Raw genomic sequence first — 72089 nt, forward strand, 5'->3', positions numbered from 1 at the left:
CCCTTCATTGTTTGTCCCTTCATTGTAGTGGTTAAAGATGGTCACTACCTGAATGCTCGCCGAGGCATTGACTGTCACGAGCACCAGTCGAGTGTTGCGCAGCGCTTGTGTCCAATCTATATATGAGCCACATTTTAACGTCGCCACCAAAGGGCGACATTAACTGTATACGCCCACACAGCGTTCCCGACTACGTCATCATAATAAAACATAAAATAGCTCAAAAAAAGACAAGGACAAGAAGGACAAGACAAGCGCTACAAGCGCATGTTTTTGAACAGCAGAGACTGAAAAAAAAAAAAGTCACCTTTTTTCCTAGGAATTACACCGCAAAAAATAATATTCGTGGTTAGTAAGCTTGTATAAAGTGAGAAAGATTCTTACCAATAAACGGTCCCTTAAAGTGTTGTTGTCGTTAGACATCCCATTAGAAGCTGCCGTGCTCTGAACACGCCATCGAACTTGCAGTTCGCAACTGATGAAAATGTAATCAGGATTATGTAATAAAACGATTCATAATTTGGCCACGACGCCAATTGTAGGAGCCATAAGAGCGCGTATGAGAGCACACGCAGCAGGCGCGCGAAGGTACCTTTGACACGCCTACAATCGCACGTGCTTTCTTCTCGAATAGGAGCATGGCAGGGCCAGCGTGACATTGGTTACAATTTTCTGTGCCATTTATTTACTTTTTTGTTGTTGTTTTAAAGAGAGGAAGAGGTGTGCGTGTGTACAGCTTGGAGTCGGCTTCAATCTGCGCTAAAGGTGGGAGACCACACCCCGCTCCTGTACTGTATTTCCCAAAAATCAAGAAAAAAAAACAGGTCGATGTTTTAACATAATGTGTGAGCCGCTTTTCAGAAACCACGAAGTCAATCGAATGCATGCTTACTAAGACCCTCTGTATTTCGAAACTGATGTCGGCGATTCCAAGGAAGTCGGTGTTCCTGAACATGTCCGAGGCGGCTGTCACGTGACTGGTCAGCATGGCTATCAGACTCTCCTGCGTCTTGCCGGGGTCCAGGTGGGAATCCAGCAGGACGGCGTTGTAGAGCGTGTGGTCGATGTTGATCTCCAGGTTGCAAACCCGCTTCACCTTTTGCTGTCTCTCCTCGTTCCCAGGACTTCCCGTCATCCAGGGGCTGCGGGCATGGAAGTCCACGCCTACTCCAGGCATTCGTCCCAGGACAGGGGAGTTCTGGCTTGGGACCGGCTCCAAAATGGAGCGCTTGGACCGTAGCAACTGGGTAGAACATAAGGTGCGTGCTTTTGAAAGACGAGAGCACTTTAGGGACGTATTTATGGGTCAGGCACCGGATGGGGCGGGGGGTGTCTGCAGGAAGATTTGACGTCACGGGTGGAGCATTGCCCAGTTATATCTTGTTGACCTAATAACTGCCGTTTCGCTCAAAACGAGACACTTGTTCCTAAAAAAGCTGGTGTATGTCTTTTTTATAAAAATAAAAGCCGTCCTTGAAAAGCTAGAGGAAAGGGGGGGGGGGGGGGAAGCATCGACCCCTCCCCCTTCCTCCCTGTTAAATCTGGCTCTGTAGCATCATTCTGAAGAAGAAGAAAGGAAGAAAAGCTACCGTCCTTTTAGTAGTTCCCAGGATTTTTGAGTGCAATATGCTGATACCATTATAAAAAGACGAGAAGTTAACTACTGTTGTTTCTAAGTTTGAGGTAATGGTCGGATTCTACTCAACATCGAAAAGGCTGCTCTAATTTTGAGATAATGGTCGGATCCCCGCGACCAGACATTCATTATGATCAGTAAGTGCGGTAGTTTACCATTGTCCCGTTCCGACGTCTGTACTGACGTCGAAGGTCGTTCATGGACGCTTCGGTGGCACCGTGAAGACCACAACCGGGCTGCAAGACGACGTCGCTGCCGGCGTAAATGATCGAGTGGAATCCGTGGTCGCCTTTGAGGTACCTGCTGGCAGGCTCGGCGTAGAACTCTTCGCTGGAAGTCTCGATCCTGCCGTGGAACACGCCGTCCAGGATTGAACCCACCACGCGACTCTTTGGAACCCCTGCGGCAAGCAGCACAGGACGACGTTAACCCTGTGTTTGTGGAGAGCCGATATAAGCATATACTGATCCGTAGAAGTCCTTAGAACAAAGGTGGCGTACTCGCCGTCTCACGGTGGCAAAAAAAGAACAAGAAAACTTTGAGAACATTTAAGCTTCTCCTTCAAGAGTAGAACGCGATATGCAAAAAAAAAAAAAAAAAAAGCTTTAGTCTGAAGGCGGATGAAACTTGCTTTCATTGGGGTGGTTAGCGCGAGGCATAAAATTCTGACTGACATTGTCAAACCATCTCAAATGAATAGGAGACAAATTCGAAAATTATTTTAGTACCGAAACATTTGCGCCGCAAGAAAGGCGATGACCAATATGGGTTCACTTTTCATTGTGTGAAAAGGGGTGGCCTCGACCTCTAAGGAAAATGTTGTTAACCAGATCAACTGCACCCGCATTATTTTATACCTGTTAAGTTAATTTGCTCTTATAGGTTTGGTTGGTGTCGCACTCCTTGACATATTTATCAGGAATACGAGGATTTACGTTTCTTATTGCTACGTTATATCTGATTGTCTATTGGTATCCACGTTTTTGTTTCCTTCTGGAGGCACACTGCCATACATCAAACATTAAAGGGGCGGTGCAACAATATTGAATTGTAATCTTTTTTTTTTTACTTTACACGAGCTTACTGGCACTAGTGGGACTCAAGGATACTCGCACGCAACACCACTGACCAAGAAACTCCTTTGTTGCGCTGTAATTTCGAGGACAAAACCGAGTGTTTTCATTCAATCTCTCCTTTGCAAAACCTAAAGACGTAGCTGGGCGGTAACACCGTAACAGTACCGCCCAGTGACGATATTTGAATGCGGTTCATAGATTGGACCCGAGCATGGCGTGGACACTCGATTTGTGCTCGTGATAATCAACAGCTCGAGAAGCATTCGGGTAGTGTCCTGTGTCTAATCGCTGCAACGACGACATTAGCCGAGCCATAACAATGTTTGGAACTCAGCGCGTGTCCTATGCTTTGCCAACCCCAGCGCGTGGCTATGATCAACATTGGCGGCATATAATCGGCTCCAGATCACGTGGCCGCTTGTTCTGGCTGCGAGTTGAAGGGATGAACTCGGCTCGTTTTTCTTTATTTTTTTTTTTCTGCGACTTCGATTGCGTGCGGTGAAAAACGAGTGGGTATTTCACACGTCATTAATGTCAGCGATCCGTTCTAAGCAGTATTTGTGCAAAATACAAAAATCGTTGCATCGCCCCTTTAAATGAAGCTGGGGGACGTTGGACTCGGGTACACTTACCTATCAGATAGCCCGAATACAGGTGGTCCAGACTGGCCTTCACCGGACCAGCGCTGGTGATTATGATAAGTTCGTCAGAGAAAGCCGATCGGTCGTTGATAAGGCTCAGTCGAAAGCGTCTGAAAATTTAAGGAAAATGCCAATCTCCATCCCGTAGCTCTAATTATTCTTGAGTTATGAAGCTCTTTTTTTTTTCCCTTGAATTCACAGTCTAAACGATCTTGCTTTCACTGTGATCAAGTGTTTTTTTTTTGTTCATATTTTTATTTTTATTTTGCTCAGACAGAGTATAATATTGATGAGCGCCAAATATTTACCGCTTAGGTTAGGGCCCTGAATGTGAACTTTCTTCCCCGCTTGTAGATTTTATGACAGCCATTCAATTAAATTCGGACAAATAAATGAATACAGAATGGCCTTGGTTGCAATGGTCTATAGTTTTGTTCTAGCAAAAATTAGGTGACGTAGAAACGAAGCACCTTTTGAACAGACTCACTCGTCACCATTTTCAAATAAAAACCTTACTTTGTTAAAAAGTAAATATCTGTTGTTGTTGTTGTTGTTGTTGTTTTAAAAAAATACGCTTTCCATAGAAAATGTACCATTTATTGTAAGGCGAAAAACAAAGTTTGCTACAGATGTATTTAAATGTTTCCTGAATCGTTAACTACAATACAGATTGTATTTAGTATTTGGCAGCTCTGTCTTATTTGATATTAAATGGAACTGGTTTTGTTATCGCGTTTTTGTTTCGCGTTCTGTGATTTTCTACTTACCTGCTGCATGATTAATTAATCTAATAATTCAACCAACCCAGCCACTAGCCCTTCCACCGACCACACCTCAACTGACAGTTGATTTACCGACCGATTTGCATATCTGCGTCAAAAAAATACGATGCAGTGGCGAGATCTATGGAGACGAGATTTACACGCGGAGCAAGATGGGGATTGTAAGAGTGCAGTTTGCGTTCCGAAAAACTATTTACCCCCCCCCCCCCCCCCCCCCCTCTCCCTATAGATGCAGTTTACAAATTAATCTGCAACCGTTTCCACTTTGGTTGGATGACATATTATCTTATCGTTGAGGTTCAGCTTACGAAAATTAAATAACCGACGCGTCAACTCTAAAACAAAAACAAACAAAAAAACTTTAAACTGTTAATAAATTAGGTGCTTGTCTTGACAGTCTATTGGATTCGACTTTCAGTGGGTGAAATTCCATCTTACATCCTAAAACAAATCTTGAGCGATTCCTCTCCTGCAAAGAACTTGGAAGATCCAATGGCTGCAATTTACGGGGCAGATGACGAGACTGACAAACACCTAAACAAAAACAGTGCGGAAATGAGCATGCACGCGGTAAAGTGAAATACTTTGTGCCACCACGCAGGTATATATTTTTTTTTTTTCTATAGGTCTCAAGCATGATAAGCCTTGTCATTCGCCGAGCTCCATCTGTAGATTGTAGCGATTGGCGCTCCCAAAATTGATTTGCGAGAGATAGTAGTCGCTCCAGGTATTTTAGGGTGTAGCCATGGTGTGGCATGGCTTTAGGGTGTAGGCATGGGGTGTGAAGCGGTTCAGGGTCATAGCCTCTGGGATGGTGCATGTTGTAATGTGCACCGTCCCAGAGATCAGGAGTCGAAGAGTAAGTACAGAGAGAGCACTCCAGGAGGCTAACAGGACCATCAAGAGACTGAGCTGTAAGAACGAATATGAAGTCATGAATGTGAACAGGGAGGTATACCAGGAGGGTTCGACCGCCCCTTTCAGCCGAGACGGCATCAACTATGGGGAACTGACTGGGATGCGGGTCGGCCAGAGGATGGGCTGTACACTCTAATAAAAGGCCGTGCGTCTGCTTTCCCGCACAACACCCGGAGAGCCAATCAATGCAACTTACGGAGGCAGCTCAGCGAATGACAATGCCAAAACATATGTTTAGACCAAAAAGCGCAGTCTTAGTTGTGACATTAAGGAAGGCCAAACGTCACGCTTGCATTGCTTAATGTCACAACTCAGATTGCGTTTTTCGGTCTAAACAAATGTTTCGGCATTGTCATTCGCTGAGCTGCCTCCGTAAGTTGTGGTGATTGTCTCTTCGAGTGTTGTGCAGGAAATTAGATGCACCGGCTTTTTTAGAGTGATAGCAAAGACTATTTTAGGAGCCGGCAGAGCCCGCCAGTGGCGGAGGGTTCAAACGCAAATAGGAAAGGTGGGAGGAAGCTTCGCAGAAGAAAAAAGCAGCAGCTAAATTTGGGATTTATAAACATGCAGGGGTTGGAAATAGAATTAAGTGGGAAGAGATTGCGAAACAATTAAATGATGAAGATTTTGTAGTGTATGGATTGGAAGCGACGCAATTTAGAGATATGGAAGAACCACCCTACTTGGCAAGTTATTTTTGGGTGGAATGCAATCGGTGGGAAGGTGAACGGAAAGGAGGCGGATTGGGAGTGCTAGTGAAAGGACAGGACTGGGAAAGTGTAAGGGAAAGCTGCAGAGAGCATATGGGGTTAAAAGGTAATATTAGACGTTTAGACACGCTCATAGGATTTGTATATCTGAAAATAGGAACTGATACAATAAAGGAAAAGGCACAGAACTTCACGTGTACTTCAAAAGATGTTGAAGAAATTGGCACTAATCGGTGAATAATTATCTTAGGAGACCTGAGTGCACAATTAGAAGCCTTCCACCGATATACATGGGAGGATGCTAAAAGAATTCTGCGGTGCTCTTTAGCTAGTGCTTGTTAACACCCAAGTGAAATGCGACGGTAGAATAACGTGGGAAAGAAGCAATTCGCACTGAACAATTGATTACTGTTAAATGTCTAATAAATTGTATAACAAATTAGAACGCATGGAAATAGACGAGGAAAGCACAAAAAGCTAAGGAAGTGTTCATAAGCGACTTAAAATAAACTTTGGTACAGCAGAACCAGAGGCCCTAAACGATGGCCAACTACAAGAAGTATCAGAACGAATTAAGACCATAGTATCCAGACAGCTGGAGAGAGAAGGGACGTGTGACGATTTAGTAAACACTTTTAAAAGAAAGTTAGCAAAATTAGACAAAGAGAAAGAAAGAAACACACACCAAAAAGCTGGTGTGACGGTGAAGTTAAGGCGGCCATAGCAGGGCGACAAGAGGCTTCAAGGGAACACAGATGGGCGAAGAAACGGGATCACACACCCGCTGAGTATCGGAATGAAATGCAATCCAGGAAAGAAAAAAGAGAGGCATCTGCTCTAACCCAGGCCAAAATTGGTAGAGCGGGAGTGCAGTGGATGATGGGGGTAAACAAATGGTAGAATGCAGCAAAAAGGTTTTCGGAACACATCAATGCACAGGGAAGAAGAACAGAAGGGTTTCATTGTTCATTGACCACACACGAGGGGATAAATGTATAAGGCGAGGAGGCAAGGGAATTTACTAGACAAACAATTGAAACAACATTTGCAGAACTCCCAAACCTACTCACTCAGTTCAATCAACCTTATCTTGGCCACGACACGAGATAGAACATAACAAAAACAGCAACACGGCACAAGACAAGAAGGCAACTGGGACGATCACGGGGGAGTGGGACAGAGCGGAAATTAAAGTACTTGCTGGAACGGCGACAGACCCAGATGTTAAGGATTGAGACTAGTTAAGACACTAGGAACAAAAAGGAAATTAAGTTTAAGACAGGTAACTGATCAACTAATAATGTGGGGGGAGATGCCCAATCATTGGAAACCAAAACGAAATGGTCTATATGAAGGTAAGGGAACTATAATATAGTATAACATCATACCGCCCAATAAGACTAAGTTCAGTCCTGTTCAGAGTTGCGATGAGTAAAACGAAGAATGGGCAGAAAACATTTTAGGTGAGCTAAAGAACGGGTTTCAAAGAGATAGAAAATTAGATGATAACTTTTTTATCATAAATCAATGTATAGAGGTGGCATGAATGAGTAAAAAGCCCGTTATGGATAGCGATTTTTAGACATTAAAGGGGCGTACGACCATGTGAATCAGAAAAACTCTGGGTACAGCTGAGAAAGTATGATTTAGATGCATATTTGTTTGGGCTTTTGAAACAGGTATACATAAATAATAAGGTTGTTATTTCGTGGGAAGCAGAAATAACAGAACCAGCAGAAATAAAAAGAACACTCAGGCAAGGTTGTCCCCTATCACCTCTACTTTTTATGATATACTTGAGTAGAATGGAAAAGAAATTAGAAGAGTGCAATTAGGTTTTGACGTGTCATGTATGGAGAAAGGGGAAAAATTAAACCAAGTTATACCAGAGATGTTCTACGCAAACGACATTGAGATGTTCTACGCAAACGACATTGTAATGTTAGCAGACAAACGGGATATGTTACAGGAGCTGATTAAGGTCTGCGGAAAGGAAGGAGACTCTCTGTGCCTGAAAGTCAGTAGCGAAAAATCAGGGATAACAGTTTATAACTATGAGAAGAGGGACCCGCTGAAAATTCAAGGCGTTTTAATAGAACACGTAAAGAAGTTTAAATATTTGGGTGTATAGCTAAATGAGGGAAAACAATACCTACAACAACAGGAAAAAATTACGCTAAAGAAGGAAAAAAAGAATGCAGCAATTATGAAGCGTAGGTCGCTATGGAATTAAAATAGATATGAAGTTGTTAGGGGAATATGGAAAGGAGTCATGGCCGGTGCCGGGGTTGTCTTTTGGCAGCGCGGTATTGTGCAAGAAATTTTGATGTGCAGTCCAGCTTAGAGACCCGGCAGAGGAGCATGGGTAGACTGGCACAGGGGGCACATGGGAATACACCAAAGGAGCGCATGGGAGGCATGGTGTGGCATCGTTCGAGGCTTGAGAGGCGATCAGTGCATTGAAATTTCAACACAGGCTAGACACAATTGAAGAAACACGATGGGCGAGAAAGCTATATAAGCATCTATAGATGAAAAGTCTGAACACGAAATGGACAAACCGAACCCGAAAACTGAAATTCAAATACCAACAGTCAAGTGCTGGTGCAGAGCAGCCTACCTATGTGAAAAAGGGAGTAAAAGAAGCCGAGAGAAAGATTTTGGAGGAAAGAAGGCAGGGAAAATCAGCTTTAACTGTGTATAGGGGACGAAAACGGGAAATAAGAAAGAAATATTGGAATGATAATTCACGGAGGAGCTCGTTGTTATTCGAGGCTAGAACGGGAGTATTGAGGACTAGGACATATAAGACAAAGTAAGAGTAAATGAATACGCGTTGTTCCGTATGCCAAGGGGAAGACGAGACAATAGGAAATGTGGTGTTGAGGTGCACAGGGCTTGCTCCCGCCCTCCCGGAGGGGGTGACGGATTTAGCCGAAGCGCTGGGGTTTGCAGACGAGAATGGAAGAATAGATGATAAGTTCATTTTAATAACAAACAGCAGATTGGAAGACTGGTGAAAATTATCTAGGGAGACTGGATTGGCGTACAACTAATGGACACAGCACGGGACAGGTGGGACAGAGGAAAATCGGGACTCCCTCCCTCGTGGCTCCGGTTTAATTAGTCTCCAGCCCGGTGGTGTGGTAACGCCGACTAGGTTTGACCAAATGAAAATTGGCGACTCCCTCGCCGGGGGGTGGGGGGGAAGAAGCGAAAGTTGATGTTTTTTTTGTTTTTGTTTTTTTTGCCCGGTGCTTTTAAGGTCATTCTCGCGATAGTAACTAAATTGCAGCGCGTATGCACATCGGCGAAGGAAAAAAATCATTTACAATTGAAAACAAGCGTGTTGGTTAATAGATACAAAACTTGAAAGTATAAAACAGAGAGGACGAGGACAGGAACAGGACATCTTTCATTTAGCAACAACATAGAATGGCACAACGATAAAACCGCCCCCCAAGGGTCTCAACGTGCTCAAAGAGGGAAAGGAGATACTAGTTATAAAGGAAAGGAACTTTCCTTTATAACTCAAAACTTTTCTTTTAGTGTATTCCCCTTCCTTTATAACTAGTATCTCCTGTCCCTCTTTGAGCACGTTGAGACCCTTGGGGGGCGGTTTTATCGTTGTGCCATTCTATGTTGTTGCTAAATGAAAGATGTCCTGTTCCTGTCCTCGTCCTCTCTGTTTTATACTTTCAAGTTTTGTTTGGAAAGAAATCATGATTTTTGTTCTTAATTTCTAGGCTAGGTGGCGCAAGCTACCGCCCGTTAGAAAGAGTACAGCGGTTAGCATCCATCCATCCTGGTGATAGTTACAGAAATGCAGTTGTATGTGTATGTGTAAGGGGGGGAGATCAGGTTATTTCTGTTAGTTTCCAGGGTAACTGCATACCGCCCGTTATGGAGGGTACAATCGTTAATATCTATCATTCATCCGTGCTCAAAAGAACGAGGTCGCGCTAATCATCTGCAAATAACCATAATCTTGACAGTGAGAAACACAGGTTGCAGGAGTTCGCCGCCAACGCACGCTTAGCAGTAACGCATTCGGGTATGAACACAAATATAAGTGTGTGAGTTCACTTTCCTGAAGATCACGGAGGCAGACAATCAGGGCAAAATATGTATGCGAGGATTCCAGCGAATGACGAAGCTTATATTACAATCAGACTAGAAAAAAAAAAAGATATGTGCCCAGGTACAATTCGAGAGTGAACATCATGCTCATGCATTTGTCTCTGCCCACAAAAATTTCTATTTGTCTAATCGTATTCCGAGCTTTGTCCTTCGCTGGGATCCTGGTATTTTTCGCCCTGAATCCATATCTTGTGTTCCTACAGGACCTAGAACTCACATACCTGTTTTAGAGCGTAGCGTTCAGCGAACCCCGGAAATGGTAAAACTCCCATTGTCACTCCCTCGCCCACCGCGGACACCTCACCTGCTGTGAGCGTGGAAGGTGAGTAGCACGCGTTCGTGCCCTTGTTCCAGGGAGCGCTTCCGCCTGGCCTGAGTGTGATTCGCGCTGATCGGCTCATACGACAGGGGCTCGTAGTGGAGAACGAATCGGTTCAGAAACTTCCCTAGAAAAGCAGGGCCCATAGCAAGGGTGAGACGGCATCGTCTTAATTGCATTCCTTGTGTGGCTCTCCGGTACAGGCAAGCATTTGGATTGATTTAATTAAGTTCAAAACACGAATAGGTCGTGGTTCAAAGAATGGTAGTTCACATCTAAACATTGTGCCAACTTACTCGAGCACCAAAGAAAATGCTGGCAACCTAGGTACACGCGCTGCGCTCGCTCGCCGTATCTGCATAATTTGATTTAAATAATGGCAAGTTCAGGTGGTCATTTCCCGTCAAGATATTTTGCCATGTCTTCGGCAAGGGGCGTTTGTGTGGTCAAAGGCTTGCGAGTGCAATCTGTTCAGGTGACGCTTTTCAGGCACGAGCCGGCAATTTTTCGGCACTATTTTTACCCAAGCTCTAAGAGGTCGGGCACCTTGTCTGTCATTGTATCCGGTGTCGTCACATCCGAATCGGGAAAGGAAACCAAAAAGAAACAATGCTCGTCGACAGCGGCAAATAGCGGGTTCAAGTCGCAAACGAAGCCGTCGAGACAGGCACTCCAATTCGTGCTCCGAGACAAGATAGAAAAACAACGAAGATAAAGATAGATGCTCAAAAGGAAGCAAAAATGTTTTGAAGAATTTGTCCTGCTTGCGCAAGGTACGTTTCCTCTGGGACACAAGCTAATAAATCACTATCCCTTCATTCCCTTTTTAGAGCGCATCTCTTTGGCACTTGTTTCCGGCTTGAGCGGCGACGCCGTTGCCGTCGGCGTAACCGCGCGTTGCATTATGAGACGTTTCCCATAATGACGTCACCTGTGACATCCCTACTGAAAAAAACCATTTGGCGCCCATATGAAAATAAACGGGTCCCTACCGGTAACCGTTTAACCATACTGGTCACCAGTTTGTCAAAGGGGTCGCCCGTATGGCTCAAAGGGGCCCCCGTATGAGCCATAACGGTCACCTATTTGGCAAACGGGTCGCTCGTCTGGGCAAATGGGCGACTCGTTTGGGCAAAGTTGTCGCACGTTTGCTCAAACCGGCGACCATGTTGCAAACTGCACCGGTTTAATCAAACGGCTCTCCGGAGCCCGTTTGATATTGAACTTACAGATCGGCGGCGTGGGCACGCCTAGCGTTTCAGCCGTGGCAGCCAATGTTTTCCGGAAGGCTGGGAGCGCCGGTTCATCGATTTCAGATCGTCCGCGTAATGCAAGTAGTTATATTTATATTTCAAGTGCGCTGATTTTCGATTATACTGCAACTAAAACTAACACCTTTTTTTTTTTTTGTTTTACGTAAACGCACGACGTCCGTGAGCCGATATTTTTGACCGACCTTTAATACTTTGTCCATCTCTGTTGCCTCAATTTACTTATTCAGCTCGAATCTCTCTCGCAGAAGACGCGACCGCGTGAAAGAACGTACGTCTAGACTCCGTTTCACTTTAATTCAAGACGCAGCGAAGGTAGCACGCGTACACGCGGCTGCAAGAACATAGAGCATTGCGAGAGCACGCCCGCCGTTGCAGCACTCAAACTACGAGCTTGCGCTGAGTACTTTCTTCGCTCGGGCGCAAGCCGAGCCTCTGGCCGCCCCGCCGCCATTTCCAAAGTTCGAGCGCGCGCGCGCGCGCGCGTTTGTTCTTCGGGACTACAAAAACGCATCTCCCTGGAATGCCTGGGGGGCTGTCCCGGTGGTCCCAGCGCCTTGACCTCGCCCCCTCCCTCCTTTCTTGTCACACCTGTCACGTGACCCACAGCAGCGCGCGAGCTGCACGCTGATAAGCATCGAGATCCGGAAGGGCGCGCCTTGCAGCCGCTTTTTTTTTTTTTTTTTTTGTCTGCTTGTTGTCAGTTGCTGCTCGAAGTTCGCTCGTCCTACCTGCTTCAATCTGTCGCCTAACCCTGCGGTCTTATTGGGATGTCTCTCGACAACGTATTGGATGTGCACCAAAGCTATCAGTGTTCGAAAAGACCCACGTGTATGTCGGCAACGAGCGATTCTTCAAAGAAGTCGCAAATTCTCGCGGGCAAATGACAGGTTGTGCGCCGCATCGTGTTGAAACTTCCAAGGAGCCGTTCCCTCTAGTTTGTGTTTGTGTGGTTGTCCTGCTTTGACCGTGTCGACAAATATCACGGATTACATCTTTCAAGTCCGCTATTGTTATGGTAAGTGCACTGCAACCTACGTGTTGGCAACGATTGACCGTTCTTCTACGCGTACTCTTCTAGATTATCTATAGAATTATGCAGCGCCTATTCGCGCGGCAGCCAGGAGAATAATTTCCCCGAAAGTCTACCTGTATAGTGTTCACAGATCGCTTGCACGCTTGTACTTGTCTACAGAAGAGGTAATAAACTTCGAGGAGAATTGAAAACAATCTTTTGTGTCGGTTTTCCTGTCCACCTACAAGCACCTACGCGAGTGCATTTGTTCTACGTTCTTTCTCCATGTTATAAATACGTTTATGAGTTTCGGGACGTCTTAAATATGTTTAAAATAACCAACCTCCCAGACGATACCCATTTAGGGCTAGCGCATAATTTGCCAATTCGAATGGCACGTTCAAACGTGTGGTCACGTGCCATGTCGAACGGGTACTCGTACCATACGGGACCCGTATCAAACGGGCACCTGTATCAAACGGGTACCGTTTCCAAACGGGTACCCGTATCCCATAATCACGTTTGGTCCAAACGGATCGACAAGTTTGATTCAAACGGGCGACCAGTTTGCCACCCGTTTGAATTTCAAATGGTTTTTTTCAGTAGGGATCACAAAGGTCACTCGTGAAGGTCAGGATGAAGGTCACGACCTTCACAGTGACCTGCACGAGCGACCTTCATGACGCCACTCTTGACGTCATGAAGGTCACTCGTGAAGGAATCGACGAAAGTCACGAGTGACGTCATGAGGGAGGAGGGAAAGGAGGAGAAGGGCAGAAGGTGGAGGGGAGGGAAAGGGAGGAGGAGGGGGAGGTGAGGGGAAGGAGGAGAGGTTATGAAGGAGGAAAACGAGCATACACTGCTCTCCGTACCCTCCTCTCCTCCTCCTCAAGAGCTGTGCTCCAATTCGGAATTACAGGGAATTGTAAACGTCTTTCATTTTTTTACAGCGGTGTAATATTACTTCATTACACCACTGTAAAAAAAATAGTCTCTGGGTGGTGATGCAGCTCCACACTTCAACACGCATTACAATTTAAGGGGGAATTGGGGGGGGGGGGGGGGAGGCGCAGTGACAAGAGTGACTGTTCGAAAAATGTAATAGCAGCAAAATATGAAAAACTACGCTAGCAAGCTTCCTTGGGATTTGTAAGATGGATGGCAACAGTTCCTAAAAAATCCAAGAAAAATATATTGAAATTTGACGCGTGTCCGTGCAGTAACCTGTCCTCCTATTAATTTTACAATTTAAGATCCTGTAAGCTGTTCGGACTGTGATAATCTTAACATTTCGAAAACTATTCTGAAACCATTTGTGTTTAGACACATTTCAGAGAATCAGATTTTATGCTGTTCAAGCATACAGCGTACTCATTGTACCGTAGATGAATTAAGGAAGGCGTTAACAAAGCTCACGCGCGACCCAGCGCAAACAAAAACGCCAGTTGCCGGCGCTGTGTGTTCGGGTGGAAAGGGTCATGTGGTACGTCCCTGGCGCGTTTTTGGCAAGGACTCGCCGGTGGCAGACCACCCGAATAGACGGAGCTCGCTAAGCGTTCGGCGCATACGTGGAGCCGCCATAACTTTAGTTCACGGGAGGCAGGCGGCAGTACTGGAGACGTCTCGTGCTCGGCACACGCAGAGCTCCAGCGAGGTCGTGGCACGTGCAAAAAAATGTCCGCATCTCCACGTGGTGAATGATGTTGATTGGGGCAAAGCTCTGGTGGTGCTGATGATACTGATTTTGTTCATAGATAGTGCTGATGGTGCTGAGTTTTTTTTATTGCTCATAGGTAGTGCTGAGTTCCGGGTTGCTTTTCGACTTCAGTATTACAGGTTTATGGTCGGTGAAATGCAGAGCCAGTGATTCTTCTAGCGGATCCATCCTGAAGTTCGCAAAGACTAGGTCTATGCACGTTCCCCTCGAGGTCGTTGGTTGCTTGTAGTCGTAAGAGATGCACCTCGTCTATAAATGTTGAGCCAATGCATGCAAAGTTTAACGCGAATATATACGCATTTGACCGCAGCGCCCTTTCTTGTATAGACGTTGAGCAGAGACATGAAACGTTTCATCCATGACATTCCGAGCTCTTGAGTTACTACCACATCTCAGAGCACCCTACTCATCCCGCAGTCGTGGCCGAGTGGTTAAGGCAGCGGTGGCGTACACATACTGGCTGGTGAAGTTGGTCAATTAACCATAGCCAAAATAGGTCGTGGACAAGCTCACATGCAAATTGCCATTTGTTTTAGATTTCTGGTTTAAAAGACTTCCGGCTGCAGAGGTCAACACATCACGCGCGTGTAACTACACTCGTAGCATGTTCTTGGTGCTTGGTTAATGTAGCAAAAGGTATATTGACTCCGTAAGGGCACGATATTTATGCAAAGATTCCCGTGTGCGTCCTCTGTGATGAAGATTGTGATTCCAGTTCAAGAAAGCCTGAGAAATTATGAGGTTGACTTAAAACGAAAGAAACACACAAGAGGACGAAACAGACGACACTTATGTGTTTCTTTCGTTTTAAGTCAATGCAGATCACCAACACGCTCAAGTCTTTAATAATGATGAGGCAACGCTAAACTTCCTAGCTGAAAAAAGAAGAGACCTGCAAGAAGATCCTATATGGTTTTTCTTTCTTTGCATTTCTGACTGCCGGAAATAAAAGGCAAAGAAATGGCGAGTGACAATAATATCCTGGTCATAAACCCAAAATAAAACAAATGTTTTTTTTTTTTTGCATGAGTTGCCATTGTGGGGGCCTTTCGTCTGAGCGCGTATCTTCGGAAGAAGAGCAAGTGGAAAGGACCACCAGAATGCTATGCTGACGTCACATGAAAGACATGTATAACAGATGGGTTTCGTAAATGTCCCGATTTGAACGCGTTCCGATAAATAATAAGGGTAAAGGCTGTGTTGCCTTTTTTTTTTCTCCGAAAGAACAAAAATTAGTAAATGTCGAATTTGAACCTGAACGATTACTTACCACAGTCGATGACAGACGCCATGGCAATTATCATCGAGGCTATGATGAGCGTTCTCAAGCTCTGCATTAATGACTTCAGCCAGCCTAGAACCCGGGGTGGGAGTAAGGCAACGCAACAACCAAACGCAAAAATGTCTGTCGAACTCAGACCGTAGGGCCCCGCAAAGAACGTTCATCACTGTCACCGCTGCAGCTGCGTTCCTGAGTGATCCGCGTGACTGGATTAGCTTCTCCTCTTGATGATGATGATGATGATCTTGCAGCTGTTCCCTTTGAGTCTGGCGGTACCGAACCATGTTCGTACCTAGCTTAAAAAAATATCAAACGAAGAAAGCACTTGTTTCTTTCACTTTCTCCTCGTCCTTCGCGTTCACTTTGCTTTTGCCGTTCGCCACCAGGGGGGCTATGTTGCCCGTTTTGGATAAAGCCCCTTGATAAAAGCAAGACGAGCGCAAACACATCGAGGGGCTTTAGTTTTGGACTCCCAGGAGACTAGGGAGAAGGAAGTGACGTAGATTTCTCCCTCGTGTGAATAGACGCTTTCAGGCAGCTGTGCATGGGCGCCGCCATAACCGACCTTCAGTTTTTGTTTCCTCTTATTCCGTTCGCTTCACTTCATCATTGCGACAGCAGGACAGGTTACTGCCACTTTAGGTGCTACAGTGTCCTTCTCCCCAGCCAAGGCCGTTGTGGAGGCTTGTCAAAGTCCGCTTCAGTGGCTCGGCATCTCGGTAAAACAAGAGAAGGTCGGCTATGGCGGCTCAATCTGGCGCGCGCTGAAAGCGTCTATAACCCTTTAGCAGCACCACGCAACGCGACATCAGCGACTCCACCAATCAACATCCAAAGAGCGGTGTTGACGTCACTTCCTTCTCCCTAGTCTCCTGGCAGTCCAAAACGTGCAACATGGCCCCCTAGTCCTCCAGTCTCCTTTTCCTTCCTCCGGTTACTTCAAAGCTCCGTCCAAACGGCTTCGTGGACGCTGCGGCGCGCGTTTCAACCTCACTTTGAGGGATAGCAGCAGCATCTCTGTCTAGACACGCGTTCAGCACTGACCCCGTCGCATGTGATTGGAATCCGAGTGCTTCCGCCAGCAATTGGGCTTGTGGAAGGGCCTGTACGTTGTCTGTACGTGGTGTCTGTACGTTGTCAGGAGCCTGTAGACGCAACGTGCAGCCCTTCGGAAGATCATGGCGGCACAGCGCAGCACTGAGCTAGACTTCAGACGCCATGAATTGCACAGAAGTGGCGCGCGGCACGTGCCTCGAGGATTTCTACAGCAATGAGTGGCGCCACTTTTCCCAGGATAGAGGGGCTATATGTAAACAGCCGAAACAGCACCACCTCTCGGTTGTTTTTGTCGTTATTGTTGTCCTGGAATGGTGGCCAAGAGTGTCAGCGCACCGCTGCTCGGACCCTGTGGAGGGCAACGTTACTGGAGCAAGCTTGCTCCACGAACGTTGGTGGAGGGGTCACCTATAGACTTTTCTCTGTTTCCTGTCTTTATCAGTCACGTAGGTTCCGCATCTGGAATGCGGGAAGAAAGAATAAAACATTTCAGCCTGGAATATGCGAGAAAATATAGGTGAGGCAAAACAAGAATGTGTGACAATTACGCAATTTTCGTGAACATCTTCCAGCGTCGTGAAAAGATCAATCCAATGCTTTACCGTATACTAGAAGTGACAACATTCAATATTGCTGCGCCCTTGTGGAAAAGGTGTTCCCCTATACTCCGTTCACCTTAAAGCTGAGGCTGCAGCCAATGCCACAAGCACGAGTGCTCGAGGTCGCAGCTTTAGAGTGTTCTTCCGCAGAACGATCACTTGTTAACTGGTGTGCTAAGTATAACAATAATGTCTTATCTTATTTTGTTATTTTTTGTTTTGTACTTTGAGCTAAAAGTACGCCTCTGTGTATATATCTAGTTTGCCTGTACTGTTGTGCATTAGTGCATGTTTGACTGTTGTCGAATGCAAGCTGCCATCTTGGAGCTGGGGCCTCGTCAAGCTGCACTTGTTGCACCTTTGTGTCCCAGCTGCCATTTCTCTTGTGAAAGAAAATGAAGTATTGGTTGATTTATTGATTGATTGAAAGCCAGAAGCGCGAGATGGCAAGCGCTTGTACCTTTGGCTGCGGTATCAGCTGAGGGGTGAACGGAATATATCACTCCACTAAAATCTTGTGGGGTTCTAAAAAAAAATGGGACTAGCAAGTCCTGTTTTCTTCGTGTACTTGTTTGTCCTTTGTGCTATTTATTTTGAGACCACTATCACTCTATTTTTAGAAATCGCTGGTCAGCGAGGTTCACGAGGTTTTGGGTTTGAACGCGCTTGCACACCTCGAACGCCGGCACGTTTCTCTCGCTTCAAAGCCTGTCATGGTCGCTCGTGAGGTTTTGGAACGCGTGCACATTTAGGCCGGTTCTCACAAGCAGCGATTCGCCGATGTAGCGCTGATTGATTGAAACGTTTATTTGAAAGACCATGCCTCTGGCTTGTGGGCCTCATATGGCGTGGGGGAAGGGGAAAAAGGAGCTAGCGATGACGATGGATCAGATGTACCGTCCGATCCCGGAGGACCGGAGATAGGAGATGATGGATGAAAATACGGCTTTTCTATCTGCGAGTTATAAAGACCTCGGGTCGGTCCATTCCCATAGGGCCTTCGGTCGAAGGGAAGGTGGCCGGTTGATGATCGCCGCCGCCCGTTCGTTTGACGTCTCTGGACAGAACCATACAAGGTGGTCACAAGTCGCGGGGACACCGCAGTGGGTCCGGTACCGTGTCTTCCTGGTCTGTTGGCCTGTGGAATTTGGCAAGCCAAAAGGGAGTTAGCGTAGTGCGAGTTTGCAGTCTGTGCAGGGCCACTCGTTCCCATCTTACGTGTACTCAGCTACTTATCGTCTGCTTGAGCAACAGTTTTTATGGTGAGATACGAAGCTGGGGAATGCTCCCGACAGCACGCGCATAGCGCGAGGTCAGGGCTATGCTTGTAAAGAAAAAAAATGGGATGTGTGTATGTTCATACAGCCTGGAACTTGGTCTGCCTCAACGGGCGACGAGTCTCCCAGCTGTAGATGAGAAATTTAGCCAGTGCAGTACAGCCGCTAGCCTGGGGTCTTTAACTTGCATCACGCAGTAGTGATACACGACCGCACGCCGGTATGATGCTTATCCAGATTGAAACAGGCAGGGGTAGGGATCGCTATGCTTGTAGCGTTCCGCTTCATGTGTGAACAGGCCTTTTGTGTGCCATAAACTCTAGAACGATGCAGCTTGATAATGGTGGATTGTACCCAATATTGTTTCATGACTCCTTCAAGGTTGTCTACTCTGGTACCTTTCGTATTAAAATTACTGTTGGTAATCACTACTCTGTGCAACCAGACAATATATTGCCTACAAGACCTCTACCGCAAGCTTCGGCGCGCTCTCAACGAGAGAATAAATAAAGAAGAGGACGAAGGAAAGTTCCATCGCCTTCATTGAATTTATGCTGAAGACACTCGTGCTACAGCTGACCACGCTAGAGCCACTAAATGAGCTGCGCTTATTAGCTTATTTAGTGGCACTAGACCACGCCTTATATCTCGCCCTGTTTTATGGCCGCGGAATTTGTTTCTTACGGTAGTAAGTCCTCGTCATTGTTGCTCACTCTCTGTGAAAGGAAGTGTAATGCTGTCGCTTGCAAAGAACAGGCTCGTGAACATGCATCTTGTATGCGTGTGTGGGCAGATTTACACGGTGGGATTTTGCTTGCGATTTTTCAGTTGCGACACTGAGCGCCATAGAACCTCACTACGTTTTTCTACTGCGCAAACGACGTTGGAACTTCGAAATAGCAAGTAAAGTCTCACCATATGAATCAGGCATAACTCGCATTCATTACGATGCTCAGTGAAATAAATTGACTTCTTTTTTGCGTCAGTTAGAATACTGTCCGGATAGAAAAGGTTCGACGAGCGTAAGCTGGAAAGAAAGGTTTATTCGGCAAATTTGTGCCAGACAAAAAAAAAATAATAATAAAACAGAGAATGCGCATCGCAACAGCGCCAGTGAGCGTCGCGGCGTCTATAAAATGTTCAGGTGTCAGCCAGGGCGAGACTGACTGGGAAAGGTCACGTTGGCCTACGTATCTTTTACACTCGGGGTAAGAGTAAACTCGACTCTTCAAGAAGTACGGAGAAGCGTTTCTTCTCGATCATGCGCGTGCTAATACACTGGTGTATCCTGATGTATTCTTAGCACTACATTGCGTGAATGTATTATTTATTAACAGAATGAATGTGCGGGTTTCAATAGTAACTCCCTGCCGAAGAAAAGTGGCCGTTTGAATTGCACACATAAAGCTCCGTCGTTCGTTAGGGGGTCTGTTTTACATCCCGGGAAAGCCATGTGTAAGCTCAAGTAGCGATAATTCATAGTTTTAATATGACGCATGAAACTATAAAATAAGACAAAAGAGTAACAATAGCGTATATATATCAGGCACGTAGCCAGGGGGCGGCCCATGGGCCCGCCCCCCTGGCTACGTGCCTGGATGTCACGTGGCTCCAGCAAAACTTTGAAATGATTGGTTAATTTCCGCGCGAGAGTTAGGGGGTCAAGGCCCTCAAAAGCCCGGGACATAGGGAGAGAGAGTCCATTCTGGCTTGGACTCGGACTAATTCGGAGGACGGGCATTTCCCCTTGCTTTGCCTATACTGTGTACTATAGCTCGTAACGTCCAAATAAACGGTTTAGACGAAGTCCTCCCGCATCTGTCGCAATCTTCTGATCACCCACCGAACAAGGCTCATCAAACGATTGGCCCCGCAAGACAACGCTAAGCAGTCATCATCTGAACAACCAAGGGACGAACTTTTACTGACGTGTTGATGTTGGGGTTGTCCAGGATTGGGGGGAGTACCCTGGGAGCCCCCCTTTGAAAGTGTTTGCCCCTGAGGTTGTAGAGGGCCCCTTTCTGGAGCCCGCCCAAGTGCTACATGACTGTTTTGCGACGGTGGAAGTTGCATGTTCGAGTCTAAGCAATGTACTATGTCTTAAGGTCGCGGTGTCCGTCTCTCCAATTCGCGAACTGGGCCTATAACGGAAAACTTCTCAGGTAGTCTGTGCGTTGCTCTTCGACTGGATAGTGATCGCAAGACTTTCAGCCAGCACTTCGGTCTTGCCGGCGTGCCATGTGTTACGGGGTCGTCCGTGTGTTGTGCATGCAGGCACCCCATTGCCTGACGCGTCATGCGGTGCTCTTCAGCTGGGCGATAAGCTTGAGTTTTGCCATACAGTGTTGTTGTATCCGTCCCTGCACTGGTTCGTTCCTGTGCTCTACCACTGGACTCCTCTGCTGACCGATCTTCGAGGTTGGTGAATCTCTTCGCCATTGTATGTCTAAAAAAAGGCTGGTCACGGCTCCTAGCCTGTTGACCACGTTTCGCACCCCATCTTCCTTATAGTGTAGCCTGCCTCTCTCCATTGCATCCTCAGCTTTGAGATCTCGGCTCAGGTCTATAAATCGCGCCTTGAGGTCCTTAAAGAGCTTCTTTAGTTGGGCATTCAGCAGCATGGTTGCTGTTTGAATTCCTTTGCCTCTGCCCTCAATCTCTGGTATTGAGCATATGGCCAATGCGTCTTTGTGATCTGTCCATTTCAGCCTCAGTTGCTCTACAATCGCCGCAGGCTGTTCGCCGTGCAAGATATCATTTACACCCACATGCAATATATACACTTGGGGTACTTTCCTTGCTTTCTCTTTATATTCGTCTATTAGGTGGTGTACATCGGCGATTGTTCCACCTCTGTTATATAGGATTTCCATTCGGCGATGGTCCCCTACTCGATCTACGAGAGTGCGTGCCAACCGGGCATCATTATTATCACCTGCACCAATCACTTCTCGTGTCACTCCTTGGGGAGGTCGGATGTGTTCATCGATGTGCCTTTGGTTTATGCGAGTCCCATTCATGGTGGCAGTGTTTGTATTGTCTCCTACCTGGCTGGGCAAGTCCTTGACTGATGTGGTTGCCACTTGCTGCTCTGTTTGTACCTGCATCATGCCATTTTTATGTTGAAGATGTGGTCCTGCTTCGCTGTCTATAGGTTTCAGGAAACGGGTTACCACTTTGGGACATCACAGGCCCATGTCGCTGATAGTCAATCTAATTAGGCTTTTTCTCATTTTCTTTTTCTTGCTCACGTCGCGTACTGTACTCTGGAAAATCCTCCATTGTTGTGTCCAGAGTTACCTTGTCAGTTCGACTGGACGACATTCGCTTCACAGGCTCTTCGACGAAATGCTCTAATTTATCCACACGGTCTAGGCGTGCATGCATCATGTCGTTCTGATCCACGGCCCCTACTTTGTTGCTATCTTCCCACCTTTCAATCATGTCCGTCATGATCGTTTCCAGTTCCTCACTCTTGTTTCTGTGTGTCGTGTCCACCTCGTCAATCATCTTGCATATTCTGCAGACGAAGTCAGCATTTTCAGCCTCTTGAGTGTTCTTGAAATCGCTCTCGGAAACGTATGCCCATCTCCCGCATTTGTCACAGCCGATGAGGGGGTGCTCTGGCTTCGCAACCTTGCGGCTCCTCCCCTTGGACATCTTGGCAATGGTGTGCGATTGTTTCGAGTGAAAAAACCACAGCGTCAAGCACGTCGCGACGTTCAAAGGGTGACCCCGAAAAGAAACGATCCTCCAGATTCGAAATCGGCCGAATTTTTTAGTTAAAAAAATTTTGTGCTATAGTGCTATAGTGTGTTAAGCTACAGCGTCAGAAAACGCGGTGCCGGTTCAGCGAACTAGTGAAACTACTAAACTAAGCAAAAGAAAATGCGGCGCGCTCGCGCTGCCTTCCGAGGGTGACCGGTCGTGGCTGGGCGCTTATCCAAGCCTTCTTCACTTCTTCTCGGACGGCAACACATGGCCACGTGGCTCGTTTCCGCGTGCCCATCGTCTGCTCGCGGTTCTCTGACAGTTCTGATTCGAACCATATTTCGGGAAGCATGAAGACGTGCACGCTAGCGCTGCTGTCTGCCTGGGCCCTCCAGCACTGTTGGGGTAAGAAAAGTCTGCCTTCACTAAAAGTGCTCCAAATGTTTCTTTATGCGAAAGCAATAGGGAGTTTTGGTAGACCGCGTTTCCACCTCCGTTAAGCCCTTCGCAACGAGGAAGCCGCTACAGCGTCTGCGCGCCGAAGGCCTTGGCTGTTGTTTCCCGGGCATCGTAGTGGGTCGCGGAGGGCTTCGCGGGACGGCGAAAGCGATCTACGAAACCTCCCTATTAACTGTCCCACGGAGCGAAGCCAGCGTTATCTGATGTCAATATAGCAGCGAAAAACGGCACCTAAATTTCCGTTTTGGCTGAGCGAAATGGCACGTAAATTCCCACTGGCTGCAAAGGGGACGCACCTCAGAAAAAATAAAACGCAAAGAATAGAAGAGCAACGCAGATGCTTCGTAACGGAAGCCGTGGAGCCGACGGGGGTGCCGCGCCTGCCCAGTGGGGGAGCGTGATATGTCACCGCCGGAGCGCCGTGTGAAGAAAGACGCGGCGCACTACTTGTAGGAATGCGCTTCGTGCAGGAATGCTTTCGCATTCCTACCCGTACGCAGTTTTAAGTGTCTTCGTTTCATTTTTTGTTAATAATTCCAACGCTTCGCGCGAATTATACGGCCCCAAAAGGTATCGATATGCACAAATCTCTTCGATGCCAGCGGCTAAACGAACGTGTACGTTCGGGCTACGGCCCTTCCGTCGCATTGCTGCAATTTCTATACCACAGGTGTACTATATTTCGTTTCAAGTCCGATTGCAGCCAACGGTACACGATCAGATGGAGCCAACCAAGCGGTGCCAAAAGTGCAGCGTCACGACGTTCGTCGTCTTTGTACCTTTCCTGTCACCGGCTCTAAACCAATCAAACGCGGTATACGCGGCGTAATGCTGCGATTGTTTTTCTCCCGTGACGACATTATATTATACTGATAGTAAACCCACAATGACGACGAGCTCCATGACGATAGACTTTCTGGCGCTGGATTGGCTTTATAGACCGACACGCGGAGCGGCTCTGTTTACCAACACTGCCGGAAGGCCGCGCATGCGCGGTAGCTATGTGGGCAAAAGCAGCCCGGCCCTCCGTGTTTTCGCCATGGCGTTCTATGGCGTGCGCTCGTTATTGACGTTGTAGGGACGCTTGTATCTTTATTTGTGCGTCGTATTTCCTCACAAGATATGTCGCATGCTATGCCCGACTATTTGCGCTCGTGGCCCGGGCCTGAACGGCAGCGGTATCGAAACAAACTGTGCGTGGACGGCGTTGCCTAGAGGATCCGTACGCCGTAAACAAATTCTGCTGGACTTCCGACGTAAAGTTGCTGCCACGGAAGTCGACGGCTCACGTCGTCGTATATTTAGTTTTTTCGCCAAGCCAGTTCACGGCCGACACGGTGCAGGCGTACAAGTCTCTCGAGGTTTACGATTACTTCGAGTCGGTTTCCGCACTGCCGGCGGGATCAGCAGACTCTGGGTCTGCGGAAGTGTGTGTATTCATTAAGTGATTAAATACACTCAGCGTCTTCAAGTCAAGGTATGCTATTTTTCCTACCCTCATGACCACAAGGCACGACAAGCACTAACGGTTTGTCCGTTCTGCAGTCTTGGCGGTAACAGGTTACAAGTAACCGCGTTGTTGGTAACGCGTTACTTTTTTCAGTAAAATAGTAACCTACTCGTTACGTTTTCGACACAGTAACGGGTAACGTACTTACGTTACTATATCAAGTAATGTAGTTACGTTAGTCGTTACTACTTCCCAAGTCTTAAAGAAATGACACTTCATTTTTTCTGTGTTTTAGGCGTCAAGCCATGTTTTTCTTTGCGTTTTTTCTCGTATGTATTTAGGTGAAATCGTAAAAAGATATAAAGTAATTATGCTCAGTTACTGCATGAACATAATATTTCTTGATATATGACCTATACCGTCAAAACCGTAGAATGTGTTAAATTATAATTTAAAAAAGAAACGCAGAAGTAACGTGCGTTACTTTTTATCGGTAGCGGTAACGCGTTCTTTTTATTTTTAGGTAACCTAGCTCAGTAACGCGTACCTTTTATTTGCAAGTAACCAGTAACGTATTTCGTTTATTTTTCGCTAACGCCTACAACACTGCCGTTCTGTCGCCGATCCCCCCTGCTGGGTAGCACGGGCGTAGCGAGCCTCCGACGAGTGCTTGGCCGGTGCTTTGTGCGCGAACACCATGGGAACAAAATCCGGGTAGTCTCGATCAGACAACGGTTTCCCTGCACATAAGCAAGCCTCGGGACGGAGATTGAAATGGAAGCCGCACTTGCCTTCAAGAAAGTGTTTGCCGCACAAATGGTCGTTCGCGCGAGGCGATCATTCTTTTCGATCCACGGATATTATCCACCTTCTCTGCCTTTCAGAATCTGCCGGGAAGTTGTGGAAACTCACTCCGCTGCTTTTCTTGTACATTCTGGCGCAATTAACGGCAACACAGCTTCGCGGCATGCTGAAATGCTATGACGCCCATGCGAAACGTGCGCGCTTTTGCCCACACCCCCCGGCTCCGGCTAGGGTGCCTCGATGTCAGCGCCGCGCTTATCCAGGCACCCTAGCTCCGGCGCGATCGCAGCGCCGCCGCAGCTCCGTGACGTCAAGCCCGCGTGTCGGTCTATAGAGTCGCAGGGTTGGTTGCGGTTTCACTTAAAGGAACCGTGGAATTATTTTTGTTTTTGTTGTTGTTTTTCCTCCTTAGCTCTAACTGCTTTAACTCAAAAGCGGAACGAGAAATCACGTGGTCGTGACGTCGTAGTATTTCACCGGATGCGATGCCTCCGAGCTTTCACCGCGTGCTTTTTAAGCGCACCTTGGAACTTGTCGTTCCCCAGTGATAATTATGTCGTCGCGGCACTCATTGCCGCCACGAACGCGAATTCAAATATTCGTTGACGAATTGATCTTTGACGCGCGCGTAAGTCCAAGTGAAGAGGTGCTCGTGCCCGCTGCCTGACCTGGGTTCGGTTGAAGTGCTTGGGCACTGCGGATGCATCGCAGAGAATAGGCGGAGAGCTTTCGATAGAAAGGAGTTGAGAAATATTGTCCGCTACATCTTCAAATCGTCATACCGAAAAAGCAGGCGTTGGGCTTTCTACCCTCGTGTACAAGTTTTATGTTGGCCCAGCAAACGATATGTCATTAGTAATACACCAATCCACAATCATTTATCTCAGTCCAAAATTAATTTATAGGCTTCTTTAATGTGAGACAGAGTATATAATTTTAATTTTGAGCGAATCTTTCGTCAGTCATTACTAGAGCCATGAAATAAGCCGATATTATTTAGGTAGTCTCTCTAGAGTTTATTAGTAGCTCTAGTTGCAAGATAGTCGCAATCGGTCAGTCAGCGCACTTTCAGTCGAGCGAAGCCTATGTGCAGCTAAAGCAAGCACCGACATAAGTGCTGCAACTATGGCAACTGAGCAATATACGGGGCACCGGATAAATGATTTGAACATACAACGCGACGAAAGATCAGGTGACACCGCGGGACGTGGGAGCCTAAAGCCGGGGTCACGCTGCTTTTACATCATACAAAAAGACAGTCTGCATAGTCATGAAGCATTCGGCCAATCGTGGCAGGCCGACCAGAGCGACGCTTTTGATCGCGCACGTCGCCAATAGCTCGAGAGACGTACGTCCCTCAATTAGCGGCGAGATGTTTGGGTGGCGCCCTCCTATGGCTACCTCTCGTCACGTCATTATCGTGTGAATAATAAGTTTGATGGTGTTTTCATTGGCCTGGTGGAAGCTGGAAATCACTGCGCTTTTAAACCAGCACTGCCAACACCGTCAAAATTTCAGTTCTGACATTACTCTTATTTCCGTCCATGAGAAATCCTTTGCTGACGTCAAAGTCAGCACTCGGCCAATCATGGAAGGCCGATCACAGCGACCCTTTCGATCGCCCACGTCGCCAATAGCCGGCTAATGCAGATTCAAAGGTCGGACACCTATGGCTTTGTCGGCATAAAGCATCATTAAGTCGGCTAAAGAATATTCCATGGTTGAATATTAACGAGCTTAGGCCAGCATATATCCAATATCGGAAAGTCATTGGCTTTGGCAGTCCAATATTGTACAAGTTATGCCGGCGTATATACAATAGTGGAATGTTATTGGCTTTGACAGTCCATATTGGACAGCTTATGCCGGCGTATAGCCAATATCAGAAAGCCAATGGCTCCGGCGATCCAATATTGGACAGCTTATGTCAGCGTATATCCAATATCGGAAAGCCATTGGCTTTACCATTCCAATGTTGACTAGCCAATGCCAGCGTATCACCAATATTGGAGCACCATTGGCTTTGATAGTCCATTATTGGCCAATGTGATTCCAATATTGGGAAACATTGGGCTCAGTTGGGCCATTGTTGAACCATTCTTTGCCACATTCAACCCAATGTTCGCCCAGTACTGGGTGCTGCCTGGGTCAAGATTCATTCTTTCTTATCGAAAAAAAAAAAAAAAAAATCTAAACACACACACAAAAAAAATTAAGCGGCCGGAAAAGAAGGTTATTAATACTCTGTTTTTTTTTGTTTTTTTTTTTACCTTCTGCTTTTTCTGCGTTCTGAAATCCCGAACTGTTAAACCTATTTCAACTTCGTCTTCGCTTCTTCGGTAAATTCGCGTGCCGTACATCGGAACCTCACAATGCTCCCAGCAGACGCTGGGAGCACCACATATTTCCGGATAGGTCTGTAGCTTGGTTGACTCCCTCTAGCTGTGAGAACGTTACGCGGAGGCTGTTCGCAGGCCTTGTTTATTCTAGGTGGTGTTGGCTTAGCATGTGCACGCTCGGGTTCTGATTAGAATGCAATTAAATGCAAAGGTGCAAGCGAGCTGAACAAGAATGACGAAAAAATCCCTGGAGAAGGGGAACATGTGGGACGAAGGACAAAAATAAATGTCCCAACACAGCTAGGTGACTGGTGGGCGTCTGAAAAAATCCGCCTGGTCCGGGTATCGAACCCGGGACCTCTCCATTAGTGGTGGAGGGCTCCACCAACTGAGCTAACCAGGGGTTAGACGTCAGTAGAGCAAACGGTTTTTATCAGCTGCCACCAGTCTAACACCAACAAGGGTGAAGCTTGCAATTTAAGGTTATGATTAGAATGCAATTAAATGCAAAGCTGCAACCGAGCTGGACAAGAATGACGAAAAAATCCCTGGAGAAGGGGAACATGTGGGACGAAGGACAAACATAAATATCCCAACACAGCTAGGTGACTGTTGAGCGTCTGAAAAAATCCGCCTGGTCCGGGTATCGAACCCGGGACCTCTCCATTACAGGTGGAGCGCTCCACGAACTGAGCTAACCAACTGAGCTAACCACGGGTTAGACGTCAGTAGAGCAAACGGTTTTTATCAGCTGCCACCAGTCTAACACCAACAAAGGTGAAGCTTGCAGTTTAAGGTTATGATTAGAATGCAATTAAATGCAAAGGTGCAAGCGAGCTGAACAATTAAGAAAGACGAAAATAATCCCTGGAGAAGGGGAACATGTGGGACGAAGAACAAACGTAAATCTTCAAACACAGCTAGGTGACTGGTGAGCGTCTGAAAAAATCCGCCTGGTCCGGGTATCGAACCCGGGACCTCTCCATTACAGGTGGAGCGCTCCACCAACTGAGCTAACCAACTGAGCTAACCAGGGGTTAGACGTCAGTAGAGCAAACGGTTTTTATCAGCTGCCACCAGTCTAACACCAACAAAGGTGAAGCTTGCAGTTTAAGGTTATGATTAGAATGCAATTAAATGCAAAGGTGCAAGCGAGCTGAACAATTAAGGAAGACGAAAATAATCCCTGGAGAAGGGGAACATGTGGGACGAAGAACAAACGTAAATCTTCAAACACAGCTAGGTGACTGGTGAGCGTCTGAAAAATTCCGCCTGGTCCGGGTATCGAACCCGGGACCTCTCCATTACAGGTGGAGCGCTCCACCAACTGAGCTAACCAACTGAGCTAACCAGGGGTTAGACATCAGTAGAGCAAACGGTTTTTATCAGCTGTCACCAGTCTAACACCAACAAAGGTGAAGCTTGCAGTTTAAGGTTATGATTAGAATGCAATTAAATGCAAAGCTGCAAGCGAGCTGGACAAGAATGACAAAAAAATCCCTGGAGAAGGGAAACATGTGGGACGAAGGACAAACATAAATCTCCCAACACAGCTAGGTGACTGTTGAGCGTCTGAAAAAATCTGCCTGGTCCGGGTATCGAACCCGGGACCTCTCCATTAGAGGTGGAGGGCTCCACCAACTGAGCTAACCAGGGGTTAGACGTCAGTAGAGCAAACGGTTTTTATCAGCTGCCACCTGTCTAACACCAACAAGGGTGACGCTTGCAATTTAAGGTTATGATTAAAATGCAATTAAATGCAAAGCTGCAAGCGAGCTGGACAAAAATTATGAAAAAAATCCCTGGAGAAGGGAAACATGTGGGACGAAGGACAAACATAAATCTCTTAACACAGCTAGGTGACTGTTGAGCGTCTGAAAAAATCCGCCTGGTCCGGGTATCGAACCCGGGACCTCTCCATTAGAGGTGGAGGGCTCCACCAACTGGGCTAACCAGGGGTTAGACGTCAGTAGAGCAAACGGTTTTTATCAGCTGCCACCAGTCTAACACCAACAAGGGTGAAGCTTGCAATTTAAGGTTATGATTAGAATGCAATTAAATGCAAAGCTGCAACCGAGCTGGACAAGAATGACGAAAAAATCCCTGGAGAAGGGGAACATGTGGGACGAAGGACAAACATAAATCTCCCAACACAGCTAGGTGACTGTTGAGCGTCTGAAAAAATCTGCCTGGTCCGGGTATCGAACCCGGGACCTCTGCATTAGAGGTGGAGGGCTCCACCAACTGAGCTAACCAGGGGTTAGACGTCAGTAGAGCAAACAGTTTTTATCAGCTGCCACCAGTCTAACACCAACAAGGGTGAAGCTTGCAATTTAAGGTTATGATTAAAATGCAATTAAATGCAAAGCTGCAACCGAGCTGGACAAGAATGACGAAAAAATCCCTGGAGAAGGGGAACATGTGGTACGAAGGACAAAAATAAATCTCCCAACACAGCTAGGTGACTGTTGAGCGTCTGAAAAAATCCGCCTGGTCCGGGTATAGAACCCGGGACCTCTCCATTACAGGTGGAGCGCTCTACCAACTGAGCTAACCATGGGTTAGACGTGAGTAGAGCAAACGGTTTTTATCAGCTGCCACCAGTCTATCACCAACAAGGGTGACGCTTGCAATTTAAGGTTATAATTAGAATGCAATTAAATGCAAAGCTGCAAGCGAGCTGGACAAAAATGATGAAAAAAATCCCTGGAGAAGGGGAACATGTGGGACGAAAGAAAAAATAAATCTCCCAACACAGCTAGGTGACTGTTGAGCGTCTGAAAAAATCTGCCTGGTCCGGGTATCGAACCCGGGACCTCTGCATTAGAGGTGGAGGGCTCCACCAACTGAGCTAACCAGGGGTTAGACGTCAGTAAAGCAAACGGTTTTTATCAGCTGCCACCAGTCTAACACCAACAAGGTTGAAGCTTGCAATTTAAGGTTATGATTAGAATGCAATTAAATGCAAAGCTGCAAGCGAGCTGGACAAAAATGATGAAAAAAATCCCTGGAGAAGGGGAACATGTCGGACGAAGGACAAAAATAAATCTCCCAACGCAGCTAGGTGACTGTTGAGCGTCTGAAAAAATCTGCCTGGTCCGGGTATCGAACCCGGGACCTCTCCATTAGAGGTGGAGGGCTCCACCAACTGAGCTAACCAGGGGTTAGACGTCAGTAGAGCAAACGGTTTTTATCAGCTGCCACCAGTCTAACACCAACAAGGGTGACGCTTGCAATTTAAGGTTTTAATTAGAATGCAATTAAATGCAAAGCTGCAAGCGAGCTGGACAAAAATGATGAAAAAAATCCCTGGAGAAGGGGAACATGTGGGACGAAGGACAAACATAAATCTCCCAACACAGCTAGGTGACTGTTGAGTGTCTGAAAAAATCCGCCTGGTCCGGGTATCGAACCCGGGACCTCTCCATTAGAGGTGGAGGGCTCCACCAACTGAGCTAACCAAGGGTTAGACGTCAGTAGAGCAAACGGTTTTTATCAGCTGCCACCAGTCTAACACCAACAAGGGTGACGCTTGCAATTTAAGGTTATGATTAGAATGCAATTAAATGCAAAGCTGCAAGCGAGCTGGACAAAAATGACGAAAAAAATCCCTGGAGAAGGGGAACATGTGGGACGAAGGACAAAAATAAATCTCCCAACACAGCTAGGTGACTGTTGAGCGTCTGAAAAAATCCGCCTGGTCCGGGTATCGAACCCGGGACCTCTCCATTACAGGTGGAGGGCTCCACCAACTGAGCTAACCAACTGAGCTAACCAGGGGTTAGACGTCAGTAGAGCAAACGGTTTTTATCAGCTGCCACCAGTCTAACACCAACAAGGGTGAAGCTTGCAATTTAAGGTTCTGATTAGAATGCAATTAAATGCAAAGGTGCAAGCGAGCTGGACAAGAATGGCGAAAATAATCCCTGGAGAAGGGGAACAAGAGGGACAAAGGACAAACATAAATCTCCAAACACAAACATTTATGTTTGGAAATTTATGTTTGTCCTTTGTCCCTCTTGTTCCCCTTCTCCAGGGATTATTTTCGTCACGCTCGGGTTGGTCGCTTTGGAAAGCGAGTAAAGCACTCGCTTTACGCAATAATACTCCGACCAAGATACTTTTTTTTTTGTATCGGTGAACGGTCTAAGAACCACATTCGCATGACTGTCGCCATTATGCTTGTTATCTAAAGGGCATGGGGAAACCTTGATTTGTTTCATTTGGCCGATTGAAAGCACGTTAATAAGAAGCGTCACACGCGTACGTTCTATTTTGATAACAGTTATTTCGTTAATAGTATTACTTTTATCGACATATTCAAAGTTATCTATTCTCTTTACCTTATATATTTATCACCAGTCTGAGGTTTTAAACCTAATATTTCGAGGTAAAGATGGTAAGAAAGAATAGCCAGAGGCTCAAAATAAAACGCGCTCAAATGAATTTATTGCCCCAACACCAAAATAAGCGAGCGAGCTAGTTGTTACCCTCCCACTTCGCGTCACAAACAAACACACTCTGTGGAATTTCAGATAAAAGTGAAGAGACATGTACGTGAATATTGAGATTGGCGCTGAAACTGCTCGGGCGCTCGCACCTTTTAGTTTATTGCCTCAGAGAGTTTACCCCGAGTGTACGGTATTTTAAAGGAGCTGTGCAACGATATTCAGTTGGAATGTTTTTCACTATACACGAGCTTACTGGCACTAGTGGGACTCAAGGATACTCGCACGCGACGCCACTGGCCAAGAAACTCCTTTGTTGCGGTGAAATTTCAAGGAGAAAAGCAATTATTTTCGTTCAATCTCTCCTTTGCAAAATTTGATGACGTAACGTGGGGATCGCAGAACACCCAAGTGACGGCATTTGAATGCGGTTCATAGATTGGATCCGAGCCCTGAGTGGGCACTCGATTTGGGCTCGTGATAATTACTAGCTCGAGAAGCATTCGGGTAGTCGCCCGCGTCCAATCGCTGCAACGACGACAATAGCCGAGCCATAATAATGTCTGGAACTCAGCGTTTGTCCTGTGCTTTGCCAACCCAAGCGCGTGGCTATGATCAACATTGGCGGCATATAATCGGCTCCAGATCCCGTGGCCGCTTGTTCTGGCCGCGAGTTGAGGGGGTGAACGCTGCTCGTTTTTCTTAATTTTTTTTCTGTGACTTCTATTGCGTGAAGTGAAAAACAAACGCGTGTTTCATAGGTCATTAACATCAGATATCTGTTATAAGCGGTATTTGCGCAAAGTACAAAAATTGTTGCATCGCCCATTTAAGGTAATTCTTGGTTGTTAACCCCCTTGAAGTACCCGATGCCGACAACAGGCAATCATAGGGTAATACAAATAAAATAAGGAAGCCAAGGTGCGCTGTCTCGTCGGTCAAAGCAAAGAGCTCCATTCAAAATGCGGTTTTTCACGTGCTCGGGCCAAATCATGTGAGACAGGACCCTGTTTAAAGATAGGAAAGGATCGCTCCACGAAATGGCCTAATATCACCACCCTAAGACAGCTAGAAGCATGCATATTTAAGGCAGCTTAGTTTGCGCATATCCGGTTTTGCCCAGATATGTTTGGTACTCCCAATAACTGTAGACCAACACGATCGTTTAAGTTTCCCTGTAAGTAACCAACATTTTCATCAACGTAATCTTTTTTTTTTTTACATGTATACGTTTTACAAGACAATATCTTGACGGCGGTTTGAATGGTGTAACTCTGAAAGTTCAGAATTTAGGACATTATAAACTTGCTTTGAGAAACACGACGCCATCGCCGTCTGATCTGTTGTCTATAATATTATTTTCAGCCCTCAGGCTTAACATCTTCGTGCGGCACTACGAACCGCTGTCGTACGAACCGGTCAGCGTCCACAGAAGCCACAGCCGCGCCAAGCGTTCCCTTTCCGACGACAAGCATGTGCATGTCAAATTTCGAGGGCATAATAGGTAGGTTGTTCACTTTGATCCATGACCGAGGCATGCTTGTTCTCAAGCGTGAGGAGACTCGCAGCCTGCTGACGCGTGCAAAAGGCTTAATACTTTTTTTGTGTACCCACTCACTGGCGGCCATAGCTGTGTGCGCAAGTGCTGAGCACGTGCTGACGGCGAGGTTCTACAGTTATCTTGCCACGTACATTCCACAATATCAAGATTGCCGCTCTTTGCAACCTATTAATGCAAGCTCCTTCTGAGCTTACGCTCTAAACCGCACCTACAAATATGGCCGTTCAGTGAATACGCCCAATACTTCGTCTCACTTTAACATGAACTAACTGTGAAGGCTATGGAAGCACGCCCTGACTGGAGCACTCGCTGCACGAGCGCTCGTGCAGCCGTCGAGGCTTCATCCAAAGCAACTAGCTCGTGCTTTAGCATGCGCGGATACAATAGTCCATACTATAAAAAAAACAACTTCGTCTCACCTTAGTATGGACTATTGTTAGCCGCACGTGCTAAAAGTGCGAGCTAGTCGCTTTGAATGAAGCCGCGGCGTCTGCACGAGCGCTCGTGCAGCAAGTGCTCCAGTCAAGGCAGTCAAGGCTGGCTGCTCGCGCTAGCACAGCCTTCGCGGTTAGTCCGTGCTAGGGTGAGACCAGAGCCGTATGTGGGTGAGACCACGGTGGGTGAGACAAAGTATAAGGTGAGACGAAGTATAATGAACTAACGCGATGTTTACAAACAAGTCTGCGCGTGCGCTGAAGCCAGATTCGCCTGAAGAGGAACGTCTGCGGATGCACCGTGTTGACAGCAGCGCACCGCAGCAGCGCGCACGTTCAAGCCGTGTTTTGGTGCAAGTCACCGACAGCTTAAGAAACACAGGGCGTGGCAAGTACCAGGCATCATCATCATCATCGTCGCTGCGCAGCCAATCAGCTTGCAGCATTAGCCGATAAAAACGTCGATGAATGAATCATCCAAGTAAGAAGAGTTGACATAATAAGCCTCGCCCTACGTTTCTTATGTTTTCAGCACTAATCTCTATGTCTATTTGCTGAATCGCGTTCGACCAGCTCCGCCTATGGACGGGAATGCGGCCACGATTGGCCATCTTTTTGGTAGAGAGTTATATCATTTCTATCCATCATAGTAATATGGCGGACAGCGCAATGGCGGCAGGCTGCCATATTATAGCCGTGGATCTAGTACACTGTACCGTGGGTGATATTTCGTGCTTGATTAAAGTTGTTCGATGAAGCAGATTCTCAAAACCCGGCGTGAACGGCAGCCTCATCTTTGAGGACCCGGCGAAAGTTCTACGAAAGCTCAGCACCGCGCGGGAAAGCAGCGCAGCTCGCATCGAAAGCAGACTCCGTACCGGCGTCTGCTTTCGATGCTTCTTTCGATGCGACTTTCGATGCGTGCTGTGCTGCTTTTCCACGGTGCTGCGATTTTGTGAAACTTTCGCCGGGTCCTCAGAGATCGGGCTACCGTTCACGCCGGGTTTCAAAAATATGTTCCGTCAAACAATTTCAATCAAGCACGAAATATCACCCACGCTATTTTGATGGCAGTGTGCCACCCAACGAGCTTGAGTTTTACCTTAGAGCGGTAAACCCAACGTTACTAAAACACTCAGTTGGGAAACTCCCATAGAGACAGCCCTAAAAATATGGCTCCAATCTGTCTCCGCGCATCGAGCTAATGACGAACACAGCGCCACCATTTCTCCCGCAGCGGCCACTCGAGAAACTGCACGTGACTTCTATTTTTGGCTTTGACAGGGGTGAACCCCCGTCTCCCCGGCGGACGCGCCGCGTTGAACTCCTGAAGTTGAAATGCACCTAGGTCGGGACGCGCTGCCTGAAAGGCCCGTTGAGGCATGGTTTTATAAAAACAATATTAATTGTTCCGCAAAACCTTGCGAACTAAAGATGATAAAAACATCACGCGCCCATCATTTGGTACTAAACTCCAATAAATTTCATACAAAAAGAGTCTTTTTCGTTTGTTTTTACGCAAAAAACAGGCTTTCAAAAAGCTTGAGGTGATTACAGTACAGACAAACGATAAAGAGTGGCGCTGTTGTCGCATTTAGCTCGGTCTCGGTGGACGCCAGCGGCCCAGGTTTCGACGGCGAGTTTCCCAACTGAGTGTTTTAGTAACGTTGGGTAAACCGGAACCCACTGCCTGCAGCGGAAATGGCACCCCCCCGGTTGCCGCCATCTTGCCTGTTTGCCACATTAGTGATCACGTGACGTTAAGATGGCTGCGCCCAAAGGTGGGCCAGATCGGATTGGCCAGATCGCGCTCAGCAGATGGGCACTCTGGGGCTGCGTTCGAATCTTACTCGAATGGCGCCGAGTTATTCCGGCGGATTAAGTCACGTGACAAGACAGATGCAGCAACCATATAGTTATTATTACGTACGCTAGAGGTTCAACTGGCGCTAGTGTCTATGCGACTTCCGTGACGCAAATTGAAGCAGACAGCAACCAGTCTACTTTTGCGGTGCACCTGTGCTTTCCTATGGGAAAACGCGCGTGCATTTTGTCTCTTCGCCGGAAAATAACACGGAACACTTTGGTTATTTTTGTCATACCGAATAGCCTGTACCTTGATTAACACTGTAAAAGTGTAATTGCTTTAGTTAGCGTATTTTTCTTCATCAGTGAACGATATTTAACTTCACTACATTTCAGTCCCAAACATGTGTTCCGCAGCAGGTGTGTAAAAACAAGCGACGATTCAAAGCAAAATTACAATCGAAACGAACACAGAGTGTGTTGAAGGCTCGCCAGCATTCTGGTGACGCTTATATATTTATAATATGCCAGTCAGTCACTATATGAAAATGATCCCGTCGTGCATGAGCGGATAAAAACCTTCAGAACGTAGAGAATAAAATCTGTGGGCTACGAAAGGTGCCTCTTCGTATTGTTTTCTCTGCCGGGCAGCTGTTATCGCGCACTTATTCTCTAAGCTATAGAGCGCGCGGGTGATATTTTGAACGCAGAACAAGCAGCTTCGCTCAGGGCAGAAAGAATAAAGCGGTATTTACTTATTTAAAATCGGAATAGATTACGTGGCCTTCAATTTATTTTGATCGTACATGCACTGCGAGTTACTCATCCAGTGTTACTGCGTAGTTCTTGCCGCCGCTCTTGATTTTCCAGATGTCCTTCGTTCGTTTGGCATGTATAACCCCCATGCTGGAAATCGCCGACACCGCGTTCGCGCTAACAGTGTCCCGACAGATGCACATAAATACACGTACAAAGCCGTTTTAGCACCGTTTTTAATACGACGAATTCTAAAGAAAAACGCCGTAACTGACCAATTATTTCGTCGGCCTGACTGAGAAATGTTCCAAGCTACTTAGTAAGTACAAATTATTCGGGATATTTGCTCTTCCGATCGAGCGTAGGGAGAAAATGCACTCACATTTTGCCATAGAAATGCATTACCGGAAGTCCATTTTCGACTGGTTGCTTTCTGCTTCAATTTGCGCCAGCACCAACGAGGTAGAGGGGCTTAGAGCGATAAACCGGGGTTCCGGTCTGCACTCGAAAGTGACCCCCATAAGGAGGCTGCCATTGTACGCAAATTTGACCACACGTCACATGACCAAACCAAATACGTGACGTCACAGGAAAGATGGCAGCGCCCATGCAGCGGCTGGCCCCAGCTGGGCCGGAGCTTGTCGGATGCTTTGTTGGTTGTCGTTCGTCTCGGCGAGTTGATTTCAGACGCGGAAGCCGTCATATGAGGCCGGTCGAAAGCGAGTTCAGAGTTCAGCGTGGTGTTTGACGTAGGTATAACGTGAAGATACGGAGAAACGGTGTGCATTTCGCTGGTGACCGACCGGGATATTGCCACGGAAGAGACAATCTGACCTACGTTGCTCGGACCTCGGACTGATTCGGATACCGCTAGGATAAAATTTAAGGCGACGTTTCTGTGCTCTCGTTGACCATCGGAATCTTCGAGGTTTGCAGTGAAGCGTGTGCAGTATATTTGGATACACAGTTTAGCGACGGAAATTGCCTGAGTCGTGCTCTGCGGTGTGCAATCGCGGTGCAGCTTCGATCAAATGACCGAGGGCTCACTTCGGTTGTGCGGCGCACCGGAAGGCTGCCTTGAAGCTGGTGGTTCCCGTGCCGTGCTGAATGATGTTGTGCTGCTTACAAATTGTTCTGGCGTAGAAGTGCACTTTCACGGAGCACAGGTGTGCGGCGCACCGAAGAGCTGCCTTCAAGCTGGTAGTTCCTGTGCCATGCTTTAGGTGATGCTGAGCTGCTTCCGAAATTGTTCCGGCGTAGACGTGCACTTTCATGGAGCACAGGTGTTGCAGTTGGTATTGATCCCGCTGGTCTGTCGCACGTTTCGTCAACACAAACGTTTCATCCACACTCGTTACGCGAATTGCAAGCTGTCCGGACATTTCACCGAGCGTGTTACGTACCCAGCTCACGCCGCTTTGTGGCAACAGTCTGCAGTGGCTCATTACCAGAAAAGTGGTCCCACATCCATTTCAGTTCAGTTCGTCCACGGCAGTCGCCAAACCCCGAAGGAGAGGATTTATTCGGACAGAATGCCACTAAAGCAATGCAGCTTCTTCAGTGGTCAGGATAGATTCTCTTCTGCTAGTTTTGTTATACTGTCACGGATCCTTGTTCCAGTCCTATCTTCTATCAATATTCACTATTCTGGGACACTGCAGGTCATGCTCAGCTGTAATCGTATGTTCAGGTGGAGGCACTGGGCACTTTACCCGTAGCCCTTCACTCTGTGTGAACCCGGCGGCTCTTCAGCCGAGTTACCCGATAATGGGACACGGCTGGCGGACTATTCTGCGTCTTATACCCCTGTCGAGCCGTAGGCAAAGTCCTGACCCGAGCCTGGCAGAACAACCACAATACGACCGAGTACCACAAGGAGTAACCTCGGAAATACACCACGAAGCACCTGAAATCCGAGCCAGTTGCTGCTACCAGGAAAAACCACCGGAATTCGGTCTCCTGTCAGAAAATCCGAAGATGACTAAGCCAACAATGAGAAACCTGTAGCAGCAAACCGTGTCCCCTCCCACCATTGTTTGCATGCCCGTCGCAAATCACACTCCGACGCTTTTTCACGCAAGCTGTATGAAGACGTCAAGGACTGGATTGAACAATATGACAGTGTCGCCCGCCACATTGGGTGGACAGACAGCAGCTCCTGCAGAACCTATACTTCTCGTGGAAGCAACTGCCGGCGCTGGTCTGAGAACCATGGATCCTTCTTAACGTCATGGGAAGTTTGCAAGATCAAGCTGAAGCGCGCATCCGTCAGCCAACATCAACGAAAGAGAGCCGCATTCTTGATTCTGTCCAGGACACTGCCCCAATGAGAGCGCCACCGCACTCGTGGAGGATGTTTTGCGCTTGATCGAGCGCCCACGCCCACGCCCACGCCGACTTTGATGCTACAGAAGACAAGAACCTAAGAATCCCATGCGCCTCACGTGAGGGACACCACCTTCGGCAGCCTTGTCCGCAACCCCCCAACAACAGTCGAAGTGTTCATATCACTGAGGCTTCCAACATGGAATGTGCACTGCATGCCCGAGCCTGCCACTATGAACAACTTCCCGGCGTCTCGACACTCGAGTTGTCCAGCTACTACTTCGACGCCAGCCTCCCAGGCATCCACGACATCACCCACGACGTTGTCTGGGAGGAGATCAGGAAGCTACTTCCTGCCATCAGTTGCCCGGCTTTTATTTTGATTGCCGAGATTGTTTCGGAACAAGTTTGACAGGTATTTCAACCGAGACTTCTGTGAGCGAAGCGGCATCTGACAAACCAAGGGCAACTTACGCCACAATGGCACGACGACCGCCACCGGCTGCCCCTTAGTATTCAATGCCAATTCAATGAGACACTCTAACGCTGAAGCATTCCCGACATTGTGTGTAGGACTGTGCTCAACAAAGTACACCGAGGAAAACGTAGGTGATGCGAATGTGCGACCGAAAACCACTTTGCTACCACTGCATGAAGCCTACCATGTCTACCAAAGCAGCCCATACCAATGAATTGGTCGGCGAGGGTTCTTGCCAAACGACCCTCGATTACGTCTCGAGGAGCGACCACGGGAGATTAAGGGTTACCTTCGGCGACCTTTGTCCCTGATGCCGAAGGTGCTGAATCGAAGATTCTGAATCCCTGATTACCCCAAAGCTCCTCATGTCCATCACCTCAACAAGAGGTAAGCACGACAAAGCAGGTGAGCGGCGATGCAGTGACAGTGTATTTGGTGACGGTTGTCGTCCAAGGACAATACCTAAAAATTTGCTGACACCAATTTTCTGTGTCCACTCCACGAAGCACACAATTTCCAACTTTGAGGGAGAATGCCCCTAAGTGACTTGAAGGAATAGAATGGTTGGTTGCTCTCAAAAGTGAACTGCAAGCATCACCAGACTTGGATAGCAAACAAAAATATTTGCCAGCTTTCAAGTCAACGGTACAGCAAAAGGCACAGCCACGTAAGCAATACATGCCCGAACTTGCTACATTGATGCCGAAAACTACCAGGAAAATTTTCGGATTAGAAGCCAGCCCTGCAGCTTCAGTGCACATGACGTATGATTACAAGACAGCATCAGTCGGTCAAAGTTGCCACTCGACCAAACTGAACACCGACGTGCCAGGAGCGTCATCCGACAACAAGGTCCACAGGTACTAGGACTGAACGCCTGACACGAGACTGTCGCAGAAAGAACTCGTTATGGAACCATTTACTAAGAATCAATAATTTTGTAATCAAGTGGAAATAAACATATTTGATACACTAACCAGATAAACATATTTCCGCTTGCCTTCATGCCTTGAGAGTCTACACACCGAGAATTGTGTCCATTGCACGCTCTGGACCTTACGAGGACACTCGCTTCTCTGACCCTTCAATATTAATTAAGGGGTCATACCAGACTGGCAGACTTCTTGCAAGGGGCTGCACTCAATCAACCTTTCCTGAACATGTGGTGCATCCGAAAACCAACTCCAGTGATGTGAAAATGTTATTTATTAATTTATTCCTTCCAGGGGCCTTCGTAGGCATTGCAGAGAGGATACTTAAAACTACACACATGATAATAGCATTAAAGCACACTGCTGTAACTTGTTAATTGGAAAAACAAACACACCTCTGAGCATATAGTTTAATAGTATGTGTTGATGCATTGTTATATAGCATGACACTTCCTATGTGTATGACACAATAGACCCATTGCAGAACCTTATCAAGCAACACAACCGTCACCATCTTTTCCGGCGCAAAGCACACGAATGGGCCCCAGTTCACGTCGAACGCCAATGCAGCATTCGAGTCCAATAGGTGCTGAGCCGAATTCACAGGAATGGCGGACATAACATTCTTGTCGAACAAATACCCAAAGTATGAAAGCCTGGGGTAATTACAGTAGTAGCTACTGTAATTTGTTTCATCAGAATTTGGCAGACGGCAAAAACTACGGTCTCGGTGAGTCAATACACACATTGGAGAGAGGCACATGACAGCATATCACCAGAGTGCTCGTCTGCACAGATTTGTCACACACCTTCGCTCCGTCTCTCTGATTGGCTCGAGGGGGCTGTTGCGGTTGGCCTTTTCCAAGTTACGGTGATGCGAAGTATAGACAGCCCACACTTTTAAAAAGAGTCTATTGAAGAGACCGAAAGGAATGGTAGTCAACATTTTTCAACAAGACTGCTCTCCAGGCAAGGGATGAACACAAATATGAATCATCTTATCCAGGTAATTAGAACAATTAAATAATTGACCGACTAATACAATGCACTCTTGATGGAAAAGAGTATAGCTGCAATAAATTCTACAAAACAGAAAAAATGCGCAGTTAATCTATGCATGCACCAAAACAGTTGTTCTTATAGCAAGTCGAATAGCTTTGAAGCAGGTGCCTGCAACGATTTATTCTTCCCCATACTCAATAAAACGCCAACCTCGTAGCTGAAAATAAGGGTGCACTTCGCACTCATACACACACAAAAAAAAAAAAAGGAAGAAAAGCGATCGAATGTAGAATCGTGGATTAGCACAAAAGGTTAAAATCGCAGGAGCTTCCTCGCTAAAAGTTGCTATGGTTGTTCGGTGACGGAGGGCTGAAACAACTTCCCTTAGGCCCTAACGCGACGTATACATTTCGCGTAGATTCTTAGATAATTCAACGTTCAAACAAAGCTAAGAGAATGCGAAAATTTCATGTTAAAAGCACTCAAAGTTCTATCGATCCTCGGACACATCCCGGAATCCAAGCACCGGTACGGCGATGCAGAGCTGATGCTGTCTCACAGGCGTTAATATCCAGATGATCCAGAGCGATCTTGCGCAAAAACGGTATAAGGTCTCATTCCTACATATTTTCACATTATACCTGCGTCAGCGAGCACGAAGAAGCCCGAAGTCGTCGGAAAGCAGCTGCACATCACGGCTACCGCGCACCGAACAAACTCGCATCCGCCAGCTCTGGGCGCTGCCATCTTACCTGTGACGTCACGGCTCTTGGGAGGTCACGTGACGAGTGGTCACATTTGCGTAAAATATGGCGGCAACCGGGGGGGGTGCCACTTCCGAACTTCCGGTTTATCACTCTAAGCCCCTCTACCTCGTTGGCCAGCACACTAGCGCCACTTGAACCTCTAGCGTACATTATAATAACTCTATGGCAGCAACACTGGACGCGGGTAGGTTTTCGAACGCAACGGGTATGAGAACTTCACCAAGGAGTGCCCAGGAGTGAGATAGAAGCTGCGTTCGATTTACTTGCACCTCCTGCACCGGTGCAGAAAACTGTTTGGCGGTGTACTTCCGGTCATATCTCAATACATATACCGGAAGTAGACTGCCCTACACTTTTCTGCACCGGCGCAGGAAGTGCAAGTAAATCGAACGCAGCTTTTATCTCACTCCTGGCCCCTGGGTGACGTTCTCGTACCCGTTGCGTTCAAAAACCTACCCGCGTCCAGCGTTGCTGCATCTGTCTTGTCACGCGACTTGATCCACCGGAATAACTCGGCGCCATTCGAGTAAGATTCGAACGCAGCCCCAGAGCGCCCATCTGCTGACCGCGATTTGGCCAATCTGATCTGGCCCACCTCTGGGCGCAGCCATCTTAACGTCACGTGATCACTAATGTGGCAAACAGGCAAGATGGCGGCAACCGGGGGGGTGCCATTTTTGATCGCTGGTTTACCGCTCCAAGTTCACTCAAGCTCGTTGGTGCCACCACAACTGCCACAACGCTGTCTGCCATGGATAGATGATAGTGGCTGCCACAGCTGTACCTTGGCTAAAGGTAATATAACTCTACCAAAAAGATGGCCGCCAGTGGCCGCATTCGCGGAGCGGGCAGACGCGATCCAACAATTGTCATAGAGATCAGTGGTTTGAAGTGACTATGCGTCCGGAGCAAGTCGTCTGCTTCTTGCGCAGGAGTTTCGATGACGTCAGAACGACGCCAAACTCTGATTGGCTTTGATTGAAAGGATAGTGGGTAGACCTCAATGCTAAATGCCTGAAAGACCGCCCACTATTTTTTTTTTTTTTTTCAATCAGTATAACAAAGAGTTGGTCGTTCTGACATCATCGCAACCCCTGTGCAAGTAGCAGACGAACTTGCGTTTCGTCATAGCAGTCATCAAGGCCTCTGTCGGTGTCCCGACATAAAGGGGTGCCTACCGCGTGTCCATATTTTTAATAAATATTATTTTGGAACACAAAAAATTAAGAAAAAAAATGACTCTCCAGGCTCTTTCTTATATGGAGACCAAAGTTGTCGTGACAAAACTGTTTTCTTTCTTTTTTTTTTCTTCTTTTTTTTTGGCTTATAGTGACCGTCTATGTTGCATAAATGTGGTGACGTGCGCGATCCAAAGCGTCACTGTGGTCGGCCTTCCACGATTGGCCGAATGCTGGCCGTGACTTCAGCAAAGGACTTCTCAATGACGAGAATAAGAGCAATGTAACAACTTAAATTTTGGCGGTGTTGGCAGAGTTGGTTTTAGAGCGCAATGATTTCAAGCTTCCCCCATGCTCATTACAAACACCATCGAACTTGTTCGCACGACAGGGAACCATAGGAGGGCGCTACCAAAACATCTCGCCGCTAATTGGTGCACCACGCGCCAAACCTGCTGGCCTCAGCAGTAGTAACTTTTCTAAAGCAAATGCCTAAAACAAATTGCATCTTGCACGCGCCTCGTCAACGCTTTATTTTGGTTGCTTCGAATATTTTATACGTCGAAGGCGTGCGCCTGTGGCGCGTAGAACACCAATCCCTGCATTCTCCTTGATGCTTGGGTAATTTAGCAATATGAAGTTATTCACTTGCGGCCATATCCGTGTGCGCTGCTGCTGAGCGCGTGCTTACGGCGAGCTTCCGCAGTCCTTTTGGAGCGTGCATTTAGCACCATCAAGGTTGCCGGTCCTAGCAGGCTATTAATGTGAGCTCGTTCTGAGCATGCACTCTAAACATCGCCCTCAAATATACCGTCCAGTGAATACTTCCTATAGGTCTATCTATTGCAAGCATGAAGCCCTGACCGGTGCCCCATGGACCATGCTTTTGCGCACGCGCACGTGCAGCGTGCGCGTGAACGTAGTGTTGACAAGCTTGCAATTTCATGAGAGTGCCGCACGAGCAAAATCCTGGCGGCGGCCAGCCGCCCTGCTTGCAATCGTCTACTCGCGGTTTTCACTGGACGTCATATTTGAGGGCGTTGCTTAGAGCCCATGCTCAGAACGAGCTCCCATTAAGGCTGCGGTCCCAGGGCAGCCATCTTGAACAAGGCGTTAGTTCAACCAATAGATGGCGACACGCACCCGTGGGGTGGCCGAAACATTGGTTAACAGTGGGATGGCTCGAGCACCATCACGTTCCCCTCGTGGCCTTGCTCGCGTCGCTGCCAGCTGTACTCAGCTAGCTCAAGTAGCGTGGCCTAGAGCCACTAAATAAGCTGCGCTTATTTAGTCGCTTATTTAGTAGCTTATTTAGTGGCACTAGCGTGGCCCATCAAACGGATGTATCCGAGAATGTCAGGCTGGGTATAGATTGTTCTCTGATATAGGGACATGCGGTTCGGAGGTTGTAACGGGCTTTCGCAATAAATCTTACCAAGAAGGAATCAAATGTTGATTGACGTGTCAATATTCTATCAATGAAAATTTCTTCTGCAGGAATGCACGCTCAGTAGACTCAATCTTCCAAGACACCGTGGAAGCGGACGTCTAGTGAACGGCTTCGCGATTTACGGTACTTACCTCACCATTTTAATGACGACTAAAATAAAGTCACGAAGTTTTGTGTTTCATGGGATTCGGAAGATGTTGTAAGGGTTGTTACATTACAGGGGGGGGGGGTTCCCAGAAAACAAACGCCGTTGCAATATGTTCGGAAGTACCGACACACATAATGTTGTAAGTACAGCTTAGGAGGAATATGATAAAAACCATCAGAAGAAATAGGGAGGCGTTTATTTGCAATGATGACGCTATGAATGAATGGCGTTTAGCGACGGCGAGTTATGAGCGTTCGGGAATTTATAAATTCACGTGTTTGCTAACTATGGACATGCGTTTCTGTCGGGAGATGGTGTTGCGGTGATGACCTGATATCAGACGACTCGTGGCAGACGAACAAGCAAGTTTCGTCTCAGCGAATGGTAAGTGTCCAGTGTCAAGCACAACAAGTGGCTACCGACGTTGTCGACGTTTCGAGCACTTACCGCTTTAGACAAAAGTCCTGGCACCTAGGCTAACTTTCTGGAAAGACTCGAAGTCTTCCTTGAGTCCAACGCGATCATGAACAGTAACTGAAAATGATCCACTATTCAATCGGTGGGTGGCGAAACGTATCCGCATCTGCAGAGTCATGGGCGATGCGTACTCTAAGTGGCTAGAAGTTTAAACGATGCCTGCCACGACGTCCAAACACGTCATTGACGTTCTACGGTCTGTTTTACCTACTTTTGCCCTACCGAAAATACTTTTCTCTGATAACGCGCCAAATCTTGCTTCAAACAAAATAAACAAGTTTTTGAAGAAAAAAACCGGTATCAGGCATCACATTAGTGCACCATACCATCCTGCAACTAACGGGAATGCAGAACAGATGGTGTGCGAAACAAAAAAAGCCCTTTCGAAGCTTACGAAAGAAGCAGTTCAGTGAAGAATCGCCAGGTTGTTGTTCCAGCAGCACGCGACGGTCTCCTCTTACACGGTAAAGACACCCGCCGAAGAAATATTCGGTGGACGAAGAGCCACACCCCTCGATCTCATGATACTATGGCTTACAAACGAAGATCGAGAGATTCCCAGATCGGGAGTAATTGCAGTTTATTCGGTCGGACAACTCGTCTACGTAAGGAATTTCAGCGGAAGTCATGCCTTCCATGTAAAACTTGAGTAGAAAAGGCTCTATGTTGGTTGACCAGAAGGTGCCATCTTTCTGTATACGTTGGATATCAATGTCCTTGAGTGTAAATATAACTAAATCACAAAACTCTCTTTGTGTATTGTGTAACTGCCCTTGTATTTGATAGTAGAAGCCATGGTGGGTGATTTGGACCTTTCACACCAGGCTCCTTTTTATTATTTTTCGCCTCATACTCCTTTGCGGTTTAAGTATGCTTCAAGAATCTTTTGTAACGGGGACACTTTACGTCAATGAGGCCATTTGTTCCAAGTAATCAATCAGGGAATGCTGCTAGAAATCCGTCCCTCATATTAACGAAGAAGCCGCACTTCTGCACAGTGCAGTTTTCCTGTTCCACGTACAGTTGTAAAGTAGCATCCTCATTGATTCTACCCTATTCTGTTGCGGGAGAAGAAAGTCTTTGTGTACACGATATTTGAAACAAGTATGGCACTGTACGTTGTGGTTCGACACTCACTAATGTCGTTGTCTTTATAGAGCCTTATCATTTAATCATTACCTCGTCACCTCATATTGCTCTTCATCAACAGCAAGTACAATAGGCTACGGCCATATTACAATCCAAGAATTAAAAAATTGAGTCGTTGAGTCCTTCAACAAGTTTATTATTCACATACTGTTATTACGTTACATTACCTCAAGACGATCGACGTCCATCGTCGATCTGCAAATACTTATATCTGTATATAAATTAGACGCACAAGGGGGGGGGGGGGGGGGGGGGTCGGTGGCCGAGTGCATGGTCTAGCGCACACCAGCTCGGAGCACTTGGAGCGAAAGCTCGCGCTGCAGAACCCACCCCGCCCCTGCCCGTTTCGATCTGGAAGAGCATCCTACCGGCGTGTGGTCGTGTATCACTACTGCGTGGTGCACGTTAAAGACACCAGGTTTGCGGTTGTACCGCACTGGCTAAATTGCTTATCTACAGCTGAGAGTCAGACGCCCACTGAGGCGGACTAACTTCCGGCTGTATAAACATATACACACAACAATTTGCAATTAGACGCATAATAACAAAGAGCACAGAGTGCCGCCTCTTTTCTTTGGATGCCTTTTTTTTAAACCAGCGCAAGCTCGCGCGTTCTCTCTTTTGAAACGGTTAGAACGGTCGCACATAAGACCCGAGTTTCTCCTATCTGGCCGCTTCCTCCTCTTGTGCAGAGCAGGCGCAACAGCCGATCGTCATGATTCAAAAGTGCGGCATCCTCAGCATTAGATTCGGTGTTAGGAAGCTCATGTAATGTTGCTTCGCTTTGTCGCACACTGTTTAAAGTGGAAGACGGAACAGCGTTTCTTGTGATTTCAGATAAAGCTTCAAATAACTGACAACCATGATTTTAAGCCACAATATGGCCAAGTGTCGCTACTCTGACGCGTAGCTTATTTAATGACACTATTCATGCTCTTGTTCAAGAGGCTTCTAATACCTGGAGGGGCCAAGACGTAAGCCCCGTGGATTCCACAAGCCACAACCTTTTGACACCTGCCTCCTCTTCATTGTTCCCGCTTGCAATGTGCCAGTAAATTAGCTACGGTTCAGAGTAAAGACACTTGGCCATATTGTGGCTTAAAATCATGGTTGCCAGTTACCTGAAGCATTATTTAAAATCACAGGATACGCTTTTCCGTCCCCCACAAATGTTTAAACTACCCGAGACAGAGCATTGCAATATTGCATCAGCTTCCTAGCACCGCATCTAATGCTGAGGAAGTCGTGCTTTTGGATCATGACGATCGGCAGTTGCGTTTGCACTGAACAGAACCCAGAATGGCGGCGCCCAAAGCAATTTTGGGGAACAGAGTGCCGATACTTTAAAGCTTAGTTCACATGCAGCGGTTTTCGCCCTAGAGCGGCGCGATTTCTGCCGTCGCGGCGCTTTGGCCAGCACCAGCAATTCTGCGGCACGAGCGCCGCGACGGCAGAAATCGCGCCGCTTTAGGGCAAAAATCGCTGCATGTGAAACCCGTTTAAAGCTCATTCGATGACTCTAGGCATGAAGTGAACTCGGGTGTATTATTTTCCTCTTCGTCTTTATTGTTTATTGATTTCAATCATATCGAATAATTAACACATTATATCACGCTACGCGTCTGTAATTATTTGTCTTAGATTTATTAACCTGACCCAGTACTTAAACCATTCATTTATCGATAGTAAATCTTCCAATATATTTCTTAAATGTGATGGTAAAAAGACACGGCGATTGATGATGATACAGACGCCAACGCCGCCCTCGGAAATTTTCCGAACAATAGAAATCAGCACTTTGGCTGCCATCCGCCAGGTAGCGCAACAAAACACCCAAACAGTTTTTAATTGTTTTTAAAATTAGCTAAGCTCTACACCTATTATGAAACCAAAGCAAGATCATTGTGAACATTTAATACATCGCAATGTATGTCTATTCCAAACAATAAATGTTATTATATGCCAATAAATCTGTTTGATGTCCAAAAAGATATGCGTCAAAAACAGGTAAGTTTGAAGGGCTCCTGGAGCGTTATGACTTTGAAGATGAAAAAAAGCCATCGTCCACCTCTTGGGCAACCATTTTAGCTCTAAATGTTATAAAATATTTTATCATAGTTTAATTATTTCCTCAGCGGCATTTGAAGTACGATGACTCAAAGCACAAAAAAGTGCTACGTTTGATATAAAATATCTAAACAAAAAATTCTTACACAACATTAAATTTGTTTATGCATATTACCAATTATAAGCACTACATCTGTAGCTAATTTCATTGCCCTAGCTCTTGTCAATAAAAACATATTTGTGCTGAAAAATGTCAATTTTAGGGCAATATTTGGAGGGATGAAAAAAACAAAGTAGTGCAAATTCCAAAAAAGTGTATCGTTACATTTTGCTCCGACATCATCTTAACAAAACTGCTATATTGGAACCGTGCTATCTTTAATGGATCGTTCATAAAACATGAACTAGCGGAACAAGTGAGGGTCCGCGCCATCATATTCGCAACGCTACAAACGCGCATGAACAGTAAAATCGAACACATACATAATATCTAATGAAAGAGGATTGCATCACCTTTCGAATGACATCAATCCCACAAAACAGTATTTATACCGAGATGAGTAATGACCTGCCAAAAAGTACCTAAACTTCCACATTCAGTGGGACCGTGGCCTTAATAGGCTGCTAAGACCGGCATTCTTTATGGCGTAGAATGTACGTTGTAAAATAACTGTGGAAGCTCGCCGTTAGCACGCGCTCAGCAGTCGCGCCAAGGAGGATATAATGAGTCGCGCACACTGCCTATACGTCCTTACTTGAGAGCGCCAATCGCTGCAATCTACAGCGTGTAAACTAACGCTTGTCAGTGTATCGCGCTGCAATTTACTACAGGGGTACAAGTAAAGAATCAAGGAATTAACTTACCTCGCAACCGATTTTTGCGGGCCGTCTAAAGTGCCTTAGAAGCGTTCGTTTACATGCCGTGCAGCATGTAACCCAACGCTTGAGTGACACTAGTTTACATGCTGTACCGCATATAAACTAGGGCCACATTTGGAACAGCCTCATTATCCGTCAACTACGGTCGGGTACGCTCTAAAAAGCGAACAAGAAAAGTTTGAGTTGGTTTTTTCGCCGAGCACGGAGCCAGCCAATCGCAGCGAACAATAGAAGGCTCTTGGCGAACGACGAAACTCGGAATACAATTGGATCCTAAATTTGCATTTTGCGCAGGGACAACGGGTGAGTGAAACGTCTTTGCTTATTATCCTCGCAAACGTCGCATTTTCGGTCAAACCGTATTCCTAGCTTCGTGATTCGCTGGTGTATTTCTGTTATTCGCCGTGATTGGCTGCCTCGCTGTCTACGTGCTATGCGGGTAAGTGAACTCACAGACTTTTTTTTAGAGTGTATCGTCTACGGTTTCAGTCCAGCCTTTGATCTTGGCAGTGGACCCGGCTGTCTTGTGCTATACAAAGTAGGGTGACCTGAGGGGTGAAAATATTTGTTGAAGCATAGCCTTCGTAGGATTCGATGCAGTGTTGCACAATTAACACGCGATTCACGAGGCAACCTAATGCAGGAGAAAGGTCCTAACTTCTGAGGAGTGGCCTCTGAACCTACGAGCGGCAGTTATCTTAGAACTTCCAAAACGAAAACATTATGTTTTGAATGTCTCGTCAGATCAAGCTTTGCCTTAAAAGCTCAACAAACTTGCTTGATAAAAATGGTTTTAGATGTGTTGCCCATTGTCCTTGGAAATTGATTCCAAAGTTCAGTCGCTCATGTGAGGACTTTTTGCGCTTTATGACGGAAACCATCGACTCACGCTTTTGCAGGGATTTCAATATTCGATTGTCTCCCGACACGTCCGTGCTCCACAAGGACTTGGTCATCGAGACGGCTATGCATGGCGTTGTCCAAGTCGACACCAGCCACATATACACCGGAACCCTGATTGGTGAGATTAATCCACTTCACCCTCCTAAAGAATCATTTTAAGCAATTTGTAATATACTTCAGTGTTAAGGCGTGCCAGTTACCGCAATGTGTCAAAATTATCCTTGCGTATAGCGCGGCGCAGATACGCTTTGTTTACCAAAGCGTTAGTAATGTGCTAGATTCTGAGCATGTTGCTGTTGAGCGTGTTCTGTTTCTAAAATAGCTGCACGAGTGTAGTCGCTGATTACCCGAAGTTATTTTACCAGTCTATACATGATCCGCTGGACGAATCCATTCCCGTTTTATTTGGTTGTGAACGGGGTTGGTCGTTTTAATCAACTGCCGGCATCTGATGCATTTTCTTTGAGAATATTGTTGATTGCATAATTCTCAAAAACGACCAACCCTTGCAATTTTTTTCCCCGTAAAGAAAGGAGTGTAATCAATTTATGCACAGGGCGTTCTTTGAATGAAAATAAAAAAGTATATATATATATATATATATATATATGTGTGTGTGTGTGTGTGGGTGTGTGTGTGTATGTGTGTGTGTGTGTGCGTGTGCATGTGCGTGTGTGTGTGTGTTTGTTTGTTATCCCTGGGAATTCGCCAAAGGGTTTGACAGGGGCTGTTCCATTGAGTGCTACATCATGGAGGCTGTAGCCTGGATAGAGCTGTCTCCATGATAAGACGCAGTTCGTATAAGTAAGGAGGCCACTGGACGTACAGTCGGCAGCAAACATTTGTGGGGCACGGAAGCGCAAGCCGAAATGATTGGCTGCGCTTTCTCACGGCGCGCTGCCACTCTCAAGACTCGCGCTTTGCGCATGCGCTTCCTTCCTTTTTCCCGGTCATGATTTTTTCGCTCGCTTCCTTCAGACACGTTCAACATAACAGGGACTGGCGCAAAGCGCCGCCAAATGTTATCTGTGGCATGCGCGAGCTCCGTCACTCATCACGAAGGCTGAGGAACACGCGCGGCATGATGGCTGACAAAGTGGCATCTTGCGCCGTTCGCGGTTATCTCGTGCACGTCGGGCAAAAGCGAGTCAAAAAGACATGACTGCTACAATGAGGCTTTAACATAAATGTTTTTAGGGGCTAAATTTGATATGAAAAGAGCGTAACGAAGACCCGTTACACGGAGGTCAATATAATTTACAAACGATGCATAGCCCATATGTATTGTCACGAAGGACAAGTGGAACAAAGAAAATAACTGAAAGAACTGAAACGTTTAATGGGGCGAACTTGTGCCCAAAAATAAAAGGAGAAACAAAGATAACAGCAGAGCGTCGCGGGCGTCGAAGTCGGCGAAAGAGCAGAGTCGAACGCTGGGGCGAAACTGACTCGGCAAGGTCGCGGGCGGCCTCTTATCTAGAGTGAGTCACTATCTCGAAGATTCGGCGTGGAAGGTTCGAGCGTAGCGCGCTCGGAGCGAGAATGAACACGCACTTTCTAGAACAACAAAAGCAGGGATAAACGAGAACCTTCTGCAAGTCTGCGCGCGGCATTATCCCCCCCCCCCCCCCCCCCCCTTTAAAAGCGCATCGTCCCGATGCAGCACAAACCGAAAACAAAACAAACAGACATAACGGTAAACTAAAGAGTCATTTGGAACACACAAGGTCGACAGTCCTATCGAGCGTAGTACAGCTTCATGCGCACGACGTGGACGACTTCTGGGGCCCTAAACTCGTCAGATACAAAGTTGTAGCCGAAAGTTCGCGGAGCGCGCCGATTGGATGTCGACGAGAAAAACGCGAAGTCATTGTCGTGATCGTCCAATCGGCGCGCTCCGTCAACTTTGCCTCCAACTTTGTATTTGACGAGTTTAGGGCCCCTGGTCGTGGAGGGCGGCTAGATGAAGTTCGTGTTCCATCGGGCATCACCTCGTAGTTCAGATCCCCGAGTCGACGAAGCACTTTGTAGGGTCCAAAGTAGCGCTTCAGGAGTTTCTCGCTGAGACCACGGCGGCGGATCGGTGTCCACACCCACACCCTCTCTCCGGGCTGGAAGTGGACGTCCCGACGACGAAGGTTGTAGCGGCCAGTGTCGACACGTTGTTGAGCCTTAATCCGGAGTCTGGCGAGCTGACGGACTTCTGCCCTTTGGGCAACCACCTGGGCGTCGTCGCTTGCGTCGACTGCCGGTTCGTGGGGTAACATAGCGTCCAGCATTGTCGTTACCTTGCGCCCATGCACCAGTTGAAAGGGTGTCACTCAGGTGGTCTCTTGTACGGCCGTGTTATAGGCAAATGTGACGTACGGCAACACCTCGTCCCATGTCTTGTGCTCCACGTCGACGTACATGGAGATCATGTCGGCGATGGTCTTGTTGAGTCTCTCCGTTAGCCCGTTGGTCTGCGGGTGGTACGCCGTGGTGCGACGATGGCTGGTGTGGCTGAGACGAAGGACTTCCTGCGTAAGCTGGGCCATGAATGATGATCCAGGGTCTGAGATCAGTACTTCGGGAGCGCCGTGCCGGAGGACGATGGACTCGATGAAAAACTTCGCGACTTCAACAGCCGTTCCTGATGGAAGGGCTTTTGTCTTGGCGTACCGCGTGAGATAATCGGTTGCGACGATGATCCATCGGTTTCCTTGCGTCGGCGGTGGGAAAGGTCCGAGTAAATCCATACCGATTTGCTGGAATGGGGCAGATGGCGGCGCAATAGGCTGAAGAAGTCCTGCCGGTCTCGTCGGTGGCTTCTTCCGTCGTTGACACTCGTGGCAAGATCGGGTGTAGTGGTGCACCGTCTTCGCAAGCTTGGGCCAGTAGTACTTTTCGCGTATCCTGGCAAGAGTCCTGCTGTAACCAAGGTGTCCCGCCGTCGGGTCATTGTGGCAGGCTTGAAACATTTCTTCTTGAAGACTGGAAGAGACCACCAACAGCCACGCCGTGCTGTTGTCGCTGAAGTTCTCCTTGTAGAGCACACCTTGTCGGATGGAGAAGGTTGGCAGTGTTCGTACAAAACCGCGCGGAACGGCGCTTCCTTGTCCCTCTAGGTGCTCGATGAGTGCTCGCAGCTCAGGGTCGTCTCGCTGGAGTGCTGCCATGTCGCTGACATCCAGAGCGCCGAGGAAACACTCATCGTCTTCCTCTTTGGTGCAGGAAGGACCGGCCTCGACTGGGGCCCTCGACAGGCAGTCGGCATCATTGTGCTTCCGGCCGGATTTGTACACCACGGTCATGTCGAACTCCTGCAGTCGTAGGCTCCACCGAGCGAGGCGTCCGGAGGGGTCCTTCAGATTCGCCAGCCAGCAGAGCGAGTGGTGGTCTGTGACCACGCGAAAAGGACTTCCATACAAATATGGGCGAAACTTTGTTATTGCCCAGACGACAGCGAGGCACTCCTTTTCAGTCGTTGAATATTTCGTTTCCGCGTTAGACAGCGTCCGACTTGCGTATGCGATAACTCGCTCTGCACCGTCCTGCACTTGGACTAGTACAGCACCCAGTCCGGTGTTACTGGCGTCGGTGTGGAGTCGAGTCGACGCTTGTCGACTCCTTTTTTTTTTAGAGTGTGGTCGAAATGGCCAAGAATCGGGGGCGTCTGGAGTCTTCGTTTGAGCTCGTCGAATGACCTTTGGTGTTCTTCTGTCCACTCGAACTTTACGGCGTCCTTCGTGAGGTGTGTCAGCGGTGCGGATAGTTTGGCGAAGTCTCGAACAAAGCGCCTGTAATAGGCACAGAGTCTGAGAAATCTTCTTACTGCCCTTTTGTCAGACGTCGGCGCAAATGCAGCTACGGCGCGGGTCTTCTCGGGGTCAGGTAGAACACCTTTGTTGTTCACGACGTGGCCGAGGAACTTTAGTTCCCCATAGGCGAACCGATACTTTGTTGGCTTGAGTGACAGGCCGGCGGTCTTGATGGATTGAAGCACGGCTCGAAGTCGTCTGAGGTGTTCGTCGAAATCTCGTGAGAATACCACGACATCGTCCAGGTAGACGAGGCAGCTCTGCCATTTCAGACCTGCCAGCACGGTGTCCATGACGCGCTGGAAGGTGGCTGGTGCTGTACAAAGTCCGAACGGCATCACTTTGAATTCGTACAGTCCGTCGGGAGTGACGAAGGCAGTTTTCTCCCGGTCACGCTCGTCGACTTCAATCTGCCAGTAACCACTCTTCAAGTCCACCGACGAAAAATATCGGGAGTGGCGCAGTCGGTCTAACGTATCGTCGATGCGGGGGAGCGGATAGACATCCTTCTTCGTCACAGCGTTCAGTCGACGATAGTCCACGCAGAACCGCAGGGTCCCATCCTTCTTCTTTACAAGGACGACTGGGGACGCCCATGGACTTCTTGAGGGTTGAATGATGTCGTCGTCGAGCATCTCCTGGACTTGATCTTGAATCACTTTCCTTTCCTTTAAGGAGACTCGATACGGCGACTGGTGGACAGGGAGTGCGTCGTCATCAGTAATAATGCGATGTTTCGCCATTGGTGTTTGGCGAACTTTCGATGTCGTGGCAAAACAGTCACTGTATTCGGCGAGGAGGTCAACCAGTTGCCGGCGCTTCGGAGCTGGGAGCTCGGGGTCGATGTCGAGCGGCGGCGGCGTCGTGCTCTTCTGCTGTGGCGACGAGGTTTCCTCGGAGATTGCGGTGACCACGGCTGGCGCCTGAAGCTCCTCGATGTGGCCCACGGTGGTACCCTTCGTTAGGTGCTGCGGCTCCTCTCGAAAGTTTGTCACAAGAACAGTTGTACGTCTTTCTTGAAGATCAGTCACGCCTCTTGCGACACCAATTCCTTTTTCGAGGAGCAGTTGGACGCTGCCTTCCAGAAGAGCTTCACCGTGCATGGCTGTGTCGGTTATAACGGTGACGAAAACACTCGACCGCGGCGGTAGGTTCACATGGTCGGCGGTAACTCGGATCGCGGTTGACGTCGTGTTGATCTCCACCGGCGGCACGACGGGCTTTCGAAGCGTCAACTGGTTTGCAGCGAGGTCGATGACGGCGCCATACTCGCAGAGAAAGTCCATTCCGAGGATAACGTCCCTCGAACAGTCTTGCAGGACGACGAACTTTACTGGGCACGTCTCACCGTGGATCTCGACGCGAGCAGTGCACCAGTCCCGACTGGTGTGATAAGGTGCCCTCCGGCGGTTCGTATTTGAGGTCCATCCCACGGCGTCGTGACTTTTCGAAGGCGGCGGGAGAGCCTCCCACTCAAGACTGAGTAGTCTGCTCCGGTGTCCACGAGTGCCGATGCGTCGTGGCCGTCGATGATGACGTTTAGGTTGTTGGACACCGTTTCAGGAGCGTCGTTTCGGTCTCCGGTAGCGTTCGAGTGGGGGCCCTCCGACGTTCGTGGAGGATCTTGGCGTCGGTCGTCTTCGGCAACTCCACCTCCAGGGGTTGCCGCGCCTAGTTTCCCCGGCGAGGAGCGAGGGGCGACAGGCTTTCACGTCGGGGTCGGTGCATCGGCGAAGTTGGACGTCGCGGCGATGGCGACCGGAACTCTCGGCGGGACGCAGGCTCGGGGGACTGAGGTCGTTGCAGATACTCGTCGATCTCCCGAGGGCGTTCACCATACCGGGGGCGTGGGTCGTTTGGGTGAAATCCACGCAGCCCGAGTTGTCGGTATGGGCATCGCCGGTACACATGGTCAGCTTCCCCGCAGTGGTAACACAGCGGGCATCGGTCGGCCGTCCTCCAGACGTCTGTCTTCCTCGGCGCAGGTCGGTCTGGGTGAACGTGCGCCTGATCTTCCTGTCGTCGGGGATACTGCGGCGTTGGGGCGTCTCTTCGGGGTGGCGCCGCGGCTTGGCGGGGAGCTTGCGGCGGCCGTCGGGCTATGGCAGCGTAGCGCAGCGTCGGTTCCTCCGGTGCCACCGTGGTGACGGGAACCTCTCTGGTTAGAGCGCCCGTTGTACTTCCTCGCGCACAGCCTCGGCAATGGAGAGCGTCGCTGGACGACTTGCGGCTGGCAGCAACTGGCGGAGTTCCTCCCAGACGACCTCCCGGATAATTTCGCGGATGTCCGTACCAGGAGCGTTCTCGCCGCCAAGCAGCGCGGTTGCAGCGACACTTGGATGTCGCTGGTAGTGGGAAGCGCGCGCTTGGAGGGCGCGCTCGATGTTTGTCGCCTCGGTGACGAAGGCTTCGACGGTGCCCGGCGGGTTGCGCACGAGGCCTCCAAAGATGTCGTCTCTCACCCCGCGCATGAGGACCCGCAGCTTCTTGTCTGTGGCTCGTGGGTCGGCACGGGCGCTCAGGCGGAGGACATCTACGAAGCTTGTGACGCTTTCGTCGGGGCCCTGCGTTCGAATTCGGAGGAGATCTTCTGCCTTCTCCCGTCGGTGTAGGGTGGCGAACGTCCGCTGCAACTCGGCCACACAGATGTCCCACGACGTAAGCGAAGCCTCGTGATTCTCGAACCAATACCTCGCAGTACCCTCCAGCGAAAAGTAGATGTTCTGGAGGCACTGCTCCGCAGTCCATCCGTTGTGCCGCGCCATACGCTCGTAGTGCTTGATCCAGTCTTCGACATCCTCATGGATCTCGCCGTGGAAGGGAGTCGGCGTGCGGGGAGCGGCGGGCAGGTAGACGACGGCAGGAGCGGCGGGGGTCGGCGAGTGGTTGGCCATCGTCGGCTTCGTTGGCTGCTTGGTCCTGGGCGGCAGAAGTCCGAATTCCGGGTGTAGGCCTTGGGTGCGACGACTGAACCGGATCTCAGTAGTGCCTTCGTTGGTTCTTCGTGGGCTTGGCGTCGGACTTGCACTGCGGTCCCTCGGGGGGGTACGCGGCAGGGGTATGCGTTACCCCGCACCTCCACCAAAATGTCACGAAGGACAAGTGGAACAAAGAAAATAACTGAAAGAACTGAAACGTTTAATGGGGCGAACTTGTGCCCAAAAATAAAAGGAGAAACAAAGATAACAGCAGAACGTCGCGGGCGTCGGAAGTCGGCGAAAGAGCAGAGTCGAACGCTGGGGCGAAACTGACTCGGCAAGGTCGCGGGCGGCATCTTATCTAGAGTGAGTCACTATCTCGAAGATTCGGCGGGGAAGGTTCGAGCGTAGCGCGCTCGGAGCGAGAATGAACACGCACTTTCTAGAACAACAAAAGCAGGGATAAACGAGAACCTTCTGCAAGTCTGCGCGCGGCAATATCAAGCAGAAGCAAGCACGTAGAGAAACACTATGTCATAGTTAGTCATACTTACTAGGGGTGGGCGAATAGTGCTTCGAATCGAATAGCGCAGCGTCATCCCTAGCTTCTGCACTGTTAAAAGATCTTGCCGTTTTGGCTTTCCCTTGCATTGTCAAAGCAATGGATGACGCAGCGCTATTCGATTCGAACCATTATTCGCACAACCCTAATACTTACTCATAATTAACCAGATTCGAAGAGCTTTAGGAAAACATGCGGTTTTTTTTTTTCATTTTTTCCTTCGATATAAAAATCGAAAAGAACACCGAAACGTAATTTATTTTAAATATTAACGTGCCTACGAAGCAAATTCTTCCGCCTACGGTAAAATTCAGATTAATCACTACTTCCAAACGAAAAATGAAAGCCGCTTACAACTCCCTGTAACGCCGAATTAGAGCGCAGCTCTTGAGGAGGAGGAGGGAAGGGCACTGGGGGGGGGGGTTAAACTAACCAGGGGGGGGTCACGTTACCTTGGGGGTCACGTGACCCCCAATGCCGATGATGTCATCACTGACGTCACTGATGACGTCATCAGTGACGATGACGATGCGGGTACCGATGACGTCATTAGTGACGTCACTGATGACTTCACCAGTGATGATGACGATGACGATGCGAATGTCGGTGACGTCATCAGTGACGTCACTGGTGACGTCATCAGTGATGATGACGATGACGATGTGGATGCCGGTGACGACATCAGTGACGTCACTGATGACGTCATCAGTGATGATGACGATGACAATGCGGATGTCGGTGACGTCATCAGTGATGATGACGATGACGATGTGGATGCCGGTGACGTCATCAGTGATGATGACGATGACGATGTGGATGCCGGTGACGTCATCAGTGATGATGACGATGACGATGTGGATGCCGGTGACGTCATCACTGATGATGACGATGACGATGCGGATGCCGGTGACGTCATCAGTGATGATGACGATGACGATGTGGATGCCGGTGACGTCATCAGTGATGATGACGATGACGATGTGGATGCCGGTGACGTCATCAGTGATGATGACGATGACGATGCGGATGCCGGTGACGTCATCAGTGATGACGATGACGATGTGGATGCCGGTGACGTCATCAGTGATGACAATGACGATGTGGATGCCGGTGACGTCATCAGTGATGATGACGATGACGATGTGGATGCCGGTGACGTCATCAGTGACGATGACGTCATCGGGGGGTCACGCGACATCGGCGGGGGTCACGTGACCTCGAGGAGGGGGCCACGTGACCTCAGGGGAGTCACGTGACTTCGGGGGGTCACGTGACCCCCCACGAGGTCACGTGACCTTGGTGGGGGGCTCGCGCGGTGCATTATGGGACATTTCCCATGATGCACCGCGCGGTTACGCCGACGCCGACGGCGACGGCGACGGCGACGCCGACGCCGACGGCGACGCCGCTCAAGCCGGAAACGGGCCCCTAAGAGCTGCGCTCTAAAATAATCATATCTGACGTCAGTCGGCGCACGTTGATGATCAAGCACAATATACAATCTTATATTTGTTAGTTCATAAAAAAAATGAAAGCCGCTTACAACTCCCTGTAACGCCGAATTAGAGCGCAGCTCTTGAGGAGGAGGAGGGAAGGGCACTGGGGGGGGGGGGTTAAACTAACCAGGGGGGGGGGGTCACGTTACCTTGGGGGTCACGTGACCCCCAATGCCGATGATGTCATCACTGACGTCACTGATGACGTCATCAGTGACGATGACGGTGCGGGTACCGATGACGTCATTAGTGACGTCACTGATGACTTCACCAGTGATGCTGACGATGACGATGCGAATGTCGGTGACGTCATCAGTGACGTCGCTGATGACGTCATCAGTGATGATGACGATGACGATGCGGATGCCGGTGACGACATCAGTGACGTCACTGATGACGTCATCAGTGATGATGACGATGACAATGCGGATGTCGGTGACGTCATCAGTGATGATGACGATGACAATGCGGATGTCGGTGACGTCATCAGTGATGATGACGATGACGATGTGGATGCCGGTGACGTCATCAGTGATGATGACGATGACGATGTGGATGCCGGTGACGTCATCAGTGATGATGACGATGACGATGTGGATGCCGGTGACGTCATCAGTGACGATGACGATGACGATGCGGATGCCGGTGACGTCATCAGTGATGATGACGATGACGATGTGGATGCCGGTGACGTCATCAGTGATGATGACGATGACGATGTGGATGCCGGTGACGTCATCAGTGATGATGACGATGACGATGCGGATGCCGGTGACGTCATCAGTGATGACGATGTGGATGCCGGTGACGTCATCAGTGATGATGACGATGACGATGTGGATGCCGGTGACGTCATCAGTGATGATGACGATGACGATGTGGATGCCGGTGACGTCATCAGTGACGATGACGTCATCGGGGGGTCACGCGACATCGGCGGGGGTCACGTGACCTCGAGGAGGGGGCCACGTGACTTCGGGGGGTCACGTGACCCCCCACGAGGTCACGTGACCTTGGTGGGGGGCTCGCCGGTGCATTATGGGACATTTCTCATGATGCACCGCGCGGTTACGCCGACGCCGACGGCGACGCCGACGGCGACGCCGCTCAAGCCGGAAACGGGCCCCTAAGAGCTGCGCTCTAAAAGAAAGCCGCTTACAACTCCCTGTAACGCCGAATTGGAGCGCAGCTCTTGAGGAGGAGGGAAGGGCACTGGGGGGGGGGGGGGGTTAAACTAACCAGGGGGGGTCACGTGACCTTGGGGGTCACGTGACCCCCAATGCCGATGATGTCATCACTGACGTCACTGATGACGTCATCAGTGAGGATGACGATGCGGGTACCGATGACGTCATTAGTGACGTCACTGATGACTTCACCAGTGATGATGACGATGACGATGCGATTGTCGGTGACGTCATCAGTGACATCGCTGATGACGTCATCGGTGATGATGACGGTGACGATGTGGATGCCGGTGACGACATCAGTGACGTCACTGATGACGTCATCAGTGATGATGACGATGACGATGCGGATGTCGGTAACGTCATCAGTGATGATGACGATGACGATGCGGATGCCGGTGACGTCATCAGTGATGATGACGATGACGATGTGGATGCCGGTGACATCAGTGATGATGACGATGACGATGTGGATGCCGGTGACGTCATCAGTGATGATGACGATGACGATGTGGATGCCGGTGACGTCATCAGTGATGATGACGATGACGATGTGGATGCCGGTGACGTCATCAGTGATGATGACGATGACGATGTGGATGCCGGTGACGTCATCAGTGATGATGACGATGACAATATGGATGCCGGTGACGTCATCAGTGATGATGACGATGATGATGTGGATGCCGGTGACGTCATCAGTGATGATGACGATGATGATGTGGATGCCGGTGACGTCATCAGTGATGATGACGGTGGATGCCGGTGACGTCATCAGTGATGATGACGATGACGATGCGGATGCCGGTGACGTCATCAGTGATGATGACGATGACGATGTGGATGCCGGTGACGTCATCAGTGATGACGATGACGATGTGGATGCCGATGACGTCATCAGTGATGATGACGATGTGGATGCCGGTGACGTCATCAGTGTCGATGACGTCATCGGGGGGTCACGCGACATCGGCGGGGGTCACGTGACCTCGAGGAGGGGGTCACGTGACCTCAGGGGAGTCACGTGACTTCGGGGGGTCACGTGACCCCCCACGAGGTCACGTGACCCCGGTGGGGGGCTCGCGCGGTGCATTATGGGACATTTCCCATGATGCACCGCGCGGTTACGCCGACGGCGACGGCGACGGCGACGGCGACGCCGCTCAAGCCGGAAACGGGCCCCTAAGAGCTGCGCTCTAAAAGTGAAAGCCGCTTACAACTCCCTGTAACGCCGAATTAGAGCGCAGCTCTTGATGAGGAGGGAGGGGCACTGGGGGGTTAAACTAACCAGGGGGGGTCACGTGACCTTGGGGGTCACGTGACCCCCAATGCCGATGATGTCATCACTGACGTCACTGATGACGTCATCAGTGACGATGACGATGCGGGTACCGATGATGTCATTAGTGACGTCACTGATGACTTCACCAGTGATGATGACGATGACGATGCGAATGTCGGTGACGTCATCAGTGACGTCGCTGATGACGTCATCAGTGATGATGACGATGACGATGCGGATGCCGGTGACGACACCAGTGACGTCACTGATGACGTCATCAGTGATGATGACGATGACGATGCGGATGTCGGTAACGTCATCAGTGATGATGACGATGCGGATGCCGGTGACGTCATCAGTGATGATGACGATGACGATGTGGATGCCGGTGACGTCATCAGTGATGATGACGATGACGATGTGGATGCCGGTGACGTCATCAGTGACGATGACGATGACGATGTGGATGCCGGTGACGTCATCAGTGATGATGACGATGACGATGTGGATGCCGGTGACGACATCAATGACGTCACTGATGACGTCATCAGTGATGATGACGATGACGATGTGGATGCCGGTGACGTCATCATTGATGATGACGATGACGATGTGGATGCCGGTGACGTCATCAGTGATGATGACGTCAACAGTGATGATGACGATGACGATGTGGATGCCGGTGACGTCATCAGTGACGATGACGTCATCGGGGGTCACGCGACATCGGCGGGGGTCACGTGACCTCGGGGGGTCACGTGACATCGAGGAGGGGGTCACGTGACCCCCTCCTCAAAGTCACGTGGGGGGTCACGTGACCTCGGGGGGGTCGTGCCCCCCCACGAGGTCACGTGACCCCGGTGGGGGGCTCGCGCGGTGCATTATGGGACATTTCCCATGATGCACCGCGCGGTTACGCCGACGGCGACGGCGACGCCGACGGCGACGCCGCTCAAGCCGGAAACGGGCCCCTAAGAGCTGCGCTCTAAAAGGAAAAAAAATTCGCTGTGCCATGTTAGTCCAGAGTCACAGCCATAGCCGTGGCAAGTAACGGCGAAGTTGTTGGGCACCGTCGTCCTGTTCACGCACCGTGGGGAGCGTGAACAAAATCGTTCGGAACAAAATAGGCATTTGATAATTTAGTTACAAACGCTTTTTTTTATGTTGTTGTTTCGGAGCGCGTGAAAGCGCGTTTCCCGGCACGAGCTCTTGACATTGACAGTGCTACAACGATGTTTTGTTATTGGCTATTCTTTTTCCCAGAGAGCATGCACGTGCAGTGGTTCTCGGGTACTACAAAAAACCCAAGTACAGTACATATCATTTTAATATTTACAACTCCTCAGCCCAGCGTGCGATCTCCTCAGGCCAGCACGCGCATGTTCGTCGCTTCGGAATGGGAGCGAATCGCGCGCCATAAGCACGAACGCTGAAAACGAAACCGGCGAGCCCTTTTTTCAGAGCCGTATATGTCGAGAGTTTGGCCGTTCATTGGAATTTGGGAAGTATAAAAGACAAATGAGGAGGCCCCATTGGCCGAAAGCGGGTTGGGCGTGTCCAAGGGTGTCTTCACAAAATCAAATGTGGTCAACCAGGAGCCGGAAATATGTAATACCCTGGCGGTGGTGGCGAAAAACAAACTTAATAAGTGCGTCGGAGTAACTCTTGGTGACTGAAAAGATGATGCACGTGATGTTTCAATCACGGTCATCCAAAATCATGGTGGAAGGGTGCGACTAGCGGAACGATCGACATAATCCGTACGCCAGGCGCCGAGGGCGGGAATTTGCCGTCCAAGCGGTCACACCCTGTCCGAGCAAAACAGAGTTCGAGCGAAATATTCGTTTCTTAGATCTTTCTGCGTGATCACGATCACAACATTACGTGCACCCTATTTTCAGCCATGAAGGGTTACGACAGTCAACTCTTAGGCGCTTCTTAAAACAATTAAAACTGTTTCTCGCTACCATCGCTAGGGGATTCTTTTCGTCTTCTATAGTCGGCCAAGAGAGCATGTCAAGCCCTCTTTCTGGGTCTGGTGCACGCCCTGGCTCTGCCCGTGCCATTGACCAAAGTCTCTCTATAGACCTTTTCCACAAGGGCGCCGCCATCTTGAATTGTCGTCACTTCCAGTATGGGCGACGAAAAAAAAGTAAAACGTTTCAACCTGTAACTAGTAAAAAAATAGAGGCGAGCCAAAACGAGAATGTGTGACGGTTAGACTTATATCCTAAATGTCTTCTATTGGCGTGGCAACGGCAAAGTTACGTTTTCGCCCATACTGGAAGTGACGTCAATTCAAGATGGCGGCGCCCTTGTGGAAAAGGTCTATACATGGCTCTCCCTTTTTTTTCTTTTTAAAAGTCTATGCGGTTAGAGAGTGAGAGAGAGGAGGAGACGAGGGCGTGCGGGGACGTCGGAACGCCGAGCTCTGGTTGGAACGATTAGTAGCACTCGTTGAATGCGTTAGAACACGGAATGCCAGCGTTCTGCTTTCGCGTTCTAACGCGTTCGACGGGTGCAGTGGAAACGGAAGCAGCTAGCTTTAGGTCTACCCACTAATCGTTCCAACCAAAGCTCCGCGGGCGGCAGGCGATCTTTTTCGAGGATTTGGCAACATCGACGACAGACGCCAACTGTAACACCAACTGCAACATCAACGACGACGACAACTACCACATCGACTACTACAACGATAACATCAACAACGGGTGTCTAGTAATGGGAACAGCCCTGATCTCTGTAAAAGAAATGGTGCGGTAATGGAGCGAGGGAGAAAATAAGAGGAAACGCTAGCGCTTGTTGTTGTGTGCCACCTCTATCCGGCATCCGACTGTTTGCATTGCCCTAGGAGCATACACCAAATGAGCCTTGTTCTGCTGTTCAGTATGCATTGTGCGGCATCACTCTGAAAAAAAGTCTGTGCGTATACTTTCACGCACAGCACTCGAAGAGCCAATCACCGCAACTTACGGAGGCAGCTCAGCGAATGACGATGCCAAAACATATGTTTAGACCTGGGGTGGCCAAGCTGCGGCTCTTCGCTTGTTAGAGTGCGGCTCGCGGCTCCCTCCCCTACGGTCCCCCCCCGCCCCCCCCCCCCTTTCCACACATACACACACACACACACTCCCCAGCCTCCCTCTCGGTCGCACGAGCACTTCCCACAAGAAAACAATGGAACGCGTTTTAAATCAAAAGACAGGTTGCGGTTTGGTAGTCTTATGCCACTGCTACCTTACGTACAGTTTGACTGCTTTTGACTCGGATAGATTGAAAGTAGTTCGAGTTTCGTTTATTGCTCTGGACAAAACATTGCGGCTCTTGGAAGTTTCGTGGTTTTGTTTGCGGCTCTTAGGTCGGGTCAGCCTGGCCACCCCTGGTTTAGACCAAAAAACGCACTCTCAGTTGTGACATTAAGCAATGCAAGCGTGACGTTTTGCATTGCTTAATGTCACAACTCAGACTGTGATTTTTGGTCTAAACATATGTTTCGGCATTGTCATTAGCTGAGCTGCCTCCGTGAGTTGCGGTGATTGGCTCTCCGAAGTGCTGTGCGTGAAAGTATACGCACAGACTTTTTCATAGTGTGCAGTATGGCTATAAATATCGAACAAAACTATATTAAAATGAAGTTTCGAAAACACTGAAGCACAGTGATAACTTCGTGATGCGTGCTATCTGTTCGTGTTTTGTACGCATACATGTGAAGAAGCCATCGTTTTTATGTTATCTGTATCGCATATTTCATGGTTAATGCGATAACACGCATTAATAGTAAACAAAAGCCACGGAACTTGAACGTTAAGCAACCGAGCTTCCGCTACTGCACCATCATATGTACATACTTTTGCCAAATACAACTTCATAATTGACGAACGGTGGCTGCAAGTTAACCGTTCCAGTAATATCCTAATACAGCGTTTAGTATGACGAGTGTATTGCTCATGCCAAATGCGTAGTCAAAAATCAGCTATATTGGCAAAGTTCTCAAGTTCTCATAGAAAAAATACGAGCACATACGATAACAGTTCTACCGCAAAAGCTGGCAAAAAGAACACATGCACGGAACAACTTGTTGTTGAAATATGTCTATCTTTCAAAAGATTGCTGGATTACGCTTGTGTATGTTTACGAAATTTCCGGAAAACAGTTTTTTTTTTTTTATTGACTTTCCGAATTTCCGGAAATTTTGTATTCCTAGCGATTTGCAACCAGACAGCTTTACTCAGTGCTGCGAAGATGAGGCGTACTGGAGCGCGAGCAGCTGGACCAAATGTGACTAAAGGGAGCCTGTGGTAGTAGGTGACTGTCGGTGCGCGCAGCTGGCTTCCGAATGACGAAGCGTTGTTCCCCAAGTGATCTCATGACGTCACGGGTCCTGAATAAATTCAAATGTGCCTAGGTAATTCTGATGAGCCGGTCGAGTACATGAGTCCCATCCGTGCATGCATCCGACCTCGTCCCTAATCATTACGTAACCGAGCGTACCAAATCGTAATCCAGGCATAATGAATGCGTGCTGTGACACAAGTAATTTTTTTCTCTCTCTCATCAGGCGAATCCGGAAGCCAGGTGTACGGAGCCCTGCGCCGGGGAGTCTTCGAAGGAAGCATCCACACCGCCGGGGACGATTTCTACGTGGAACGAGCGAGCAACTACTTCAACGGAAGCGCGCCGTTTCACTCGGTGCTCTACTCGGCCAGGGACGTCCAGTTCCCGCCTCCCGAAGGAACCGGCGGAAGCCAACGACGCCGCCAGTGGTGCGGCCTCTACGGGCACCGGGAGCGTTGGATGAACCGGGTCCTCGACTCGTTCGGGAAGAGAAAAGTCGGGGTGAGCACGACGAGCTGAGTGTTGTAACTTATATCGATGTCCCTTTGTGAGACATGTTTGGTACACAGTCTACAAAAGCGCTGTGACATTTTTTGTTTGTTTTGTTTTTACTTTGAGTATATATTATTTAGAATTATTCTTCTGCATTCATGATCTATAAAACACGCGTTCGTTGCTTGTTCGCTTTTCTGCACAAAATAGCGGTCGCAGAAAAATATTTAAGATAAACGAGCAACGTTCACAGCCTCAACACGCAACGAGAAAAAGCGGCTACATTATCTGGAGCCAATAATGTGTCGTCAATAGTCACCCGCTGAGGTTGGCAAAGCACAGAGCAGGCGCTGAGTTCCACACATTGTTAAGGAATTCGGCTGTTCCCGTCACTGCAGCGATTCAGCTCCTGCATCCACTACCCGAATACAAGTCGAGACATTGATTGTCACGAGCCCAAATCGAATGCTCACGCGGTCCTCGTGCCCACTGTATGAGCCACTTGTGAATATGGCCATGGCGGCTATCGTAAAACTTGATGACAAAATTCTGCGGGTCGCGTTGTTGGCGCTGTCAACAATCCCCACAATTTCGTCATCAAGTTTCGCGAAGGTGAGATTGAAAGAAACCGTCGCTTTAATCCTTCAAATTTACGCGGACACCGAGAATGTTCTCGGCCAGTGGCGTCGCGTGCGAGTGTGCTTGGTTCCGCTAGAGCCAGATAAGTTTCTGTAAAGAGTGAGAAACATTCCAGTCCAATATTGTTGCATGGCCCTTTAAGAAAAAAAAAAACGTTGGGCATAGCTGGTCCCGGGCATCTTAATTATTATAATTACACAGCCAATGAGATCGTGACATTGGCCGAAAAGCGATTCACGAAGCAAGAAGAAGAAATATGATGAGATTGAAGAAAGAATGAACATCTAGGGCAAAGACGACACAACCACATTATGACCATAACGAATCCTAAAGTTGAAGATGCGACTTTCGCACTTAAACTCGACCCGGATCGAACTCTCGGGTACAGAAGTCCAGGCAGGATGTGTCGTGGAAACGATGCACAGAACGACCGAGAAAGAGCCCCGTTTTCGTGTGTGGATTGTGTAAAAGTGTGACCGCACTCACACGCCTCGGCAACGCTATACACTCTAAAAAATAAAGCCCGTGCTTCTACTTTCACGCACAACACTCGGAGAGCCAATCAGCGCAACTTACGGAGCCAGCTCAGCGAATGACATTGTCGAAACATATGTTTAGACCAAAAACGCAGTCTGAGTTGTGACATTAAGCCATGCAAAACGTTACGCTTGCATTGCTTAATGTCACAACTCAGACTGCGTTTTTTGGTCTAAACATATGTTTCGGCATTGTCATTCGCTGAGCTGCCTCCGTAAGTTGCGGTGATTGGCTCTCCGGGTGTTGTGCGGGAAAGCAGACGCACGGGCTTTTTTTAGAGTGAAGGAGACGCCAGGCTCTTTAAATCGACCGCGAAATTCGGTTTCTTAACCTATCGCCCTACGACTTTGTGCAGCGTTGCAATTTTTTTTTTTTTTTTTGTGAAATTTGGAAAGAGCGAACTTACCTGAGGAAAAAGTAAAGAACGAAAAAGGCTCAGCTCCTATGTAAATGCAGCGACGCCACCGGTCTTTAAACAACACGGCACCGCTTCGCACGGGAGACAAGAGATGGCGCAAGCGGTCGCGACGCCAACTGCCGCCAATGAACGAGCATACGACGCCGACATCCGGCGTCTTTAGCAGACAAGGAACTGCAGTTCCTTGTTGTTACCGTACCTGTTTTTGTTTCTCCGACTGTCGCCGCCTGCGGAACGCGTGCCCCTTTTGAGTCGAAAGGATTGTCTGCTAACGACGCCGTCTCTCGGCGCCGTATGCTCGTTCGTTGGCGGCGTTCGTTGCGCCATCTCTTGTCTCCCGTGTGAAACGGCGCCGAGTTGTTTGAAGACCGGTGGCGTCGCTGTGTTTTCATAGGAGTTAAGCCTTTTTCTTTCTTTACTTTTTCCTCAGGTAAGTTCGCTCTTTGCAAAGTTTACAAAAAAAAAATGCGCCATCTGTTCTGTGGGCAACGCTGCACAATGTCGTAGCGCGATAGGTTAAAGGGATACTGAACCGAAAATTCGAGTTCACAAATCAAGGCCGGGCGTAGAGGCGGGAAGCTGCAAAACCAAGAAATATCATTCATACGGCGATACATCTAACGGATCTCCGTATTTTTTGGAAAAGAAGTGTGCGATTGAACCCGGCCGACGAGGCCGACGCGACAAGGCACGTCACGATTCCCATTCTCTCTCCTCCTCGCTACGTTCCGTCAAGCTGGTGAACCGAAGCGAGGAGGAGAGAAGCGAGGCCGCTTCTCCTCATTCTCAAATTCTCCCGGAGGACAGTTACGTCAAAGAACTCGCTTGATCGCGCCCTTCTTTTCCAAAAGTACGGCCATCTGTTTGAGATATCGATGTACGAGTGATGTTTTGGAGTTCATAGCGTCCCGTTCAACACTTCTGCAGCCTTACTTTGCGAAATCCAAATTTCGGTTCAGTATCCCTTTAAGAAACCGAATCTTGCGGTCGATTTAAAGAGCCTGGCGTCTCCTTGAATCACAATGTATATATATATATATATATATATATATATATATATATATATATATATTTATTTATTTATTTATTTATTAAATTTTTTTTAAATTTTTTTTTTAGGAAGCCGACACGAAACATCGATACATAGGCCGCCGACTTCACGGGACTTTGCCTGAAGCCGAGGAAGAGGAAGACACCACCGACGTCGATCAATCCGATTCCTCCCCGGAGCGGGGTGCCGTCAACGAGACCAAACGCCGATCGCTGGACATATCGAGGCGCGTGTGCAACCTCCAAGTGAACATAGACCACACGCTCTTTCAGAAGTTCTACGACCACGACGAAGATCCAACTTTAACCAGGGAACGGTTGGCGGATCTGATTGTCGCGCACGTGAGACGCGCCAACATTATCTACGGAGCCACGAACTTTGGGGGCATCGAGGACATCAGCTTCGTCGTTCAGAGCATCAAGGTATTACGCCTCGCTAAATTTCATCGGAGGAAGCTGATTAGACGTCTCTCGTGCTTTCGTGGCATTATTACAGTGTGCATTTAGTATTCTAGTACAGTGTGTTCCAGAAAAAAAATATATAGGGTTCGTTTTCCCTGCAAAAATACAGGACGCTTCGCCGAACTACTAGCCTATACGTCCAAATGCAGCGCCGAAGTTTTGAAGGAAATATTAAAATTCTAGTTGATATGCTTCGTATAATACCCAGACAATTACAGTCCTTGAGGAGCACATTACAATCTTTTGGCAAAACAATAACAGAAATTGATAATTTTGTGAATGTGGCCTACAGAATTCAACGTAAAAAAAAAAAAAAAACTAGAGCCGTGATATATATATATAAAACAAGAAAAGAAACATACGCGTTCAACATTTTATTTGCTGCTTGTTGATATTCCATCACTGCCATCGGAAATATTTCCGGGGAACATTGCGATGTTTGTTCGATGTTCACTTGTTGCTGGACATCTGCAAAGCGTTTATGCCCAAAAAAGATGGGGATGAGGGCATACTCAGGCTCCCCAACAATGTTATCGCATTTAACAAAAAAAGAAGAGAAAACCTGATTCGGCTTTGTCTGTTGGCCACAGATGAACGACACCTCGCACTGCCTCGGACTGTCGAGGATCTCGAATCCCTTCTGCGTCTCTGGCATGGACTCGGCACACATGCTCCACGTCGCCTCGCTGGCCAACCACGACGACTTCTGCTTGTCCTACACCTGGACGTACAGGGACTTCTCCGACGGAGTCCTGGGACTGGCCTGGATCGCCAAGAGAGAAGGTCAGCCAGACTCTTCCGATCGAGATGGGATCGTCGCTCGAAGGGCCCAATGCGATCGATTACAAGTAGATATCGCTTTCTTCGCCGCGAACTTGTAAACACCCCGTGAATTGTACTGCGTCTTTACTCTACAATGCTGCGTTCACACTAGCGTTTGCGTTTGATGGCAAACGCAGAAGGACGCCGAGCGCCGTGACGATCCACTTTTGTAGCTATACTTGGTTGACTCCGTCGCCTCGTACTTCACGTAGCGTACTTTACGTAGTGTAGTTGCGGTCGGACTTGCGTAAAATGGAGTGTGGTCTCGAGTTTTTGTATATAGCGTTTAAGATCGCGGGTATAGCTAAGAGGACGATTTCTACTTTTGTCGTTACCACATTTAGAATTTCTCCGCGTAGGCGTCGTAGGCTGGTGCGTCTTATTTCTCTCAGTTAACTACTTCCATAAATACCTGCGGGCAACACTGCGCGCGTTGCACTCTGGGTGGGAACTAGTTAGCCAGGGAGGAGAGTGGCATGATATCGGTTTCGATCGACACGTCGAGAAGGGATCATACACAGAGCGTGGATTATAAACAGCCGTTATCTTATGTTGTCTGGTCCCAAGCGCATCGTTTTGTGTCTCTAAACTAACCTAAATGGCCAAACCTCGAAGCTTCAGCACAAGCTCGAACCACGCGTAAAGCTTGTCTTGATACATGCTTGTTTATTTTTGTACTCGAGCCTTCCTGTTAGCGTTTCGAGGTACGTGGACGAGCCAGTGCTGGGAATCTCAATGCTGCGAAGCTTGAGCATTTTGCGTGTGTACGAGTCAACACGCTGTAACAACCAATAAGTGCGCGCACACCTAGCTCGCACCTTTAGCGTTGCTTCTCGGGAAGTTTGTTACATGTTTTGTGCGTCCATGGACGAAATATAGACGTTTTCAGGCAGCTTTGCATGGGCGCCGCCATAACCGACCTTCAGTTTATGTTCCCTCTTATTCCGTTCGCTTCCCTTCATCATTGCCACAGTAGGACAGGTTATTGCCACTTTTGGGTGTTACTGTGTCCTTCTCCCCAGCATAGGCCCTTGTGGAGACTCGTCAATGCCCGCTTCAGTGGCTCGGCATCTCGGTAAGACAAGAGAAGGTCGGCAATGACGGCTCAATTTGGCGCGCGCTGAAAGCGTCTATACCTTTTTGCAATTACTGTTTTTTTTTTTTTTTTTTTTGTTTTTTTTAATACGCTTGAGCACGCGAGGTAAAACTAGGAGACGCCGTTGAAAAGCTAGAATCGAACACTTAATCTGATCCCTTTAGAGCTGCACTGACCCGCAGCACTGCTCGAAGTGAAGTCCCTAAATGCTTGGATTCGACTAATTCAATATCGCATGAAGTTATCCTGGAATCATATGGGCACATTCACACATACGAACCGTTTTGAAGAAAGCAACAGTCGAGATCCTTGAGTGAAGAATGTCGCACAGTTTGGTGCGCCAAATGAACTAAAGAATTCCGAGCGCCTTGGCGGTTGCTAATGGCCATAAAATTTGTTATATGTTTGCTTTCTTCCTGACTGAGTATAATTTCAGAACCCCCGTTCAGACACAGATCTTGGCCGTCGGTAAAGGCTCATTCAAAAAGGCTTCGCGAGGAGTAGGACGCTTGTTATAGGGACTCCGTCGTAGCAAGCCGATCTCGACGTTTGCGAATACTTAATCTCCAATCGGCATAAAATTTTAATGGGAGATATATGATGACACGAGGAGGGACTTCATAGTAACGTTTGTGCAGTAGTGAGTGCGAATTTATTGCGTTTTCTTAAAAGTTCATGCACCAACATTGGGCTGAACTGAGAGTATCCTGAGTATGCGCGGCTTGTTTTTTTGCTTAATGAAGTAACACGAACTGAGTGGTGTTCTTAGTTTTGGCTGGTGCTTAGGGCAGAATGACCCTCAGTATTTCAGTGCCTGGGTGGGTGCTGCTCTTAGTTCAGGTGGTGCCTAAGTCAGGGTCTCGTAACAACAACTCACGCGCGCTTCCCTTTAGCACCACCCGGATACAAAGCTTTCGCGCTGAATTTTTTTACTCACCAAACGAGGGGGAGCACTTATTCCTACCTTTTCCAGTCCTCCTCGTTCCGCGCATTCTTTCCACACCGCCAGTTTCTGCTCCTCTTTTTAGAGC

The 72089-nt window shown here is 48.3% G+C and overlaps 1 protein-coding gene and 4 non-coding genes across 5 annotated transcripts in view; 1 reads left to right on the forward strand and 4 right to left on the reverse strand.

Annotated features, from left to right (window-relative positions):
• Window positions 1–27532: 27532 nt before the first annotated feature.
• On the reverse strand, window positions 27533–27605 carry Trnas-acu. The gene has a single exon. It is a non-coding gene; the product is annotated as a tRNA-Ser (tRNA).
• Window positions 27606–28785: 1180 nt separating this feature from the next.
• Window positions 28786–28858, reverse strand: Trnar-ucu. The gene has a single exon. It is a non-coding gene; the product is annotated as a tRNA-Arg (tRNA).
• A 1434-nt stretch (window positions 28859–30292) lies between these two features.
• On the reverse strand, window positions 30293–30365 carry Trnar-ucu. Its single transcript has one exon. It is a non-coding gene; the product is annotated as a tRNA-Arg (tRNA).
• A 229-nt stretch (window positions 30366–30594) lies between these two features.
• Trnar-ucu lies at window positions 30595–30667 on the reverse strand. Its single transcript has one exon. It is a non-coding gene; the product is annotated as a tRNA-Arg (tRNA).
• A 34210-nt stretch (window positions 30668–64877) lies between these two features.
• LOC121836758 (disintegrin and metalloproteinase domain-containing protein 10-like) overlaps window positions 64878–72089 on the forward strand; it is a 20016-nt gene continuing 12804 nt past the window's right edge. Inside the window, exons 1-4 of the mRNA XM_042291920.1 lie at window positions 64878–64890; window positions 65766–66043; window positions 68748–69101; window positions 69731–69923. Of these exons, the coding sequence (XP_042147854.1) occupies window positions 64878–64890; window positions 65766–66043; window positions 68748–69101; window positions 69731–69923 (838 nt within the window). The remainder of the gene's footprint in view (window positions 64891–65765; window positions 66044–68747; window positions 69102–69730; window positions 69924–72089) is intronic.

This window comes from Ixodes scapularis, unplaced genomic scaffold (genome assembly GCF_016920785.2).
Source record: "Ixodes scapularis isolate PalLabHiFi unplaced genomic scaffold, ASM1692078v2 PGA_scaffold0__279_contigs__length_252992795, whole genome shotgun sequence".
Lineage (NCBI taxonomy): Eukaryota > Metazoa > Arthropoda > Arachnida > Ixodida > Ixodidae > Ixodes > Ixodes scapularis.